The 60,853-nt window shown below is 40.2% G+C and overlaps 1 protein-coding gene across 8 annotated transcripts; it reads right to left on the minus strand.

Annotated features, from left to right (window-relative positions):
* Positions 1-1,144: 1,144 nt before the first annotated feature.
* Positions 1,145-40,516, minus strand: DNAJC27 (DnaJ heat shock protein family (Hsp40) member C27). 8 transcript variants are annotated; one of them, XM_086325865.1, is made up of 8 exons: positions 38,828-39,098; positions 29,957-30,039; positions 26,135-26,204; positions 17,555-17,613; positions 16,817-16,981; positions 16,084-16,206; positions 7,492-7,652; positions 1,145-5,039 (listed from the first exon to the last, which is right to left on the minus strand). In XM_086325865.1, the coding sequence occupies exons 5-8, from the start codon at positions 16,880-16,882 to the stop codon at positions 4,907-4,909; spliced, it is 483 nt and encodes a 160-aa protein (XP_086181991.1). In that variant the 5' UTR covers positions 16,883-16,981; positions 17,555-17,613; positions 26,135-26,204; positions 29,957-30,039; positions 38,828-39,098; the 3' UTR covers positions 1,145-4,906. The 8 variants fall into 8 exon arrangements, with proteins under 8 accessions (XP_086181991.1, XP_086181987.1, XP_086181990.1 ...); XM_086325861.1 differs by having other exon boundaries at positions 17,559-17,613; positions 38,828-39,097; XM_086325864.1 differs by lacking the exon at positions 17,555-17,613 and adding an exon at positions 19,228-19,418 and having other exon boundaries at positions 38,828-39,085.
* Positions 40,517-60,853: the final 20,337 nt, after the last annotated feature.

The raw sequence follows: 60,853 nt of genomic DNA on the forward strand, positions 1-60,853 counted from the left end.
CGTCGTCCCCACTTTGAATTCCCTGGATCAACCAGGGCTGGACCCCAGCACTTAGTATCTAAAATGTCACACTTTACTTATCAAGTACTGTACCAGTCTACAGACCATAGCTTTCTCATTCCTGCTTATGACCCTTAATGTCTATTATTTTCTAATATCCTTTTGGTTGCAAGTAACAGAAAGCAAACTCCAACAAACTTAAGCAGAAAACCAGGGAGTGGAGATTGATTGGGAGGATTCTGGGGTAGCTGATGGGCTTGTAGAGCAGCCAGTTCAGGGGACCCTGGGGACTGCAAGGAACATCTTTGCCATACCAATACAGTCTCTGAATGTCTGTTTCATTCGCTCTGATTTTTTCCATGAGGTTGAAATCACGGTTGTCAGCATCAGCAGGAGGACTCTTCCTATCTGTCTCTCCTGAGAGAAAGTCTGTCTTCCTAGATTCCAACTAGAAAGATCTCAGGTGGTGGTGGTGCTGGTTTAGTTGCTAAGTCGTGTCCAACTCTTGCGACCCCATGGACTTGCCAGCCTCCTTTGTCCATGGGATTCCATGGAGTGGGCTGCCATTTCCTTCTCCAGAGCTTGGGTGACATTCCCATCTCTCGGGCCAAGCTCTGTGACCAAGGAGCAAGGGGGAGGTCATAGGAGGATTTGGCAGCTCTGCTTCAGAACACGTCAGCAGTATGGAGAGGGTAGAGCGGTTCCCCAGGAGTGAGCGCATTCTCAGGTGATAGGGAACGTCACTCACAATGAAAATTAGAGCTCTGGTTTGAAGCCTTCTGTGGGCTGGGCCTACAAGGCTTTTACTTTCAAATTCGCATTCACCATAGTCTGTTACTTAAGGATTCCTGTTGTCCAGGGACTAATTAGCTGAATTAGACCTGCATTATTAAAATGAGATAACAATAGTTTCATTTGAATTAAAAAGGCAAACATAATATTAGTATCTTTCTTTAAGAGAGCAGAGACTTTCATCACAACTTAATTAAGGTTAGAACAGCCTGAGGGACCACTGAATACCATTTCCTTCATTTTACCCACTGGCAACTAAAGCAAGATGTCTTATCTATGATCTCAGTCGGTAACGGCCAGCTTCTGCTTCAAAGACCAGTGTCTCAACAAATGAGTGCAGCCCACAGACCAGTGTTTGGCATTTGGCTTTACTTTATAAAAATACACAACTTAAATACATATGACACTCTCTATACAAGACATAGACAGCTGTTAGCTTTAACATTTTCCATTATTTCAACAGAAAGCAAATACATAAATTACCTCGTAAGAGCAAAGCGTTTCTTTAGAGACTGCATTCCTGGGCCAAGGGCAGACCATCCTGCGGGCAATCGCTGCAGGAAGCTAACCCGAACTGTCCAGCTTCCCAGTGCTTCATTTCACAACACAGCCTTTATTGCACAGCTTCATATTGCACTGCTTGTCAGACACGATCTAACTCATCCACACCACAAGTTTAAGCTTTCGTCTCCTCTAGAAATGCTTAATGGAAACACCAACATATAAACATTAGTAACTGTCTCTTACAATTGTGCTAGGTACCTATCATGAGAAATATGAACCCCTCTTCCCTTTGCAAAACTTGCAATGGAAGGAGGTTAGCTCCATTTTGCGGCTTAATTTCTCTGCAAAAGTTTCACAAAAATGTCGTCAGACTCAGAGTGAGCTAGACAGAGTGTAGTAGAGAAGGGAGTGACATTCTAGGGCCCACTGAAATTGCTTAGGGGACAGATACTGACACCCTGTCAAAGGCAATGTGCACAACCCCCCCCTTTCTAACATGAGACCAAAATACCTCCTTCCCCTTGAGATTCTGTCATTGCTCTTTGAGAAATAGGGACCTTATTACTGATTCACAGCAACCAAGGGCTGCCTATTTTTTCTTTCTTTCAGAAATTTAGCTGCCTTATCTATGGCTCACTTAGTGAACAGTAAATTAGGTACTAGTTTACCAGTATAAAGAAATAATTACCGTTTGAGAATTCAATGCAAAAAAACCCAAAACAAAACAAAACATACTAAAGTGAGTTTCCTGAGGTAAATGTGAGCCTTAAAGCACAGAGTGCAATCTACAGAATCAGAGCAGTTTATCTTGGGAAGCAGCACAACATCTCCAAGTCCGGACTTTACCAAGCACACATTCATGCAAAGAAATAAACGACATTGCTGAAGTAAGAGACACGTTGACAGTTGAGAATATTGATTCAAAAGGAGCCATGAAAGAGGAAGGGAGGAACAAAAGGATGGTATATTTTTAAGTTCTTAGGTAGGTTGGCGATTAATTTCAAAAACCTCCAGGGATTTCTAACAAGTTTTTAAAGTGTTCATTCTTGGTGACTCAGATGCAGAAGAAATGGCTTTTCTTGAATAACAGCTGTTCAAACTTCTTGTTCTTTTTTGAAAAAACAAGATTCTGTATAAAATTTTTTTTAGCCATTGAAATTATTCTGCTAGTTGTTACTCTCACTGATGTATTGTGCAATCCTAACTGGCTGAAGAATTTTAATAAGGTTGAACTAAAAAATATACATTTGTACCAAGAATTTAAATTAATGCACAGAGGTCTGTAAAATTTTATATGAAGTTACTTTTCATTGCAGATCAGGCTTCATTTCATTACTTCTTGACATTCTACTCAGGATTATGGAAATCAGAAAAATTCTAGGACCCTGAACCTTTATCTTTCTTTTCCATAAATGAAGTAGTACATGGCCATCCTTAACATTAGTAATCAAGGTGCTGGGAACTGAGCAAGACCTAAGAATCAAGACCAGGCTAAATGTCAACAAGTCACTCATTACATAAGGATGTGAATGGAAGAACTAGAGAACTCTATCTGCTATAACTGCTCATCTGCACAATGTAGCTGAATGAGGTGACCCATCTAGTGTTTAATGACAGTGATGAAAACTGGCACCAGTTTTTACACAGGGCCACATACACAAGTGAGCTGTCATGTCAATGTGGGCTGACACCACCATGCACAGTTCCTCACTCATGTGACTCTTAAGTTCTGCCACAAGAACAGATCTATGTTTGTTACTTTGGCCATGATGAAGGCCAACAGCAAAATTAAAACCCTGAAGAACTTTGGCCTGAGTTTTACAGGCCCAGAAGCTAGTTAAAATTAAAAGGCAAGAGGAAAATCCCACAAAAAATCATATCTCATATCTCAATTTTACTAAGAAAAAAAAGCATTTTTAATATCAAAATGAAAACTCTTACTAGAAAACAATGCTCTGGTTTCCTGACAACCAGCTCAGTGCTGCCCAAGGGTAGCCACACAAAGCGAAGCTGCTCTGGAGAAGGGAAGGGTTCAGTAAGCTGCAGTGGGTTTGAATTAAATGAAAGTGGTTTTTCTTCTCAGGTAGGATAAGGCGAATGCTACTTGGCAATCAATATGGGATAGCTGCTTAAAATTCACTGATGGCAAAGCTTCATATACTTTAAAGCCCCAATTAGTGCAGCTTGGTCACAGCTAACAATCTGAGTAACGTGAGAGTGATGGTGTAACACGCCACGTGGTGACTCTATTCTGTGAGCTCTGGAAGGAAGGCCGGTCCTGACACTTGATCTTCATCCATCTCTTGGATACTGAGAGACAGACGATAGCAAGAGAATGGATTTCTCTATGTGAAATTAATTTTCATAATCTGCAGCTTAAAAGTATTACTGATCAGAAATTTGGAACCTAAACAAAAGTAACAAATTCTTCCCACACAGGCCTTAAGATCTCTCCGTCCACCACCCCAAGGATCTATACTTGTCTCTGGTCTACCAGGCCCCAGCAAAGGCTGCACAGGACAGAGGAGGCAATAGCCGGAAGGCAGGGATTCGAGAAGAGAGACGTGGTGGCAGATGCGGTGCCTTGAGAGACAAGGCAGGAACAGAAGAGGGAAGGGGAGCTCACACTGACGAGGAAGCGAAGGGAGGCCCCCTGTTGAGACGCAACCCTGCCTTTCCCACCTGTCTTGGCAAATGATGCTGCAACAAGGAAAGGCATAAGCCTCCTATGGGGGCTCTCCTAGGGCATCAGACACGCCCGAACCAGGCGGGTCAGGCCCTCTGGGAATGTGTACACAATCCAGTTTGACCTGCAGGCATTTGTGTCTTGGGATCTGACTCCAGACTCCTAGGTGAAGATGCCCCTACAGCTACCAGCACTCCCACGGCCAGGGAAAGGCCTCAGACCCAGGGGCAGGTCTAGCAGCAGCCAGTCTACCAGAACCTGCGGCTACCGCCACCTCTACTCTCAGGACTGGCTGGTCTCTCCCCCGGTGATGGAGAAGGGGCACAGACCGAACGTCAAAAAAGGGCCACTCAGCTCAGGATAGCATCACCTTGTTTCACTTCCGAAGGGCTGCCAAGAGTTCATTCATTAATTAAGCAGACTGATGCTTAAAATATCACCTTAGAAACTCATTGTAAAGGGGCAACTTGCTTGTAAAGTCACCACACTTTCAGGGGTTCTACTATGTCTGCTTCCATTTTTGTTTTTTTTTCCTCTGATGATGAATGTTTTTTTAATAAAGAAAAAGCAAAAGGATCCTCCTATCCTTCTTCCAGAAACTTTGTGGACTTTCCTGAGCAAAGTGCCTAAGTGATGCTATACCGACAGAGCTTACCAACTCATGAGAAAAAAAAAAATCTATCATCATTCAGAAATAGAAAATGAATGACAGTGTATAAGTGGCACTCGGTTCTCTTCATTTTGTCTCTCTGCAAAATGTCTGTGACATGGAAACAGGCAGCCAAATTACTGATTCACAAATGACAGCACGTGAGTGAAAAGGGCTGTAAGAATTTTGTGGAGGAAAAACCCATGTTGGCTATTTTACTTCCAGAGAAAGTCTGTTTGGACTCGAGGCCTACACCTGTCTTTTTTTCCTATTTTCTACTTGATGTTTTTCAGGAGGGCTGTTCGGGCATTCACAACGGCTTTGAAGGCATCTTCACTACCAGGTGCTACACATTTGTCAGGGTGAAGCAGCACAGCAAGCTTCCGATATGCTTTATTGACTTCATCCCTGCAAAGAAAAAGCAGAGCTCTATGTCAGTAGGGAGGTCAGCCCCACCCTCTGCCCACTGCATTTCAGCTGCCTGGATAACAGAACACCTCTTGCAGTAAGCATATCTGAAATTATCGTGACCCTTTCTCAAAGGTTAGACTAAAGGACTGGGAAACAAACAATGGACAAATAATATGTAACATTCAAGTAGAAAAACAGACAATACAAAGTGAGTATACAAACATGATCAACTGAAAATTAGTGGTTAGCGCCTCACAGGCATTTGGCACTCAGCAAATAATTGCTGATGGAAGCGATGAGGACAAGAGGCCATCAGGGCAAGGCCCCCCTGGAGGAGGACTCTGCAAGAAGATGGGTTTCAGGAATTGATCCGGTGATGGGAAACACAGAGCCGCAGGGAAAGAACTGGCAGAGGCCAGAGAGGGAACAGAGACACGGCATGTAGTTCCAGAAGCAAACAGCGGACAAAGTCAGCCAGGGAGCAGGGTCCATAAGGGAAAGGACAAAACAACAAAAAAGCTGAATTTTATATACAATAGTAAAAGTAATATTAGTTGCTCAGTTGTGCCCGACTCTTTGCAACCCTATGGCCTGTAGCCCACCAGGCTCCTCTGTCCATGGAATTCTCCAGGCAAGAATACTGGAGTGGGTAGCCATTCCCTTCTTCAGAGGATCTTCCCCACCCAGGGATCGAACCCAAGTCTCTTGCATCTCTTGCATGGGCAGGCAGATTCTTTACCACTGTGCCACCTGGGAAGCCCCAAAAGCCACCAATTAACTTTACGCTACAAGGTCATCTGAATTTCGTCAGGTGTTTAAAGCATCCTCAGTAACGCCTGTCAAATCAAGGGTGACCAATAACTGTCTCCCTCTTCCCATCCCTAGTGGCTCAGAGGTTAAAGTGTCTGCCTGGAATGCGGGAGACCTGGGTTCGATCCCTGGGTCAGGAAGATCCTCTGGAGAAGGAAATGGCAACCCACTCTGGTACTCTTGCCTGGAGAATCCCATGGAGCGAGGAACCTAGTAGGCTACAGTCCATGGGGTTGCAAAGAGTCGGACATGACTGAGCAACTTCACTTTCTTCCCATCCCCTCTTCTCTTCTTAACCTGAAGACATGCTGCTGCTGCTGCTGCTAAGTCGCTTCAGTCGTGTCCGACTCTGTGCAACCCCAGAGACGGCAGCCCACCAGGCTCCCCCATCTCTGGGATTCTCCAGGCAAGAACACTGGAGTGGGTTGCCATTTCTTTCTCCAATGCATGAAAGTGAAAAGTGAAAGTGAAGTCGCTCAGTCATGTCCGACTCCTAACGATCCCATGGACTGCAGCCTACCAGGCTCCTCCATCCATTGGACTTTCCAGGCAAGAGTACTGGAGTGGGGTGCCATTGCCTTCTCCGGAAGACATGCTAGGAGACCAAAATGTAGAAGAGATACTTAATGTTGTTGATGCTGATAAGGCAAAGTTTTGAGATGTACTTTTTTCTTTTCTGGGAATCAAGGTGAAAAAGTAGAAAGGGAGAAGCATAGGGAGGAAAGCTATGGTGCAAAATAAAAAGATCTGAGAACTCCAATAATATGCATAGTAAAAGTATTATTATAGAGTTAAAAGTGAGATAACAATTGAGAGTTCTTAGGAGAGTAGATTCCAAAAGTTCTAATCACAAGGAAAAAACTTTTTTTTTATTTATCTCTATGAGATGATGAATGTTCACTAAACTCATTTCAGTAATTGTTTCACAACGTATGTAAATCATGCTATTCACCTTAACCTTATACAGTGTTGTATGTCAATTATATTTCAATAAGACTGGGGGAAAAGTTACATAGTCATACTAGGTAATGATTTATTTCTTTCATGAAGAGTAGTGATTGTATTTCTTTTTCTCCAAAATAATTATTTTGGCTAAAATAAAATAATTTAATACAAATACACACAGATGAGGAACCACAATGATTTTTGAGAGACACAGAGTCAGAGACCGGAAGACACACTGGGTTCGGGGTCAATCCTACCTCTAACTCCTGGAGTCCCTGACTGCGTTTAGTTTCCCTGAGTCCAGTTTTCCCACTTATGAAATGAAGTGTTTCAACAAGTTGATTGCTAACATTCTTTCTTTTTCAAAAATTCTATGCTTTAAGAATTCTCTTTTGTGATTATATGTGTATATATTGAGGTGACATTTGTTTCTAGACTCTTGGTCAACAAAAGCAGAGCATACCATTTCAAAAGGTACTCACACAACAGACACACAACAGTTCCCACACCAGGCAACTGTGCCCTCTATTTCCCTTCTTTGGTACTCACTGAATTCGGTGAAGGAGTAGTGTTAAGTAGTCTGTTTCCACACATCTTCATATGTCTAGCCCATTACAAGAAGATGTCACACTGTACTCTGATGACTGAATCTTCATAACAGAAGGCAGCACTAGTACCTGAGAGCACTGCTTACCTTGAGGCCCCAGGCTTGACTCCCAGCATGTCCCAACTGTCCTTACTACTTCGAATTCTGCGAATGGTGTCCGCTTGTTCTTTGGTGAAACTAGCACTGCTATTTGTGTTAGGACGTTTTCCGCCGTTTTCACATAAATCAACTATGGATAGATAAAAGGTCTGCAAAAACAAAACACATCCCAGAGGAGAAATGATTAGGGGAAAATAGGAATTCTTTCTAGGCATCAACTTAAAGAACTTTACTATAATCCAATAACTTAAAATTCACAATAAAGCAAACATACATTTTCTCTTTTGTACTAATCATATACGTAGAACATATATGTATATTATATATATTTTAAGCACACAAAAAGTATAAGAATTTAAATAGCTTATGATCCTACTCTCAGATAGTCATACCTGAAATTAAAAACTAGTATACAAATATTATTAGAAAAATTCAAATAGTAGAAAAAGTGTAAAATGAAAACTGTCTCCTTGCCCCTCGAGTTCCTCTCCTTGGGGTAAACCATTATTAATACATTTTTCCAGTATCCTTCCAGAATAATTTTCTCTCAGTACCAATACACGTATCCAAGCCCAAAGTATTTACATAAGAGAGAGCAGATTAAACACACTGCTGAGCACCTTGTAACTTTTTTCACATAATAATAAATCTTAGAATCTTTCTCTAGCTGCATATAGACGCTTTCTTCCTCCCTTCTAATGACTGTTCAGTACTCCACTGTGTGACTGACTGTACTCATAATTTAGTCAATCAACTCCCTATTCTTGGACAGGTCAATTGTTTCCAGTTTTGTGTCACACACTGTGTCACACAGTGCTTTAGAGAATATTTTTTTACGGGCACATATCTCTGCACACTTGTGGGAATACTGTTTCAGAATAAATTTCTGAAAGCAAAACTGCTGAATAAAAGTGTATGTGCATTTTACTTTCTGATTTTGACAACTGTCATACAAAAAGGCTATACCAGTTTATACTCCCATCACAGTGAATGGAAATGCCTACTTCCCCATACTCTTTTCAGGATTGGGCATTATCATACATCTTCATTTTTGCCAATCTGATGTTATCTCACAGTTTTTATTTCCATTTCTTTAATTATAAGGGAGGTTGCGTATCTTTTCATATGCTTATAGGTCTTTTCTTATTCTGTAAACTGTTATTATTTTTTCCTATTTTATCTTTTTCAAAGTGAAAATTATTTTGTGATCCTGCTCATATTTCACGCCTTGTGCACCATTGTTGTCATTCAATAACTTCACTAAAAATACTAATTTAATACATTACGGCTACTTTTAAATTGCTGACTGTATAAAGCTTCTCCATCTTTGGCTGCAAAGAATATAATCAATCTGATTTCAGTATCAACCATCTGGTGATGTCCATGTGTACAGTCTTCTCTTGTGTTGTTGGAAGAGAGTGTTTGCTATAAGCAGTGTGTCCTCTTGGCAAAACTCTGTTAGCCTTTGACCTGCTTCGTTTTGTATTCCAAGGCCAAATTTGCCTGTTACTCCAGGTATCTCTTGACTTCCTACTTTTGCATTCCAGTCCCCTATAATGAAAAGGACATCTGTTTTGGGTGTTAGTTCTAAAAGGTCTTGTAGGTCTTCATAGAACCATTCAACTTCAGCTTCTTTAGCATAACTGGTCAGGGCATAGACTTGGATTACTGTGATATTGAATGGTTTGCCTTGGAAATGAACACATCATTCTGTCATTTTTGAGACTGCATCTAAGTACTGCATTTCAGATTCCTGTGGACTATGATGGCTACTCCCTTTCTTCTAAGGGATTCTTGCCCACAGTAGTAGATATAATGGCAATATGAGTTAAATTCACCCATTCCAGTCCATTTTAGTTCGCTGATTCCTAAAATGTCAACATTCACTCTTGCCATCTCCTGTCTGACCAGTTCCAATTTGCCTTGATTTATGACCTAACATTGCAAGTTCCTTTGCAATACTATTCTTTACAGCATTGGACTTTACTTCCATCACCAGTCACATCCACAACTGGGTGTTGTTTTTGCTTTGGCTCCGTCTCTTCATTCTTTCTGGAGTTATTTCTCCACTGATCTCCAGTAGCATACCGGGCACCTACTAACCTGAGGAATTCATCTTTCATTGTCCTATCTTTTTGCCCTTTCATATGGTTCATGGGGTTGTCAAGGCAAGAATACTGAAGTGGTTTGCCATTCCCTTCTCCAGTGGACCACATTCTGTCAGAACTCTCCACCATGACCCGTCCATCTTGGGTGGCCCTACACGGTATGGCTCATAGTTTCATTGAGTTAGACAAGACTGTGGTCCATGTGACCAGATTAGTTAGTTTTCTGTGATTGTGGTTTTCATTCTGTCTGCCCAGATAGGATATGAGACTTATGAAGCTTCCTGATGGGAGAGACTGACTGAGGGGGAAACTGAGTCTTGTTCTGATGGGCGGGGCCATGCTCAGTGAATCTTTAATCCAACCTGTGCTCTATAGAGGGGGCTTCCCTGGTGGCTCAGACGGTAAAGCGTCTGCCTGCAATGTGGGAGACCCGGGTTCAATTCCTGGGTCGGGAAGGTCCCCTGGAGAAGGAAATGGCAATCCACTCCAGCACTCTTGCCTGGAAAATCCCATGGACGGAGGAGCCTGATAGGCTACAGTCCATGGGGTTGCAAAGAGTTGGACACTGAGCGACTGAGCGACTTCACTTTCACTTTCATGCTCTATAGAGTCAGCAAAAACAAGACCGGGAGCTGACTGTGGCTTAGATCATGAACTCATTATTGTCAAATTTAGAATTAAATTGAAGAAAGTAGGGAAAACCACTAGACCATTCAGGTATGACCTAAATCAAATCCCTTACGATTATACAGTAGAAGTGAGAAATAGATTCAAGGGATTAGATTGGATAGACAGAGTGCCTGGAGAACTATGGATAGAGGTTTGTGACACTGTACAGGAGGCAGTGATCAAGACCATCCCCAAGAAAAATAAATGGAAAAAGGCAAAATGGTTGTCCTAGGAGGCCTTATAAATAACTGAGAAAAGAAAAGATGCAAAAGGCAAAGGAGGAAAGGAAAGATATATCCATTTGAATGGAGAGTTCCAAAGAATAGCAAGGAGAGATAAGAAAGCCTGCCTCAGTGATCAGTGCAAAGAAATAGAGGAAAACAATAGAATGGAAAAGACTAGCAATATCGTCAAGAAAATTAGAGATACTGAGGGAACATTTCATGCAAAGATGGGCACAATAAAGGACAGAAATGGTATGGACCTAACAGGAGCAGAAGATATTAAGAAAAGGTGGCAAGAATACACAGAAGAATTATACAAAAAAGATCTTATTGACCCAGATAACCATGATGGTGTGATCATCCACCTAGAGCCAGACATCCTGGAATGCAAAGTCAGATGGGCCTTTGGAAGCATCACTACAAACAAAGCTAGTAGAGGTGATGGAATTCCAGTTGAGCTATTTTAAATCCTAAAAGAAAGTGTTGCACTCAATATGCCAGCACATTTGGAAAACTCGGCAGTGGCCACAGGCCTGGAAAAGGTCAGTTTTCTTTCCAATCCCAAAGAAAGGCGATGCCAAAGAATGTTCAAACTACTGCACGACTGCACTCATCTCACACACTAGTAAAGTAATGCTCAAAATTCTCCAAGCCAGGCTTCAACAGTATGTGAACCGTGAACTTGTAGATGTTCAAGCTGGATTTAGAAAAGGCAGAAGAACCAGAGATCAAATTGCCAACATCCGCTGGATCATGGAAAAAGCAAGAGAGTTCCAGAAAAACATCTACTTCTGCTTTACTGACTATCCCAAAGCCTTCTGCGGAAAATTCTTAAAGAGATGGGACTACCAGATCACCTGACCTGCCTTCTGAGCAATCTATATGCAGATCAGGAAGCAACAATTAGAACTGGGCATGGAACAACGATTAGTTCCTTATTGGGAAAGGAGTACATCAAGGTTGTATATTGTCACCCTGTTTATTTAACTTATATTCAGAGTACATCATGAGAAATGCCAGGCTGGATGAAGCACAAGCTGGAATCAAGACTTCCAGGAGAAATATCAATAACCTCAAATATGGAGATGACACCTCCTTTATGGCAGAAAGTGAAGAAGAACTAAAGAGCCTCTTGTTGAAAGTGAAAGAGGAGAGTGAAAAAGTTGGCTTAAAACTTAGTATTCAGAAAACTAAGATCATGGCATCTGGTCCTAACACTTCATGGCAAATAGATGGGGAAACAATGGAAACTGTGACAGACTTTCTTTTGGGGGGCTCCAAAATCACAGCAGATGCTAACTGCAGCTATGGAATCAAAAGATGCTTGCTCCTTGGAAGAAAAGTTATGACCAACCTAGACAGCATATTAAAAAGCAGAGACATTACTTTACCAACAAAGGTACGTCTAGTCAAAGCTATGGGTTTTCCAGTGCTCATGTATGGATGTGAGAGTTGTACTATAAAGAAAGCTGAGAGCTGAAGAATTCATGTTTTTGAATGTGGTGTTGGAGAAGACTCTTGATAGTCCCTTGGACAGCAAGGAGATCCAACCAGTCTATCCCAAAGGAAACATCAGTCCTGAATATTCATTGGAAGGACTGATGCTGAAGCTGAAGCTCCAATACTTTGGCCACCTGATGCAAAGAACTGACTCATTTGAAAAGACCCTGATGCTGGGAAAGATTGAAGGCGAGAAGAGAAGGGGATGACAGAGAATGAGGTGGCTGGATGGCATCACCAACTCAATGGACATGAGTTTGAGTAGGCTCTGGGAATTGGTGATGGACAGGGAAACCTGGTGTGCTGCAGTCCATGGGGTCGCAAAGAGTCAGACATGACTGAGTGACTGAACTGACTTTTAAATTGACTTACTCCTCATCCCTCCATTTTTTAAAATCTCCCTTCCCCTTTTCTTGAATTTTTGGCTGCACCCCGAGGAATGTGGGACCTTATTTTCCTGACCAGGGATCAAACCTGTGACCCTTACACTGGAAGGTGAAGTCTCAACCACTGGACCTCCAGGGAAGTCATTTCTCCTTTTTTCTTCAGCTATTTCTATAGTTCCTATTATCATCAAAATTTTTTCTCTTTGACTCCTCTTTCTTATCTCCAGTATCAGCTAATTGACTTGGCAACCTAAACAAGAAACCCTGACATGTGAAAAGGGGTGTCAAAGGAAAAGCTGCTAGATACCAAGACAAGAGAAGTGCTGACTTAGTTTTAGTCTATCTTAATATTACTCTGTGCTAACAGTGTTAAGATAAAACCAAGGTCCTTCCTGACATAAAGTGTCTATTAAGTAATAGGAAACAAAGAAAGTATTTATTTAACTGAACCAGCAGGAAAGTACTACTTCTAAGTACTTATAGAATTGTTTTATTATACTCTTTATTAGCCTTCAAAAAAAAAAAAAAGACTAATTATTCACTAATTCTACCCTGAAGTGAAGTAAAGTGAAGTTGCTCAGTCGTGTCCAACTCTTTGCAACCCCATGGACTGTAGCCCACCAGGCTCCTCCATCCATGAGATTCTCCAGGCAAGAATACTGGAGTGGGTTGCCATTTCCTTCTGCAGGGGATCTTCCCGACCCAGGGATCAAACCCGGGTCTTCTGCATTGTAGGCAGACGCTTTACCATCTGAGCTACCAGGGAAGCCCAATTCTGCCCAAGATTTATCTAAAAAATAAAAGCAGACTAATAGGGAACATAGTTTCCAGATGTTTGCCTGTGCTTATGTATCAGTAAAGTTTTCTACTAGTCTATAAGTTAACCTAAAATATAAACCCTCACAACTTTCTGAGGGATTTATTCATAACAAGTAATGTAATGAAGGCCAGCTGTGGTGTGATATACAGAATACTGGAATTGAAGTCAAAAGTCTCTTCAAACTCCTTGTCTGAGTGCCAGCCATGTTGGAATCATGGGAACATCCTGCCAAACAACTATAAAAGTAAATATATACGGCAACTCTTTTCAGGTAGTGGACAACAAGTGTAAGACTGCTCCTTTGTCTTCTGAGTCCATTTCCTACCATGTCACAGAGTGCTGGAGTCTAAGAAGAAACAAAGTCCCACTGAGCTAAGGAGGCAGAGGTCAGAGCTTGAGGATGCTGAAGTGGCTGGAATCTGCAGAGCAGGCCCTTGGATAGGAGGGAGCTGGGCCCCAAGAAGTCCATGTGGGGGTTCCCTACTAGTTTGCAGCTGACGGCTAGGCTCTATATGCACACGATGAAATCACCTGAGGCTTACCAGATAACTATTGAGAGATTGAGAACAGAACTGACTAGTGGTGTGAGGAGAAGAGCCATCCTGGGGATACTAGAGTTTGGCTCTAGTGAGAGAGACTCCCTGGAGACAGACTCATGAGAGGGGGAAAGACTCAATAGTGAGACAGATTCATGAGAGTTAAGAGACCTCCTTAACACCTCATTAATAATACCCCTGGCATCCAGCTGAGATGCCACAAAAAGGATATGCCTTAGGAGTTAGACTCAGCCTAACAAAACCTAAAACCAAGAATCGACAAGATCTGCAAGAGGGACAGAATTTGGAGGCTGAGTCCTGCTAAATTAGATTAGAAGAATTTTGAACACACTTTGGGCTTCCTTCTGAGCCTTACTATTAAAGCAAAAGAGTGAAGCCTACACAAATTCAGTGTAATCTGTCAATAACTGAACTGCCTGCTGAATCAAAAATCAAATTCCTCTGAGGAAAATAAACAAACTGAGTCTCTACAGTGTATTATCTACAATGTCTGGTGTTAAATAAAAAGTCACTACTCATACAAAGAAACAATAATGTGATCCATAGTCAGGAAAAAAGTAGTCCATAGAAATTGAACCCAAGATGGTTCAGATATTGAACAAAAACTGTAAAGCAGCTATTATAAATTTCAAAGAGATAAAGAAAAATATGTTCAAAATGAGTAAAGAGAGAATCTCAGCAGAAAACTGGGAACTATACAAAAGAATCAAATGCAAATTCTAGAACTGGAAAGCCGTGAATTGAAAACTTCACTTGGTAGATTTAACAGATTGAAATCAGATCAATAGAGATTATGCAATCTAAAAGACAGAGGAAAAATGGAAAAAAAATAGTCTCAAGGACTACAGGAAAACTCAAATATCTTTAAAGTGCTGAAAGACATTTAAGAGTTAAGTGCTGAAAGACATTGAGACAGTTACTTATACCTCTTGGACAAATCACTACTATTCTTGGATGTCTCATATCTGAAATGAGAATGATACCTGCCACACACTGTTAAGAGTCTCAAATGAGATGAACAGGTAAACTTCTCCAGAATTGTAAAGTACTATTCAAATGGTTAAGTATCATTACTGTACACATATTGGTACATACTCACATAGGTCTATGTACTCAAAGGACTAGAAAAGTGGCAAAACAGCATCAACCATGTTTGGTCTTGAAATAGAAGCTACTGATGCCAAATTCAGTCTGTCAGCCAAAGATGAAACCTGTCTTCTAGTAGGAGGGATGACATCTTGTGAGAAGGAGATTCAGTACAAATGATTAAATGAAATCCCACTCGGTAATTAACAACAACTCTTTATAGTATAGCTACATTATTTGAAATGCTAAAAATTCCTAAAATATCAGATATATTCATAAGAAAAAATGCATTATTCATGCCACCACTTACTTCCAAATGAAACTAGAATTAAGAGTTGACTCTAATTTGTTGTTTAGGCTCCCCTTAAAATGATTCAAGATTATTAAGTTCTAAAAGTGAGTGAAAGTCACTCAGTCGTGTCTGACTCTTTGCGACCCCATGGACTATACAGTCCATGGAATTCTCTAGAACAGAATACTGGAGTGGGTAGCCTTTCCCTTCTCCAGGGGATCTTCCCAACCCAGGGATTGAACCCAGGTCTCCACATTGTAGGCAGGTTCTTCACCAGCTGCGTCACAAGGGAAGCCCAAGTTCTAAAAAGTGCCCATCTATTCAGGTTGCATCCTTCTACTGCCTACTTGATTGGTGAGACAGAACTTTTACATATGACTCGCTGATCCTGCAATGATAGTCTCCTGGTCTCTAACTGCACCCACAGGGCTACAAAATAAGATTATATTAGCTATGGCAAGGCAATTTTGCCAAAGTAATACTTTCATTTGATTATGCATATAAATATAACCAAACATGGTTTTAAAGAAAATCTTTCTCCCATTTAAGTATATAATAAGTGTTATTAAACTTGATGATCAGAGCAATCACCTAGAGAGGTTTTTTAAAATCAAGATTCCTCAGCTCCAACAAAACATCAAGTTTCCAGTGGACCTGGAGCCCAGCAATTTGTATTTTGAAGAATTTCCCCAGTAATTCTGATAAGTAGATAATTCTGATCTAAAAGAGACAGGAGGCAAATCTCCCTCTTTCTCTCTCTGTCTCTCACACACACACACTCATTCTCACCCTCTCTCTCCCATTCCCTCTTTCTTACCTGCTTCTGAAAAGAAACAGCTTATTCTAATAAGAAACTTCTATTACTTTCTGCTCCTCATTAAGCTAAAATTTGGTATGGTCAGACACAAAAACTCTAAAACAATAAAATGCCAGGTTACCTGGAACATCTCATTGATTCCTTCTCCAGTTTGAGCCGAAGTTTCAAAGTATAGGAACCCTTTGCTTTCAGCCCAAAGACGTCCTTCACTTTCATCAACACAGCGGTGCTTAGTACAGTCGATCTGAAATTGAGAGTTGGAGGCAGCGGAGAAGAGAATATTCCAACCTTGTCCCTCTAGAATAGGCCCAATGAGGTCTCTGTCAACCCTCTGCTGAGGCAAAAACTATTCTTAAGCTGAACCCCAGCACCAGTATATAAAATTACCAGGACCAAAAAATTACTAGCATTGAATATGGACTGATTTTCTGTGGCAAAACCACAAGTGCCTGCTACCAGCACTTTCTCCTGAGAAAGCTGCTACTGCTCATCTCTGTGGAAGTTGGCTTCATCACGTTTGCCACACACGGTCTGCTTTTCCACTTTTCCACAGGCCATTTTCCTGACTTCTGCCCCCTCCTCCAATCAGGTCAGAGTCTGATTACTAGGCTCCACCTCTCCTGCTCCCTCACCAATATCCATTCCCAAACATGGCACCAGAAAAAAATGGATAACATGCCAGGTTTTGTTTTTCAATTGTTTTTGTTTTAGGAACATATGTTTTGAAAAGCTGCCGATTCTTAACATTACAGATTACATAATTTTTTTCTTCTTATTTATTCCCCAAAACTCAGAGCTGCACTCTTCCCATAATGAACCTAGAAAGTTGAGCATTTCATCTCCAAAACAGTTACCTTATTGGCACACACTGCAAATACAATATTTTCCATGTTTCCATGAGGTCCAAGATCTTGCTTCATTTCTGCCAGCCATGTATCAAGGGCATCAAAGGAATCTTTCTGCCCAACGTCATAGACCAGTATCACACCCTGTGTGTCCTTGTAAAACTCATTACGAACCTTCACATAAAAAAAACAGATGCACAACATGTAGATATTGTGATTTTATAAAAGTACATCTCGCAGTCATTAACTTAGCAAAGTGTGTTCTTGTGTGTATTCACAGTGTTTACTAATTGTACTACTGGTCTTTGGAGGGCTTTTAATAAAATCAGAATAACATGATTTTCTTTAAAAGGTCTATTCGAATAGAAGGACTTGTAATGGATCTAACAGCCTTCTACCCTGTCCCTCCTTACCTCCAGTTCTACTCCCCAGAGGCAATCAATCTTTAATTGTTATCAGTAGGCCTTAAGAAGAACACAAATTGAATGAAGTTCTTCTTAGGAAGAACTAGGAAGGTGAGTGAACAATTAAAAAGAACTTAAGGCAAAAATGACACCAGTCTCAGCAACAAGGTATAGCCATTTACATATCACATCCAAAAGCTGGCTTTTCCCAGGAGGCTGGCCAGACCCTCCCTAGGACTCCTGGGTCTCACCAGCAACTCTGGAACTCTGAACTCTGAGTGTCTGTGTAATATGCAGTGGAAAACAGCACAGGCCCTGGAATCAGATCCGGGTTCACACTTACTTACTAGTTGTGTGATCTTGGGCAAGTCCCTTAACCTCTCTGCGTCTCAGTTTCCTCATCTGTAAAATGGGGATAATACTACTTACTTCATAGGGTTATTATGAGGAGTAAATGAGATCAAGAAGGCAGAGCCCCTAAATGGTGCCTGGGAAACAACGTGTATCAGCACCTTCTCCCTTCCTTCCTTGCATTCATTCTCTGAGGTTCTTATCAGCCATGGCAACTCGCCTCTGGGGCGTATTTTCTGGGAAGAGGGAGCAGGAAGTGCAGGGTGTGAAGTGGGAGAGGCACTAACCTGACAGGTTAGGTGGATGAGGAGTCACACTGACAGACTACGGATTTCAGGCCAAAATCCCAGTAAGAATCTTGACAGAGGCCATGTATTATGTGTTCTTTTCAGAAAAATCTGGTAAGTACTGAGACCTATGCTGGATATGTGGTAAGAACAAAGACCTCTCTCACACATCTGGCATGAAGTATCTACGGGTTTCTAAGCATAGAGAGACACCTGTGCCAAGAATGTAAGTGCCTCTTAACTTACAGAAACATAGGAAGCTATCCCCTAAAATCCAACCCAACATAATCAGAGTGAATTTAACATGATGAAGACCAGGAAGGCGTCCTTTCCCCTCAGTACTTAGGGTCCTCAGCCCTCGAGCAGCAGCTACAGGGGGGCTTTCCCTTCTGTCCGGACTCCTGTTGCCTGACTCCCACATCACATTCTCCAGGTTCCTTAACTCATCCTTCTTCCACCGACTCCTCTTCCCTCCATTGCTCCCACTCCAGTCTGCTGCCACAGTTCCCCAAACCCTGTCCTGGGCCCTCGTCCTTTCTTTGTTATCCTTCTTCCCAACTCAGCAAAGTCAACCACTTGCACAGTTTCAACTGTGAGAACCTGCAAGACGAGTCCTTTCATCTGTGCTTTCTGCATTTCCACGTAGCTCTAGACTCCCAGCTCAATGCCCTGTTGGAACCTCAGATTCAATCCGTATAACAGGAAACCCTCCACCTCATTCCTTCCTCCACTTTTCCTTCTCTTGAACATCTAGTGATGAAAGCAGCACACCCTTCTCTGAGTCACTTGGGTTGACAGCCTGGTGTTAGCCTCTGCTGCTCTCCTGTCCCTCTGCTCAGACAATTCTGCAGAAGCCGCCTCCACCATGCTTCCTGCACTATCACTTCCTTTCCATTTTCGTTGCCAATATTATCTCTTGATTGCATGACTGTTCAAGTCTTCTAAGCAATCTCCCTAGCAACACTATACACTGTGCATATGTATCTTTTTTAAAGCCCTGGCTCAAAAATTCTTTCCTGTTTCTCTAGTGCACACTCTCCAAAGTTCAAACCCTTATAATTGACATTAACAGTTTCTGAACAGTCCTCCACCCACTTTTCAGCCTTGTCCCCCAACCCATCTCCTGTACTTCAAACTGGATAATCTCATTCTCCAAACTTGCCCTGCTGCTGCTGCTGCTGCTAAGTCGCTTCAGTCGTGTCCGACTCTGTGCGACCCCATAGACGGCAGCCCACAAGGCTCCCCCATCCCTGGGATTCTCCAGGCAAGAACATTGGAGTGGGTTGCCATTTCCTTCTCCAATGGATGAAAGTGAAAAGTGAAAGTGAAGACGCTCAGTCGTATCCCAATCTTAGCAACGCCACGGACTGCAGCCTACCAGGCTCCTCCATCCATGGGATTTTCCAGGCAAGAGTACTGGAGTGGGTTGCCATTGCCTTCTCCTATGCCCTCCTAATTCCACCTGGAAATGGACACCTCTTCATCTTCCACTTTCCAAGGTCAAGCTATAATACTGTATCTTTCATGTAGCTTTTTCTTCTCCCTTCCTCACCATCTGGTCCCCTCCACCTGCAAAACAGAATGCAATCTCTATATCCCCTGGAATACCACAGCATTTTGTACTTCTAAGAGCACTCATGTCACTTCCTGTCTAGTTTCATAGTTAGTGGCATAGCTAGCTGTCTTCCCCACTAGACTATAAGTGGTGTGAAGGCACATATCACCTTTGTGTCAGTCCCTGGGCCTAGCAGGTATAAATGTTTGACACATATTTGTTTAATCAAATGGCTGAATGTGCTATAGTAAAGAACAGAAGTAGAGGCCAAAGAGGAAAAGAAAATTGCAAGGTGCAGATCATGCTGTCCAAAGTGAGATTTGTGTATAAAAAGAGAATTTAAAAAGCTCAATGGATTTCTCTTTCAAAGGACTCAAGTTCAATTCTGGGTTCAGCAACTATCTACCTATGTTACCTTGAGTGAGTGACTTTATTACCTCAAACCTGAGTATCCTTAGGCCCAAGTGGATGCCTCAGTGGTGCCTTAGAATCCTATTATTCTTATCTCCCCAAAGAGCAGTCTACTGTTAGTCCTGGCAGACTTAATCCACAGTTTAATTAAATAGGATGCTAAGAGAACTGGGACCATTGAACTTTAAAGCAGAGATGGCACACTTTTCAAGCTTGTAGGTTAGAAAAAGCTGTTAGTTTAATATCACTCAGGCCTCAGAAAGTTATTATAGACCCACTAACTCATTCCAATAAACCCCAGGATTCAGTTGTGTGTGCGAGGGGAAGCAAGACTCATGGCAAGACACAGGCCACCTTTCTCTTGGGCGGGAGTCCCCCCTCCGACACTTCCCTCTGAGATCACTTTACCTGACACGCTGAGGGACCATCTTTTCTCAGTAGGCCCTTTGGGTTAACCTGGTGGGTTGGACTGCTGACAGTGGAAGCTCCAACACAGAACAGGTGCTAAGGATCTGAGGAAGCCTGGGACCCCGAGGATGAACGTGGGTGCTTCACTAGGCATGTGCTGAGCAACGGGGTATGCTGGTCAGTTGAGGGCTTAGAAAGATGATGGTTTTGGCTTTGTCAAAAAGGAGGGTTTGAGCTATAGACAGCAAAAATTTGACAAAAAAGGAGAGATCAAGGCTATTTTGGAGAAAAGGTACTTCAGAAGTGATGATTTTAAGGCACTTCTGTTAATTATACTTCTATTTCTGTGAGCTGCTGAAAAAAAGCTATTGAAATTGTGAGCTGCATTAGTAAGATGCTAGTGTCTAATGACAGAAAGTAACAGAAGACTCAGTCTTCTTCACCAGTCAGACAATATCTGGAAGGCTGTGCTCAGTTCTCAGCTCCCTGTCGGCTCACTAGAGGTTATCCAACAGAAGGCATTAGCGAGAATAAAAAATGTTTCACCTTGAAAGAAGCAAATTAACAAATATTAGGAGGTCTCTTGCAGAAGCACAGACTCAGTGTATGTTGCTTCAAAAACAAGACCAGAATCAGTGGCAAAAGTCAAAGGAAGGCAGCCTTCACAACAGAGAAGTCGTTAATATGGAGTTTTTAACTCTAAAGGATTAACTTGTGAAGGGGTGAGACCCCATCATTAAAGAAAAGCACTCTTCAAACTCTTACAGTCTGCACCACTCAAAACTGTCCCGTGAATTATACTGTCCCTGGATTCCCACCAACCTACATAACTCTTACTTCTCCATCAACACTCAGTTTAAATGCTGCTTCCTTCAACAGGATTTCCTGACTTTCCAGATAAGCTAGGTGTGGGTATTAAGTGCTCCCAAGCATTCTGTCCTTTGTTTAACATGTGTCTTCTCTGACATGTTTATGTGTCGTGAAAATAGGGGTTGTGTATTCCCAGTCTGCAGCATCAAAACTGGCATGCTGCTATCTGGTAAATGAATAATGGCCATCAATCAGGAATGCTACGGAAAGAAATCCTACGATGACAGAAATCTGGACCACACTGATTCTCAGGCATCTCCTAACTCTCCACGTACATAACTTGGGTGTAACCTAAGATTAATGTTAGCATTTCTGGTAGTCAGAATCTATGTCAAACTTCTGGCCACTGAGAGCCTCCATGCCTTTTTCACTGACAATGTTCTATACTTGTGAAATTGATATAACCATTATAAGGCTTCACAATCAAAAGGAATTCATTCATTTTACCTAAATATCTGGGTGTCACAAGATGGAAGATTAAATAGACATTAAGTTACGTTTCCTCTGGGCAGATGAAGTAGATGTACTTTTCCCTATTATTTCCACTAAGCACAAGTAAAATTCCTGGATACTATATATATAAATACATATAACATACATAAGAAGACTCTGGAAAGTGGAGAGAAGAAGGCAGACAAGCAAGGGACCTTGGGACCTGAGGAATGACACAGCGGTGAGTTTCCCAGGTTTTCTTTTCCTCATGTATCCAAAATTTAGAGCTGGAGAAGTACAACTTGGAAATACCAATGAGTACAGACCAATAAAAGCCTAACAAAAGGCTGCTCTCTTTAGTGAAAGACCAGGAAAGACAAAGAACTTTACATGATAACCACTCTCCTCCAAACTGACACCTCAAGAAAACACTATCTACCCACACCTACTCAAGCAAAGGCACAGTGGAAATTTTAGAAAAATTAATTACTGAAAAAATAGAATGACTAAAATAAAAAGCTCAGGAGTTGTGTTCAACAGCAGAATGGAGGAGATGGTGGAAAGAATCAGTGAAACAGAAGGCAAGATAATAAAAATTACCTAATCTGAACAACAGAGAGGAAATAAACTTTAAAAAAAAGAAAGAAAGAAAAGAAAAAAGAAACAAAAAAGGAAAAGAGCAGAGCCTTAGGAACCTGTGACACTATAACAAGATCAGAGTCCAGGAAGGAGAGGATAAATATGGTAAGGCTGAAAAAGAACTAAAGAAATAATGGCTGAAAACTTTCCAAATTTGTCAAGAGATGTAAGCCTACACATATAAGAAGCTGAGAAAACCCCAAACAGGAAAAACTCAAAGAAATCCATGCCAATAGACATCATAATTAAACCTCTAATAACTAAAGACAAAGGAAAAAAATCATAAGAGCAATAGGAAAGAAAAAAAGAAAATGACACCTCTCTGAACCTATTGGTAATTAAGTTAACCTTCCCAATAAATCTTTCGGTCAGAAACCCCATTCTTCCCTGAAAGCGTTGAAATTATTGGGGCCAAGAGGCTCAGGGAGTATAAAAGCTGGCATGAAAACAACAAATGATAAGGAAATATAAGTAAAGAAAAGGAAAATAATCATATGAGGAGAAATGATTCTCACATAACATGAAAGAACCTTTACACAGTTGAAGAGAAATTAGAGAAAACAGCAAAGTAGGAAGTTTTCTGTCATATGTACTATTTTTCCCATGAAATACAATGCTTAAAACACTGCTGCTTTCTTAATGCAGAGTTGAAACAATTTTACAGTAGAAATTTCTAAGCTTAAGATGAAATGGACCTAATCTTATATTAAAAAAGTAGTGACGATGTTAAAAAAGCAAAGTGGGGGGAAAAGACATTTCAAATGACAGCAGATTTCTCATCAGAAACCATGAGGCCAGAGGAAAGAAGCACACTATTTTTCAAATGCTGAAACAAAAGAAAGAAGAAAAATTGTTAACTGAGCAGGACTCCATGGAGCGTTTTCAGGACAGACTCCTCCCCCATATCCTCTGCTATAGCTCCTCTTTTAAGTACCTAGATAATAGTATCTGATGCACACTTCCTGAGCTGTTTTACAGATGCTAAAACCGCCACCAGTGGAAGAAATGAACTACTTAATGACCAAGAGCAAGAAGCACCCCCAGACCTACTGGTGCCTAAGGATAGAGAATGCCAACCCCTGCCCTATTACTTCACCATCAAACAATCAGAGAATTGTGCAACAGCTGATGTCATACCCTGCGACCCTCCCTCCCTCACCTTTAAAAATGCTTTGACGAAAAACCCTTTAGGAATTTTGGGGTTTGTTCTGTGTTTTAGCAGTTCCCAACTACTTGCTTGGCACTCTGCAATAAACACTGTACTTTCCTTCACCATAACCCATTGTCAGTAGAATTGAATTTACTGTGCAAGGGCAAGCGGACCCAAGTTTGGTCTGGTAACAATACCAACCCAGAATCCCATACCTGCAATAAAAAAGAAAAGTCTTCAAGACCAAAGGGAAACCAAAACATTCTCAATCAAGGAAAACTAAGAGAATCTGTTGCCACCAGACTTACACTAAAAGAATGGCTAAAGGAGTCCTCTAAATAGAAAGGATGAAAGATGCAGCCTTGGAATGTTAGGGGAGGCACACTAACCGAAAGCACCCACACTGGCCAGGTACCATAATAACCATCTGTGTGAGTTATTTCACAACAGGAGGTCCTAGTTAAGGAACACGCAACTAACAAGCCACCACCTACTGGAAGAATTTGGGAAAGGTCAAAAGGAGACAACACGTGTCCTACCACCTCCCAGAATCCTTCTCGCTGGCATCCATTCTGGCTGAACAACGCATGCACCACCAGGAAGGACCCTGAATCAGAATGACTGACTGAAAAAAACCTGGAAACTCATCCTAGCACCATAAAATCCAAGACTGCAAGCCATGCGGCAGAGCAGTCCTCCTGAGTTCCCTTACCCCACTGCTCTCCACCCAGGCACCCCTTCCCAGTAAAGTCTCTTGCTTTGTCAGCACGTCTGTCTCCTCAGTCAATTCTTTTCTGAGTGTTAGACAAGAGCCCCCTTTTGGGCCCTGGAAGGGCCCCCCCTTCCTGCAATAGGAACACAACGAAAGATGAAAGAGTAGGGCAAGCAAAACTATGAGTAAACACAATATGCTTTCCTTGTCTCTCATTCTCTAAATTATGTTTGACAGTTAACCAAAAATTAAACACTACTGTGGTTCTCTTGTATGTAGACAAAATATTGAAGATGATTATAAATGGGAGAGGATAAAGGGACATAAAAGGAGGAATAGTTTCTACAGCCCACTAAAGTTGTTAAACTAATAACAGTAGACTGTGATAACATGTAGTGTAGTAAGTAGAGTGTCCACCAATAAAGCTATGCAGAAAGATTTACTCAGAAACACTATAGACAAATCAAAATGGAATTCAGAAAGCATTCAAGTAACCCACGGGAAGACAGGAAAAAGAAAATAGAAATAAAAAATAGAAAACAAAAAGTAAAATAGCAGACTTAAGCCCTAACATATCAATAGTTACAGAAAAATAAGTGGGCTAAGGACAAAAATTGGCATCATACTTAAAAAAGAAAAATGACTGAACTATGTATTGTCCTCTAAGAAAGTCACTTCAAATATAAAGATAAAGGCAGGTTGAAAGTGCAAAGATAGAAAAAGATGTATCGTGCAAATATTAATCAAAAGAAAGAAGAAATGCCTATATTAACATCAGATAAAATAGACATTAGGAAGAAAATTATCAGAGACACAGGCAGACAGTATACAATAACAACATTATATAATGAATACAAAGCAATCCTAAATGTATATGTACCAAACAAGACAGCTGCAAATACGTGAAGCAAAAACTGAAAAGAGAAATAGACAAATCCACAGTTACAGTTGGAAACTTCAAAACCCCTCTTTTAACAACTAACAGAACAACTAAACAGAAAAAAAGCAAGGATATAAAAGAATTCATCAACACAACTGACCAAAAGGATCTAATGAATATTTAAAAAACATTTTATCCATCAATAGCAGAATACACATTCTTTTTAAGTGCCCACATAACATTTACCAAGACAGGCCACATCCTGAGCCAGGAAAAAAACCTCAATAAATTTTAAAGAATTGAAATCATACAGTATGTTCTCTGATCACAGTATGTTCTCTGAAATCAAACTAGAAATCAGTAACAGAAAGATAACAGGAAAATTTCTAAACACTTGGAAACTAAACAACATACTTCTAAATAATCCATAGGTCAAACAGAAAATCTCAAAGGAAATTTTGAAAAGAAGTGTATAAATGAAAATGAAAATACAACATACCAAAATTTGTGGGATACAGCTATGCAGTGCTGAGAGGAGAATTTATAATACTAAATTCTTACATTAGAAAAGGTGAACATCTCAAATCAATAACCTAAGCTCTCTTCTCTATAAGAAGAATAGAATAAATCCATAGCAAGCAGAAGGAAGGAAATAATAAAGACAAAAGCAGAAATGAAACGGCCAAACTAGAAAGAGTAAAGAGACTCCTTATGGAAAAAGAAAAACAGACGGAAGGAAAACCAAAGGAGAACGGCCATGAGATTCACTTTGAGACTACTGACGACTGATAGGGAGATGAAAGGAAACGAAGTGAAGCTGCTTTAACTTCTTCTGGGGGGAGAGAACACACGACTGAGGAGTGCCCTGGAAAACCCCCCTAGAACCCTGCCTCAAACGGTTGGTTCACTTCTGAATTCCTAAGCCTCAGGATGAATGTAATTATCTTTTCACGTTCTAGGCTAAGGCACAAAGTGAAAAGCAACAGTCTTTTGAAGGTTAAAATGTCTTATCTAAGTGTTCGAAAGATTAGCAACAAAATTTCCTACCACTATTTAAGGAGACAGTACAAAAGACCAACAGATGTCCATTAAGTTAAGGCACAAACACTGGCTAAATTTACCTATTTTTACACATGACTTGAATATTTGTTGTTTTGATAATTCAGGAGCATTCCTTCAACCCATTGACAATACTGGGTATAGATTTTTCTCAAAAAGGCTTTCTTACCTCGTAGAAGAAGGGATCTCCAGCCATATCAAAGATGTTAACTTTGATTTCTCTGTCTCTGACTTGTACCCTGAAATGTTCAAATGAAAACAATCCCAAAGAGGGTCATGGCTTCTGTACTCATGTTAATATCATTTATGTTGCTTATGAATTTCAAAAGGTTATGTGAATGAAATTTAAGAGGCTTTTTTAGAACAAGCACTCCCATTTAGCTTCACCTTACCACGACAGTTCAGTCTATTCCCCGTACAAAACAAACGGTAGCTATTACTGTGCTGCTAAAACAAATTTATTTGGACAGTAGGAGCAAGATGAAGAAAACCAAAATGCTTTACTTCACTTAGTATGACATCTTAATTACTACTGGTTGTGCTTGTTACCATGCAGTACAATAAATGGTACAAATAAATAGTACAAAGTTGTATTACTGTTTTAATGATGTTTGTTCAATTTTCTTATGATCTTCATTTGAGCAAGGATAACAGTCAATCTTTTTCAGAAATTTGGAAGTAGAGAAAAGAAAAGGGAAATAACAACCATTCACATTAGAATTAACTACTGCTAACATCAGAGCATTCTTGCTCCTAGTCCTTTTATTTTCTAGAGAAAAATCACTACTGGAAAATGAATCAATGAAACATTATAAATAACTCAAACACTAAAGAAAAGTACAAAGATGAAAGCTTAAAAGTAACCCCAAAGCCTACCACCCAGAAAAAAAACCTTCATTAACACAGATGAGCATCACTGTAGACTTCTTTTTTATATATAGATAAGAATGATAAACATCAATATTTTTATAAAATTGGGATTATATTAATTTAAAATAAAAGAAAATTTTACTTTTCACTGAATTTAACAAAAGAAAGAAAAAGAAACTGAAGTAAACTGGGGGGAATTACTGAGTTTTAAATATAAATGTTATTCATTACAGAAATAGCATTTCCTAAAAAATTCCTCTAAGGTTAAGAATAGAGATTATTAACAATAAATCAACAGATTAGAGTTCTGTTTTTTAAGTAACATGCTTCAGACAGCATTGGTAGGACTCCCTCTGTGGACTACAAGGAAATAGCACCTGCTCTCATTGTTTCTATATTACCTCCTGCTTTGTTCATGATTATAATTCCCTGTCCAAGTTTATAACATGCACTTTCTATTCTGAAACCATAATTCCTGCAGTTGTTTTATATCACTTGTATATTTAAATCAGACTAACCACTACTCATCTCATCGTGATTTCTTCAGTCCTGAATTCTCTGCCATATTTCATCAGTCCTAAGATGCACATTTCCTTTCATTTTAACAACTGTGAATTCAGGATCTGTCTCATAAAAGGATGTGAGAACAGCAAAACAAAACAAAATATTTAAGAGTTTGAGAGCATCTGGAGAAGATCTTATATAACAACTCCTATTAGAAAGTTCTGTCACATAGCAGCTGAGAAGGGATGGAACTGAAGTTTATAAAATCAGGAAGTAACATAAATTGTTTACAAATTGGAACTCAAAACAGGGCAGTTTACTTCAGAAGTCTGACAGAGGATATTACCTTAAGAAAAATGGTAATTCATTACCTCAAGCCAGTGCTTTCCTAAACTGTGTCCTGAAGACCACTTGAATCATAATTATGGAAAGAGGGGGAGAGTGTTTATATTGTAGAGTCCTGTGCCCCACCTCAGCCCCAGTAAATCAGAATCTTACTGGATGAAGCTTGGGAATCTTCATTTTTACAGACTCTGCAAATAGTTCTTAAGCATACTGTGATTTGAAGGATGGAGTGGGCTTCAATTGTTTTGACTGCTCAAAGAGTACCTCCCCTCCTCCTGCCAACTGTGGTTTAAATGGGTTCTTCCATCTTCTTTTTTGATGCCACTCTGCTGGCCACAGCTAACAGAACTGGGGAAAGGCGCCTGTCACCACCTGGACAATCAAAACCTTCCCTGGGATTTTAAAATTTGAGATTAGTTTTGGAAAGCCTGAGAGATACTGGCAGCTGTGGAGAGGGAGCCAAACGGTAGAGAGAAACATGTTGTGAAATCCCTCCCTAGTTCCAGGGATCTCTGAGACCCAGCTATATCCTCATGATTGGATTATGTGAATTGATCAATAGCCTTTTTATTCTCTCCTTTTTTTTTTTGACTTGAGTTAGGTTTCTGTCAACCATATCCTCTTCCTCACCAAAGGACAAAAAAAAAAAAAAAAAAAAATTTCAACCAGAAACAGAACATAATCAACACTCCATATCTGCAACACTCTGTATCTGCAAGTTCTGTATCCATAGATTCAACTGAACTTGGACCAAAAATATTCAGGGGAAAAAAAACACAAAACCTTAAAATTTCAAAAAGCAAAATTTGAATTTGCTGCAAAGTGGCAACTATTTACATAGCATTAACATTGTATTTACATTCTATTATGTATTATAGTTATATAGAGAAAATTTGAAGTATTGAGAGAATGTGTATAGTAAGTACTACACTATCATATATAAGGGATTTGAACATCGGCAGGTTTTGATATCCACAAGGGGTCTTGGAACCAATATTCCTCAGATATTGAGATGACTATAGTCTATTGAATAAACCACAGCTCTATGGCATAACATGATAACTCTCACTTCTTAGATAAATAAATTAGCTACTAATATGGACTCAAAACAAAACTGCCTTAAACAGGATATACTACCTTATCAGTGAAATCCTGTGCCCTGAAGTATAGATACCCCTCACCACTTTAGTCTACCTTCTTGAATGCCGCCCTCATATTCTAATGTTGCAAACTTCCTCTTTAGGTGCATCTATCTTACCTAACAATAATTATTGATTGAGTATGGACTGTGTACTAGCATGATACCAGGCACGTGGAGATTATTTATTCTAATAGCCTCTCGACATGGAGCTCATAATCTAGCAGGAGACATTAAACACATACAAATAATAAGACAAGATAATTTATGCTAACACCTATGAATAGCAGAGAATTTTAATACAACTGTCATTTTCAATTAAAATGAGTCCTGATCGGTAAAGGGGATGTTCAGAATGTTTCATGGGAACATGTATATTTCACAGCTTGAGAAGATTGACAGGTGGAGAGACGAGGGGAGAGCACATTTCAGGCGGACAGAATGAAGGATGGCACTGAGAGAGAAAAGTATGACTGCACGAATTCAGTGTGCGTGGAGAGTAAAGTTTGTCAAAGAATGTAATGAGAGAGAAGGGAGGGGCGGGCTGGGGTCAGAATACTGACCACTTGAACTTCCCTCTCTGGAGACAAGCTATCTACCTCCATTCTACTCTTCCATGGTGTGCTTTCCTCCAAATGTGACTCTGTCTCCCCAAGCTCAACCCGTCTTCAATCCACCTCCAAATAAATCCCCACTGATACTTAATTTCACTCTTCCCAGATCATTTTTGCTAGATTTCAAAAGGCTATAAAAATATCACTAAAAGGAAGCTCTCTGATAGAAAAATTTTCACATAATATTTAAAATTCTTGGAGTGAATATTTCAAAATTCTCTAAAAACACACCTGCTAATAGGACCTGCTTACATAGACACATGTTTCCTGAAGAGCCACGTCTGCCAGTCAGGCCTTGTGCTGACTTGCCCATCACCAATCCCTACATCCCACTTAGAAGGCCTGGTGAACAGAACGTGCTCCATGATGAACGAATGACATGATCACTGCTGTCTGTAAAGGTCTCATTCCTCTCTGAACCAATTTATCTTCAGAATCTCTATTTCAAGACAGATCAGTTTAGAGGGGTTCTGAATTTCTATGAGATTTGCAAGCCCAAGGAAACAATATATGTACTCACTTTGTGACTCCATAGTCAATTCCAATTGTTGCAAGGTATTTAGACACAAATCTCTTCTCACAGTATCGCTTTATAATACAGCTCTAAAAAGGTAAAAATAAAAGCTTTTAGTAAAGACACTCTGGGAACCCATAAAAAATAAGCACATTTCTTCATTATGGTTTCTTCATCTACCCCTATGAGACAAATCTTTTTCAAAAGCCAAAATTATAAAATAACTGAAACAAGTACTAAAGGTGAAGTTTTTAAAGAAAAATTATTTCAAAATTCTTTCCTTAATACCAAATATGGGTATGTTTTCAATTTAGTGCTCAATCCTTATTCTCTCTTCTTTTGAAGACCTCTTCTACTCAAGAATAACACCAACATACTTTTAATAATAACACCAAAATACCTACCTCAACCTCCCTCCCCAGACCAGATCCACATCTCCAAATATCTACTAGACTAATTTCTACTTAGATGTCCAACTATTCTACAAATTCCACGTGTCCAAATATGAACTAATCTTATACATAAAAACAGCAAACAGCTCATCCTGCTGACATCTGTTTCCGTTAATAATACCATTTTCCCAATTACAGAGGATTAAATTATTAAAGTCATATCTGACTCTGAGTCTTTCTAAATCTTCTTTTCACTGTTTCTTCAATCTTTCTCTTCGTTCTAATTCCCATTGACACCAGTTTAGTTAGGTCTTCATTATCTACTTCTGCACAACTACAGGAAATTCTTTATTGGTCTTTATGCCTCCTTTCCCTCCCAATTTCAACCAACACTGCATACCGCTAACATTATTTCACTTCTCTAACTAAAAATCTTCAGCAGCTTCTCACTGCCAAGAGTTGAACATCCAAACTCCTCTGTCCATTATTCAAGACCCTCCATAATCTGACCCTAATCTGTCTTCTGTCTAAACTCTTTTAATATAAATCCTCCATTTCTGCCAAACTCCAGGCCTGACTTCCTGACTCTTGTCATTACTTTCCTTCCAATTTGGAATGAGCTTTCTCCCTTCTTTCCAAATCTTACTTATCCGTAAGCACTCTGGTTATAAGAGATCTTGCCTACATCTAAACTTCTCCAACATAAACTACATACATATATAGATGTATATATAAATATATATACAATGTTTTTATCATTCACTGCCTTGTTATCTTCTGCCTGCACATAATTTTATCTCTTCAGCTAGACAGTAAACTACTTGAAGGCAAGCACCGGTATTTTACTTTTATCTTGTATCTTCACATCTGAGGGATTAGCTCAGTACCAATGAAAAAGCAATTTAAAATGATTTGTACATTAACAGCAATCCTTAGCACTCATGAAACATAATTTACTTGATGCACGGGTGATGAAGCTTATTCTGCTCACTTTCCTGATGAACCTCAATCTAAATTAAATAGGACAGCTGCTTTAAAAAGTACTTAATAAGCTCACTGGGAACTGAAGGAAAAACTTTTTTGGAATAACTACTGCTAAGAAGCTACACTTTAAAAAACACTTTATAGCTTGAAAGCACTTTTCAAATGTTTTCTCTCACACTATCCTAGAAAAATAAATACAGCCTTTCTCTAAATTATTCATAAGATTAAGGGACCTGCAAGTCCTTTAACTCCAGTAGACAATTTAAACACTAGTCCTAAGTATTTAAAGAGATACACATTTAATTAATAGTATGAATAACCACTCCCTATAAAGAAACAGGGTTTCTGGGCCTTAGGATCTTACAAGCTAAGTTAAATAACATAAATATAGAGAGAGTTTTTTGCATTCTCTATTCCTCTTAAGTAGATTCTTAGGCACTTTTCTTTTTAAAAGCAGTTTCAATTAAAATCTTAAGGTTTGAATCTTTTTTTCCTCCCTAATTTCAGTTCAGTTGCTCAGTTGTGTCCAACTCTTTGTGATACCATGGACTGCAGCACGCCAGGCCTCACTGTCCATCACCAGCTCCCACAGCTTGCTTAAACTCATGTCCATCACTTTGGTGATGCCATCTAACCAACTCATCCTCTGTTGTCCCCTTCACCTCCTGCCTTCAATCTTTCCCAGCATCAGGGTCTTTTCCAATGAGTCAGTTCTTTGCATCAGGTGGCTAAAGGATTAGAGCTTCAGATTCATCATCAGTCCTCCCAATGGATATTCAGGACTGATTTCCTTCAGGATTGACTGGTTTGATCTCCTTGCAGTCCAAGGGACTCTCAAGAGCCTATAACACCACAGTTCAAAAGCATCAATTCTTTGGTGCTCAGCTTTCTTTATGGTCCAACTGTCACACCCATACATGACTACTGGAAAAACCATAGCTTTGACTAGACAGACCTTTGTCAGCAAAGTAATGTCTCTGCTTTTTAATATGCTGTCTAGGCTGGTCATAGCTTTTCTTCCCAAGAGCAAGTGTCTTTTAATTTCACAGCTGCAGTCACCATCTGCAGTGATTTTGAAACCCAAGAAAAGAAAGTCTGTCACTATTTCCATTGTTTTCCCATCTATTTAGCATGAAGTGATGGGACCATGATCTTAGTTGTTGAATGTTGAGTTTTAAACCAGCTCTTTCACTCTCCTCTTTCACTTTCATCAACAGGCTCTTTAGTTTCTCTTCACTTTCTGCCATTAGGGTGGTGTCATCTGCATATCTGAGGTTATTGATATTTCTCCCTGCAATCTTGATTCCAGCTTGTGCTTCATCCAGCCTGACATTTTGCATGATATACTCTGCCTATAAGTTAAATAAACAGTGTGACAATATACAGCCTTGACGTACTCCATTCCCAATTTGGAACCAGTCTGTTGTTCCATGTCCAGTTCTGTTGCTTCTTGACCTGCATACAGATTTCTCAGGAGGCAGGTGATAGAATTATCCTAAAATTCATATGAAAGAACAGCTATCTGAGAAGAACTAATTGAAATATAAAATACAGGGCAGTAGAAAGAGGTGAGAATTTGCATTGACAGGTATTAAAATATAGTTTGAAACCAATTGAGAGGGTCTTATATTGGCATAAGAATAGACAAGTAGATTAGTAGAAAAGAACAGAGAGCTCAGAAATAGATCCCATTATACATGAAAATTTTAAAAGTGACAAAAGTGATATTTAAAGTCAATGGGAAAAATAATTTATTTAGTGTAATGTTACTGGTACACTGACTATCCATCAGGGAAAAAAAATTAAGTTAGGCCCTTAACTTACCTATATGCAAAAAAAATTACAGGTGAATTTGTGATTTAAGTATTTCAGAATAAAACAATAAAAATTTCAGAAGAAAATGCACAATATATGTAGAACATCTGAAAACCTTTTCAACCAAGACAGAAAACCCAGAAACCATAAAAAAAAAAAAAAACAGAAAAGCATAGTTATAACATCTTGAAAAAGAACAAAGCAGGAGGTATACCCTCTGATTTCAAACTATAGTACAAAACGGCAGTAATCAGAACAGTAGGATATTGACACAAAAACAGACACATAGATCAATGGAGCAGAACAGACAGCCCAGACACAAATCTACAGTTAGATGGTCAATCAATGACAAAGAAGCAATAATATACAATGGGAAAACACACCACTTTTAATAAATGGTGTTGGGAAAACTAGACAGCTATATGTAAAAGAATCAACTGAACTACTTTCTCACACCATACATAAAAATACACCACTAATCATAAGGGAAATGCAAATTAAAACTACAATGAGATACCACCTTATACTGGTAAGAATGGTAACCAGTATATCTTACCAGTTATCTTAACTGGTAAGATACCACCCTTATACTGGTATCAAAAAGACAATAACAAGTGTTAGGATGTGGAGAAAAGGGATCCTTGTGCAACACTGGTGGGATTGTAAACTGGTGCAGTCACAATGGAACACATTGTATGAAGGCTGGGCAAAAAAAATAAAAATAGGACAACCATATGATCCAGCAATTTCACTTCTGGGTACTTACCTGAAGCAAACAAAAACGCCAATTCAAAAAGATACATGCACCCTGATGTTCACTGCAGCATTATTTACAATAGCTAAAATATGGAAGCAACCTAAGTGTTCACCCATAGATGAATGGATAAAGAAGATACGGTATAAATATATATTTTATATATATATATATGCACATAATGGACTATTAACTGTTATTTTTAAAATAAATTTTAAAATTTTATTTTTTTCATTTTAAAAGTGAAACCTTATCATTTGTGAAAACATGAATGAAATTTAGAGGGTATTATGCTAAGTGAAATAAGTCAAAGAAAGACAAATGCCATATGATCTCACTTATATGTGGAACCTAACAAACAAAACAAAAACAGACTCATAGATACAGAGAACAAATGGGTGGTTGCCAGAAGGGGTAGGGGATGGGGAAGTGAAATAGGTAAACAGGAATAAGAGGTACAAACCTCTTATTAAAAGAAGTAAGCCACTAGAATGTATTATACAGCATGAAGAATATAGTCAATAATATTATTGCAGTAACTTCATATGAGGACAGCTGGTTGCTAGACTTGTGATGATCATTTATGTCAAATCACTGTGTAACATACCTGGAGCTAACATAATATTGTACATCAACTATATTTCAATTTTAAAAAAGATGGGCATAATTGAGTATATACAAATAATAATAAAAGCAATTGTATGGCAAAACACCAAGTATTAAAAGAACATAACTGGGGCAAATATTCGTAACTCATACAGCTGGCAAAAAGTTAATAACTCTAACATCCTCAAACCAGAAAAACTGGTAAGAAAGATACATTGCCTAACAGAAAAATGGGTTTAGAATATAAACAAATTATGATGATTAACTTCTTGATGTTGAACCAAGTTTGCATTCCGGGAATAAACCCTACTTGCTAATAGTGAAATTTCTGATATGCTGCTGAATTCTATTCATGGATATTTAGGAATTATGCATTTGTATGCATATATGAAAATAGTATATATACTTTTCTTTTTTGAGACTATATCAAGTTTTGCTATTTAAGTCACCATGACTTTATATAAATAAATTGGAGTGCTGTTCATCTTTTTCTTTGCCTTGGAATAACTTAAATAACTGAAATTATATGTTATTTAAAGCTTAAATAAATCTTTTCATGAAGCCATCTGATCCTGATACCTTTTAGGATAATAAATCTTTTAATTGCTTTTTCCAATTTTTTTTTGTATGAATGGTCACTTGGGTATTCTACTTTTTGAGTCAATTTTGGTAATTTATACTTTGCTAAGAAATCCTCCATTTTCTCTGTATTTTGAAATATGATCCCAAGAACTGAATATATATAGTATTCTCTAATCTTTCTTTTAATTTCTTCCAGAATATGATTTTCAGCACTAATCTTGTAATTTTTTGCTTTCTCTATTTTTCTTAAAATAAATTTTAGGCATTTTTCTTTTTCATTAATCTTTCCAGGGAATTCTTTCTCTCATATTTAGGGCCCTTTTTCTTCTGTCTTAAGTTTAAGTTTCTTTATTTTTGAAAATTCAGTTATACCATACCATAATATTCATACTTTTAAGGTGTAGAGTTCAGTGGTTCCAAGCATATTCACAAAGTTGTACAACTACTAAGTTCTTTTAGTTTTTAATGTCTCCTTTTTATTTTTTTTTAATTTTATTTTATTTTTAAACTCCACAATATTGTACTAGCTTTGCCAAACATCGAGATGAATCTGCCACAGGCACACCCGCGCTCCCCATCCTGAACCCCCCTCCCTCCCAATGTCTCCTTTTTAGAAATGAGTTAGATAATTCATTTTTCTTTCAGGATTGCTTTCAATCTGCCCTGAAGATTTTGGCATGGATTCTCTCCTTTCATTGGTTTCTAGTTATTTTGTCATTTGCTTTGATTTGTCCTTTGAGCCAAGGATTATTTACTAGGGCATGTCTTTTTAACCTAAAATTATTTATCTGTATATCTTCCTACATTTCCTAAATTCTTTAAAATGAGTATGTTTTACTTTTATAACTAAGGCAAACATTTTTTAATTACACTTAAATATTTCATCTATGAAAAAATTATTTTTGAGAAAGGCATTCAGAAGGAATCCACTCTACCCCCAAATAGTAAATAGTTGTAACAAAAGTATTTATTAAATGGCCCCTAATTTCCCAGTTTAACTATTTTTGTTGTAAACTGAATTTCCTTATACATTTTGGTTTATTTCTGGACTCTAGTCTGTTTCACTAGTGTCTCTGTATTTACTTCCCAGTATCAATAGGAAAAGTTTAGTAACTTTAAAATATGTTTTAATATCTGGTAGTGTTAGTTTCCTCTCATTTCTTCTCCTCAATTTTCTTGGTTAGTCTCACATTTAATTTTTCATAAGGACTTTTAGTACCTTTTATTATGTTCTGAAGAAAAAAACTACTGATGTTTTAACTATAATTGAATGACATTTGTAGATTATTTTAAAGAACTGATATCTCCAAAATATTGAGTGATCCTAATTAAGAGGACACATACCTTTCCACTTGTCTAAGTAATTGCATGTCTCTGTAGAAATGTTTCTTTATATAGGTCTTGCTGCTGCTGCTGCGTCACTTCAGTCATGTCTGACTCTGTACGACCCCATAGACGGCAGCCCACCAGGCTCCCCCGTCCCTGGGATTCTCCAGGCAAGAACACTGGAATGGGTTGCCATTTCCTTCTCCAATGCATGAAAGTGAAAAGTGAAAGTGAAGTCGCTCAGTTGTCTCCGACTCTTAGCGACCCCATGGACTGCAGCCTACCAGGCTCCTCCGTCCATGGATTTTCCAGACAAGGGTACTGGAGTGGGGTGCCATTGCTTTCTCTGTTATATAGGTCCTAGGACCTACCTATATCTTCTGCAGTTTAAGCCTGGGCACTTTATTTTGGTCGTTATTGTAAACTAAAACAGTTTTTCAAATATATAGTCCAAAATTATAATTCTAATACAGTAAAGCTGTAAGTTTTTATATATTAATTTTGTCTTGTTGTTTCTAATAGGTTTTCAGTTAATTCTCTTTGGGTTTTCAGATAAACAATCATATCATTAACATATAATGGCAATTTTGCTTTCTCCTTTTCAGCATTTCGTACATTATTTCTTTCTCCCTAACTGCATTGGTTAATAAATCTAGAACTGTATTACATGAACGTGGTTGATACTGGACATTTTAAGCTATTTCTAAAGTTGAATCAAAAAAAAAAAAATAAAGTTGAATCATTAAGCATAGCAAAATTTTAAAAGTGAGCATGCTCACTTAGCCAGTTTAGTGTTTAGTATTTAGTATATGACCTTCTAGAGGTCTTTCTTTTCTTTTCAATGCCTGGCACATAGTTTACATTCAGTAATCATCGACCTTCAGCTACGTTACTACATACATATACACAGATATATGAACAATACAAAATAATACTAAATGGAAAGAAAAGACACTAATAAACATTTACTGAGCATCAATTACGTGCAGGTCTTTGGCATAAACACTCCCATTAACAGCTCTCTGGGCATGTAGATCCTACTAGGAGTTGATTTTGACAGCAAATAATGATTGGAAAGGGGGGCTTCCCGGTTGCTCAGTGGTAAAGAATCTGCCGGCAATGCAGGAGATGCGGGTTTGATCCCTGGGTTAGGAAGATCCCCTGGAAAGGGAAATGGCAACTCAATCTAGTATGCTTGCCTTGGAAATCCCACGGACAGAGGAGCCTGGCGGGCTACAGTCCACAGGGTCGCAAGAGTCTTGGCGACTAAACAACGATGGAAAGAACATTGCAATGGGAGTGTGAAGACCCAGGTTCTAATTCTGTCTCAGTCACTGATTTGATGACCTTGGAAGGTTCTTAACTAACAGCTTCCACTCACCCTGAAGAGACAATTTGGATGAAGAAGAGGCGGTCTTAGAATTCACGTGGGGATAAAGACCTCCGTTCACCTCCTGACCTCCCTACCCCCAATACTATGGGAGAGTTTAGAGTTGATAGCCAGTTGAAGCACCATTGGAGAAGGCAATGGCACCCCACTTCAGTACTCTTGCCTGGAAAATCCCATGGACGGAGGAGCCTGGTAGGCTGTAGTCCATGGGGTCGCTAGGAGTCGGACAGGACTGAGCGACTTCACTTTCACTTTTCACTTTCATGCATTGGAGAAGGAAATGGCAACCCACTCCAGTGTTCTTGCCTGGAGAATCCCAGGGACAGAGGAGCCTGGTGGGCTGCCGTCTCTGGGGTCGCACAGAGTCGGATATGACTGAAGCGACTTGGCAGCAGCAGCAGCAGCAGCAGCAGCAGAAGCACCATAGAAAAAGACAGTGGATCTAAGACTTCTTTGCGATAATGCATGTGGTGACACTATCAGAGATAAACACAAACCAAAATAATGCAAGTTCCTTGACATCCACTGCACCTCCCTGTGAATCACTTCAGCATCAGTTACGCTCTCTTACAAATGAAATGTAGATTCTGGGCTCCACATCTACAGGGTAAATTTTACAAATCCCCATCCTCACACACAGCCCAGTAAGTTATCAGCTCCCAAGCTCTGCTGGGGTAACTGAACTTTTATTCTCCACCTCAAAGTCCTGTACGGGTCACCCAGAACGCTTGGGTATGTTATCCAAGCATACGATCTGACATGAGGACCTAGGCCTCCTCTCTCTTTGGGATATAGTCAACGGTTAGTGGCCACTCGAGACACCTTCTTAGGTGTCGGAGGGGGGCAACCCAAAGGTCAAAAAGGTCAGGAGAGTTTTTCCTCGTGGAGCCGTATCCCTCAGGAGACCCAGGCCTGCTCAGGGGCGGGGAGGAGGCCGGGCGACCAGGCTGTTGAGTGGCCGCCCTCCCAGCCAATCGGCACGTCGCTCCGCCGCGCTGCGGTCCCGCCCCTCCCAGCGCGATACTCACTTTTCCCACTTCGGCGTTGCCCATGGAGATGACTTTGATGCGCAGAGACTTGCCAGGCTCCTTCCGCTTCGGCATGCTGGCCTCCATGGCCCTCGCTCTCTCGGGGCCAGCAGCCTCGGTCTCTGCTTGTTCACCACGCTGGCCCGTCCCTCAGGCTTCCTCGTCCAATGGCGGGACCGCTGCTCTCGTCACCACCCTGGCTCCGCGGCTCGCCATCCCCGCCGCTGCCTGGCAGCGGGCGCTGACGGTTGGGAGGGCAGGGAACTGGGGGAGGGAGAAGAGAGTCTCGCGATGCTAGCAAGGGGCCGCGTGACGTCATCACCAGGCCCCAGAGATGAGGCTGCTCCCTAGGGTCGCGCGATCTGGCTCGGCAGTGTCCGTAGGCAGGAAGGCGGCCTCGCGGGAGGTGGCTGAGTTTTACATTTCATGGAGGATGCGAACTTATGGCCAGGGTGGGGTTTCAGGACCTAGAAATTTGTTAGGTTCGCAGCCGAGTGGTAGACATTTATTGACTGTTCAAGGCAGATTCTCAGGCTGGAAGTAGCTGAAATTACGGATTAGTTCAAGGTCCATCGGTGCGGATATGCCAAGTAGACCACGGTCCGTTTTGGTGTACTTTTTGTGGATTCTTCAGTACCCATGGGCACATCCACTGACCCCCTCTTCCAATATTATGTTTCCCTTGGGGTCCCTATTATGTACTTCTCGCCTGCAGGTGGAACGTTCAGATTAGACCTTTTTTACACTTTCACTTCTGTCAAGGTGTGTGTGATTGTAGCTGTGAGCTCAGTTTAGCTCGTTACCCTGCTACTCATCCACATTTAACCCCATCTTGTTCTCACCTTTAGCTGAAAATATAACAAAATAATAATTCTGAGATAACCACTTTTCTCATTCCAAGCGATGAGACGGAAAGCATCTTCTAAAATAGAAAACAGTTTGAGCAACTGTCGCTTTGGGGGTCAATATATTTAGCTACAGAAGATGAATAGAACTTGACAAACGTTTGTTTAGTGCCCTGAAAAAGAATGGCTGCCAATTTCCCACTAAATTATAAGGGGGAAGGTAGCATTGCTTCTGTTCTCACATAGCTATAAACGTTTTAAATACATTTCAGGAAGATAGTGACTAAAGGCTCAAAGTTTTGTAACAGTTATTTTAAGTTAGATTTTTCAAGCATTTTAATGTTAAAATTTAATTTTTAAACATTAAATGCTTATTAAGAAAAAAAGCTTATTTTGGATTGTTTCCATAGTAAACAAGTAATGTAACTTAGTTCGGTGAAGCTTCTAAAATTCTTTACAATTATGAGATATAAGTCCTGGTTAGAATTTTGATAGTTTAAAGCTTAAAAGAATTGGATTCATACTGATTTTCCAGATCTCCATGAAAATTTTCCATTTTCATGCTGATCTCTCAGTATGATTTGATAAATCAATAAGCATCTGTTTCTTTTATTTCCTCTTTTTTAATTTATTTTTTAATTAGAGGAAAATTGCTTTACAATGTTGTGTTGGTTTCTGCCATACTGACCCTGCAATGGCACCCTACTCCAGTACTTTTGCCTAGAAAATCCCGTGGACGGAGGAGCCTGGTAGGCTGCAGTCCATGGGGTCGCTAAGAGTCGGACACGACTAAGCAACTTCACTTTCATGCATTGGAGAAGGAAATGGCAACCCACTCCAGTGTTCTTGCCTGGAGAATCCCAGGGACAGGGGAACCTGGTGGGCTGCCGTCTATGGGGTCGCACAGAGTCGGACACGACTGAAGTGACTTAGCAGCAGCAGCAGCAGACCCTGTAATAGAACTGATATTGTGGAAGTATAATTGCAAAATGTCAAATCTTCAACTATTAAAGACATTAGGTATAATACTGTTGAGCATGAGAGCAGTGAAATGTGCTAAAGATTAAAATTTATTATCATTTTTTTATATTGATATTTTCAAGTTTTGAATATGTACAGCCGTATTGTTTACTAATTGTGTTAAATTTGTTTAAAACAGAAAAAGCAAGAAAGTTAGCTTTCTTTTCCAGTCTAAGATAAAAGGAACAAAAAGAACTATGTTAACTGTGTATGGAGCTGGAAGATATAGTATGTGGATTAGAAATGTGAGCTCTGGAGTCAGCCCTCTTAATCCATAATGTTGGCATGACATGGGTGTGTAGTGGCAGTCAGGGCTGCCCGTGAAGTGTATGGTAATCCCCAATAAGGAACAGTGGTATGCTTTCATTTACTCATATTTTTTATGTTTTATCTGTTACAAAAGATTCTACATATTTTTTTATTAATTAACTTGTATTTTTGGTCGCACTGGGTCTCCATTGCTGTGTGGAGGCTCTCTCTAGTTGTGGAGAGCAGGGCTAGTCTCTAGATGTGCGGGCCTGTCATTGCAGTGGCCCCCCTTGTTGCAGAGCACAGGCTCCAGGAGCTCCAGCATCAGTAATTGCGGCACACAGGCTCAGCAGTTACCACGCAAGGACCCAGAGCATGGGCTCAGTAGTTGTGGCACACAGGCTTAGCTGCCCCTCGGCATGTAGAATCTTCTGGACCAAGTATCTAGCCAGTGTCCCCTGTACTGGCAGGCAGATTCTTATCCACTGTACCACCAGGGAAGTCCGGATTCTACATATTTATTCTTTAAAATAAACTATGAAGTATGTCAGACATACTTAAAGATATGAATGATAATATGTAATATCCACCGCTTACCTTAGGAAATAAAACATCTGCGATATTGTATGTACTCTTCCCCAAATGTACATCCCTCTTCCCACTCTACAAAACATTACAACTATTTGAATTGGCGCTTCTAATTTCCAGGCATTTAAATATTGTTTTACTATATATGTATATACACCTTGAAATATAGTATTGTATTGCATCTTTTAGAAATCTTTATTTTGAAAGAACTTCAAAAATAGTAGCGGGGAAAAAAATCTTGTAAACCCTTTATCCAGATTCCTTGTTAATATTTTGCTCATTTCCTCTATCATTGTGCTCACTAACTATGTATGCACAAATACACACACAATTTGTCTAAATCATTTGAGAGTAGTTTGCAGATGTCTTTCTTTATTCATAAACACTTTGATGTGCATTTCCTAAATAACAAGGACTTTCTCTTACATAGCAACAGCATATTTATCAACTGGAGGAAACGTAACATTAATACAAAACTGTCATCTAATCCTGTGGTTCCCAAACTGTGCACTGGGTGCCCCACAGCACCGCGGTGAATTCATGAGGGTATCTGTGTGATATTAATACATTCTGAACTTTCAAGGCAAGCAAAACTACTCACTTGAGGTTATGCACAGCTTTAACATTAGATGGTGCCATATTTCTTGGAAATGTCATGTACTTGGGAAGCTGGGTTTTTTCAGTGTTTGTGATAAAAAGTACAGTGCAAAAATCAATGAGAACAGGAAATGAGGGTGGTCTTACCCAAACTGATTCCAGGATTCGAGAAGTTGTGCAGTGCACAATAGCTGCATAAATCCCATTAGTAAATAATTGTGGTTATTTAAGAATGAAATAAAAATGCCATTTTTCTTTTAGTTTATGTGTAATATTTTTTTCAAATGGCAACTAAATTGTTAGAGCATAAATATTTAATAAGTTGTTTGGAACTAGATTTTTTTTTTTGGCCAAGGAACACTGTGAAAAAATTACTGAGACACTGAGGCCACCTTGAACCAAGAACATGGGAAATTTTGATCAAACTCAACAGTCCTTATTCAGATTTTACCATTTACTCTAATAGTATTCTCTGTAACTCTGTTCTTTACCCCTGGTCTGGAGCCTAATCCAGCATCATTTAGTTGTCATATATCTTCAGTCTTTTTTTAATCTGAATTTATTTTTAGAATATCCCTCAATTTGTGTTTGGTGTATTCTTGTGATTAGATTCAGTTGTTTTTAAGATAGGGAGATTATTCTCCCTGGGCCAGACCTCAGGTTGTTAAAGTGAAAGTCGCTCAGTTGTGTCTGACTCTTTGCGATCCCGTGGACTATACAGTCCATGGAATTCTCCAGGCCAGAATACTGGAGTGAGTAACCTTTCCCTTCTCCAGGGGATCTTCCCAATCCAGGGATCGAACCCAGGTCTCTCGCATTGCAGGCGGATTCTTTACGAGCTTTGCCACAAGAGAAGCCCTTGTTAAGGGAAGTTTGCTAACGAAAGTTCTTAAATGGGACAAGATTTTTCTGGTGAGAGATATTCAGAGAGTGAAAAAGATGCAGTGTGAGGGAGGTTCTCTCCATTGCTGGCTTTGAAGATGGAAGGGGCCACACAGCAAAGACCTTAGTGGGCTCTCAGAGCTGAGAGGGAATCCCTATAGCTAGCGAGAAAACGGGCACCTCAATCCTACCACCTCAAGTAAATGAATTCTGCCAAAAACCTGCATAATGGGAAGGAACTCTTGAGTTGCAGGTGAGGACACAGCTATCTGTCACCCTGTTGCAGCCTTGTGAGATTTCTGATCCAGAGAACAAGTTACTCCTTGCTGGGATTTCTGACCTACAGAACTGTGAGATATGAAATGTTTGAAGCTGTTGTTATATAGCAACAGAAAACAAATACACATACTGAATAACTTTGTATTAGATTCAATTTATTGAGAAGCTCTCTTTCTAGTTTGGCAGTGAAAGTCCCTATAGACCAAGTCTCCCACTGATAACTATAAACTCTGAAAGAAATGCAGAACAATGACCTTGGGATTCAGAAGGGTAATGTAATAATCAGGCAGATTATGGAGGGGAGTAAAAAAATATAGAGAAGCATCTGGCATGGGATAAGTTTCTCCTGAGCAATACAAGGACCTTGGAAGATACTCTGACTAGCCCTTTCTGTCTTAGGTGTGAGTTCCAAGATTTTGGTTCTGTGCATGCACTGTGCTCTGTCAGAGGACATGAGACACCTACACCCTCATCCGACTATCATCCATAGGACTGTGTGACTGAAACATTTCCTATCCCATAGGGTATTTTCTGTAAAATGAAAATATGCATAAAATTTACCATTCTGATCATTTTAAAGTGTACAGTTCAGTGGCATTAAGTGCATTCACATTGTATGCAACCATTACTACAATCCACCTCCAGATCTTTTTCATCTTTCCAAACTGAAACTCTGTCCCCATTAAACATCAGTTTCCCCTCCTCTTTCCCCCTGCTCCTGGCAACCACCATTCTCCTTCTGTCTCTATGCACTTGACTACTCTTGGCACCTCATTTGAGTGGAATCGCACAGTATTTGTCCTTTTCTGACTGGTTTATTTCACTTAGCATAATGTCTTCAAGGTTCCTATATAATATTCTTATAATGGGACTGCCATTTCTCCCCTTGAGAGGTGTTGCAGGGGATGTCTATGTCTTCTTTCCCTTGAATCTGGGTGGCTTTATCACTGGGGTATAAGTGATGTTAATGACACTTTCAAAGCTAGATAATAGAAAGCAGTGTGATTTTCTTCTAGTTCTCTTGGAATGCTCACTTTTGGAATTCTAAGTGTGAAGAAGCCCCCATAGAGAGATGAGGCACCCGACCCCCATCCACAACCACAGTTGAGCTCCCATATGACAGCTCACACCAATTTGCCAGCCATGGGATCAAGCCATCTTGAAAGTGCCAAACCAATGAAGCAAGGATGCCAACAGGAAGTGGAATGTAGCGAGGAGTTTGTGGCAAGTGGTACTCAGTGATATAGACAGGGAGAAAATTGCCTTTGCTTCACCAATGGATTTGAACTCAGAGCAAAGTGCAGATTTCTTGGAAGACATTCTAGGGTGCCAGGTGAATTACTAGAGTGAAAGAGCTCAAATGCCATCTTCTTCCCGTTCTTTGAATGCCAAGTTCATTTGAACCTCATGGACATTTTTTTGTTTGTTTTTAATTTTTGGACATACTGGGTGGCATCTGGGGTCTTAGTTCCCTGACCAGAGATCAAACCCACACACCCTACAGGGGAAGCATGGAGTCTTAACCACTGGACCACCAGGGAAGTCCCTGAATCTCACGGGCTTTGTATTTAGTTTCCCTCTGCCTAAAACGCCCTTCCCAGATTTCTGGATGCTCCAGACATAATGATCTGGTTACCAGGGAGAAGAGATTTTGGCACAAACCACAGTTTCTATTTGCGTATCTAGTTGCAGTTAATGGCATCCAATAGCCTGATTAAAAGTTTAAGAAAGAAAGAAGGGAAGAGAAGCTGGAAGAAGGAAATGACAGGAAATAGAATGAAAGAAAGAAGGAAATCTCTACATTTCTGCTTTTTACCAGATAGGATTCTGCTTTTTACCCAGCTCTCTTTAATAGTTCAGGTCTTTACCTCAACATACCCTTCAGCAGGGATGTTGACAGAATTTGTGAATAATCATAAAAAGTAGGAACTATGCTGAGTCTGTAACAATAGAAAGAAGGCTTAGAGTGATTTATCTGCTGATGACTAGTCATGCCTATTAGCAGCTTAGTGCAACTCTAACATTTTACAGGAAAAGTCTACCATAGTATTTACATTCAGGGGCTTCCCTGGTGGTCCAGTGGGTTAAGATACTGCCTTGGAATTACAGAGAGCGTGGGTTCTATCCCTCGTTGGGGAATTAAGACCCTACATGCCATGCAGCACTTTACTTATGTTCACATTGCTTTGGGGTTGAATTCTTTTGTCATAGGGCATGTAGGTGCTACCAAATAGTTTTCCAAAGTGGCTTATCAATTTACATTGCCATCAACAGGGAATGAGCATTCCACTTGTTCCAAATTCCCAGTGGTCTTCAACTTCGTCTTTTCATGCCAGCCTTCCTTATAGGCTTGTAGTAGCATCTAATTGGAGAAGGCAATGGCACCCCACTCCAGTACTCTTGCCTGGAAAATCCCATGGACCGAGGAGCCTGTTAGGCTGCAGTCCATGGGGTCGCTAAAGACTGGGCACGACAGAGCGACTTCACTTTCACTTTCACTTTTCACTTTCATACATTGGAGAAAGAAATGGCAACCCACTCCAGTGTTCTTGCCTGGAGAATCCCAGGGACAGGGGAGCCTGGTGGGCTGCCGTCTATGAGGTCGCACAGAGTCGGACAGTACTGAAGCGAATTAGCAGCAGCAGCAGCAGCATCTAATGGTCATTTGTCTATCCCTGATGACTAATGAGATTGGGTGACTTCATATATTCATAAGCCATTTTCTCTTACATGAAGTACTTGTTCAATTATCTCATCCAATGTTTTACTGAGTTTATTTATTCTTATTGACTTGTAAGAATTCTTTTTATGTTCTATATATATATATATTATTTATCAGCTATATATTCCTGGCATAGGAATATTTATAGCAGTTCAATTCATTTCAGTTCAGTTCAGTCGCTCAGTCATGTCTAACTCTTTGTGACCCCATGAATTGCAACACAGCAGGCCTCCTGTCTGTCCATCACCAACTCCCGGAGTTCACTCAAACTCATGTCCATTGAGTCGGTGATGCCATCCAGCCATCTCATCCTCTGTCGTCCCCTTCTCCTCCTGCCCCCAATCCCTCCCAGCATCAGAGTCTTTTCCAATGAGTCAACTCTTCGCATGAGGTGGCCAAAGTACTGAAGTTTCAGCTTTAACATCAGTCCTTCCAAAGAACACCTGGGACTGATCTCCTTTAGAATGGACTGGTTGGATCTCCTTGCAGTCCAAGGGACTCTCAAGAGTCTTCTCCAAAACCACAGTTCAAAAACATCAATTCTTCAGCACTCAGCTTTCTTCACAGTCCAACTCTCACATCCATACATAACCAATGGAAAAACCATAGCCTTGGCTAGACAGAACTTTGTTGGCAAAGTAATGTCTCTGCTTTTCAATATGCTATCTAGGTTAGTCATAACTTTCCTTCCAAGGAGTAAGCATCTTTTAATTTCATGACTGCAGTCACCATCTGCAGTGATTTTGGAGCCCCCAAAAATAAAGTCTGACACTGTTTCCACTGTTTCCCTATCTATTTGCCATGAAGTGATGGGACCAGATGCCATGATCTTTGTTTTCTGAATGTTGAGCTTTAAGCCAACTTTTTCACTCTCCTCTTTGACTTTCATCAAGAGGCTTTTTAGTTCCTCTTCACTTTCTGCCAGAAGGGTGGTGTCATCTGCATATCTGAGGTTATTGGTATTTCTCCTGGCAATCTTGATTCCAGCTTGTGCTTCTTCCAGACCAGTGTTTCTCATGATGTATTCTGCATATAAGTTAAATAAGCAGGGTGATAATATACAGCCTTGACGTACTCCTTTTGCTATTTGGAACCAGTCTGTTGTTCCATGTCCAGTTCTAACTGTTGCTTCCTGACCTGCATATAGGTTTCTCAAGAGGCAGGTCAGGTGGTCTGGTATTCCCATCTCTTTCAGAATTGTCCACAGTTTATTGTTATCCACACAGTCAAAGGCTTTGGCATAGTCAATAAAGCAGAAATTGATGTTTTTCTGGAATTCTCTTGCTTTTTCCATGATCCAGCGGATGTTGGCAATTTGATCTCTGGTTCCTCTGCCTTTTCTAAAACCAGCTTGAACATCAGGAAGTTCATGGTTCACGTATTGCTGAAGCCTGGCTTGGAGAATTCTGAGCATTACTTTACCAGCGTGTGAGATGAGTGCAACTGTGCAGTAGCTGGAGCATTCTTTGGCATTGCCTTTCTTTGGCATTGGAACGAAAACTGACCTTTTCCAGTCCTGTGGCCACTGCTGAGTTTTCCAAATCTGCTGGCATATTGAGTGCAGCACTTTCACAGCATCATCTTTCAAGACTTGAAATAGCTCAACTGAAATTCCATCACCTCCACTAGCTTTGTTCGTAGTGATGCTTTCTAAGGCCCACTTGACTTCACATTCTGGAATGTCTAGCTCTAGGTGAGTGATCACACCATCATGATTATCTTGGTCATGAAGAACTTTTTTGTACAGTTCTGTGTATTCTTGCCATCTCTTCTTAATATCTTCTGCTTCTGTTAGGTTCCTACCATTTCTGTCCTTTATTGAGCCCATCTTTGCATGAAATGTTCCCTTGGTATCTCTAATTTTCTTGAAGAGATCTCTAGTCTTTCCCATTCTGTTGTTTTCCTCTATTTCTTTGCATTGATCGCTGAGGAAGGCTTTCTTATCTCTCCTTGCTATTCTTTGGAACTCTGCATTCAGATGCTTATATCTTTCCTTTTCTCCTTTGCTTTTTGCTTCTCTTCTTTCCACAGCTATTTGTAAGGCCTCTCCAGACAGCCATTTTGCTTTTTTGCATTTCTTTTCCATGGGGATGGTCTTGATCCCTGTCTCCTGTACAATGTCACGAACCTCCGTCCATAGTTCATCAGGCACTCTATCTATCAGATCTAGTCCCTTAAATCTATTTCTTACTTCCACTGTATAATCATAAGGGATTTGATTTAGGTCATACCTGAATGGTCTAGTGGTTTTCCCTACTTTCTTCAATTTAAGTCTGAATTTGGCAGTAAGGAGTTCATGATCTGAGCCACAGTCAGCTCCCAGTCTTGTCTTTGCTGACTGTATAGAGCTTCTCCATCTTTGGCTGCAAAGAATATAGTCAATCTGATTTCAGTGTTGACCATCTGGTGATGTCCATGTGTATAGTCTTCTCTTGTGTTGTTGGAAGAGGGTGTTTGCTATGACCAGTGCGTTCTCTTGGCAAAACTCTATTAGCCTTTGCCCTGCTTCATTCCATATTCCAAGGCCAAATTTGCCTGTTACTCCAGGTATTTCTTGACTTCCTACTTTTGCATTCCAGTCTCCTATAATGAAAAGGACATCTTTTTGGGGTTTTAGTTCTAAAAGGTCTTGTAGGTCTTCATAGAACCGTTCAGCTTCTTCAGTGTTACTGGTTGGGGCATAGACTTGGATTACTGTGATATTGAATGGTTTGCCTTGGAAACGAACAGAGATCATTCTGTCATTTTTGAGATTGCATCCAAGTACTGCATTTCAGACTCTTTTGTTGACCATGATGGCTACTCCATTTCTTCTAAGGGATTCCTGCCCACAGTAGTAGATATAATGGTCATCTGAGTTAAATTCACCCATTCCAGTCCATTTCAGTTCGCTGATTCCTAGAATGTCGACGTTCACTCTTGGTCCTGTTTGACCACTTCCAATTTGCCTTGATTCATGGACCTGACATTCCAGGTTCCTATGCAATATTGCTCTTTACAGCATCGGACCTTGCTTCTATCACCAGTCACATCCACAACTGGGTATTGTTTTTGCTTTGGCTCATCCCTTCATTCTTTCTGGAGTTATTTCTCCACTGCTCTCCAGTAGCATATTGGGCACCTACTGACCTGGGGGGTTCTTCTTTCAGTATCCTATCATTTTGCCTTTTCATACTGTTCATGGGGTTCTCAAGGCAAGAACACTGAAGTGGTTTGGCATTCCCTTCTCCAGTGGACCACATTCTGTCAGTACCACATTATAGCAGTACTATTAGTCAAAAACTGGAAACAACTCATTTGTCCAGCAGTGGCAGAATGGATAAATAAACTGTGGCAGATTCTTACAATGGAATACTATATTTTCCCTATATAATACTATACTACTGCTATGACTTGCATAAATATAATGTTGAATTAAAAACAAGATATAGAGGAGTATGTACTGGATGATTCCAATTATGCCTTGTAGCTCAGTCAGTAAAGAATCTACCTGCAATGAGGAGACCTGGGTTCAATTCCCGGGTTGAGAAGATCCCCTGGCGAAGGAAATGGCAACCCACTCCAGTATTTTTGCCTGGAGCTTCCCATGGACAGAGGAGCCTGGCAGTCTATGGGGTCGCAAGAGTCGGACACAACTGAGTGACTAAACACACGCACAAAAACAGATAAAACTAATCTATGGTGTTAGGAGTCAGGATTCTGGTTATTTTGGGGCTTTAGTGAATGAAATGGGTGTAAAGAGGGTCTGGGCATTAGTAATGTTGTGTATCTTGATCTGGGTGATGGCTACAAAGGTGGGTTCATGTTGTGAAAATTCACTAAGCTGCATGCTAATGTTTTGTGCACTTTTCCATAGGATATTAGGCTTCAATACAAAAAGTTTACAAAAACAATTCCTACCTAATTTTCACATGGGCTTAAGAGTTAAACAAGCAGACTTGGTCTGATATTTTTCTCTGCTCAGAGTTTCTTGTGCTGTTCCTATGATGGATCTTGGTGTCCATGGAAACCAGACAGAGACTGTGTGGTGGGAAGCAACATATACAACAAAGAAACAAGTGTCTTCTCACTATATTTTCAGATCCCACTCCAGCCACAGCCATTCCCTGCTAGGACCACTGTCCACCTGTGACAACTGTGACTACTGCTTGTCATGACTTCCCGGGAATCCATTCCATAACTAGTTCTAGCTTACCCTCCCCATGACTAGTTTCCCTTTTACTCAACCCAGAAGGAAAGTAGGGCTGGCAGGGACTTGCAATAGAAAAGGCCTTCTCTGGACAAGACACATAACACCTCACTAACTTTAAGCTTTACCTCAGCTCTAAGGTGGGATCTTACTGAGGGCACAGCCTAAAAAGGCCTCTGAGTAGCACAGTGAATGTTTCAGGGTCTGTGCATTAAAGCAAAGGCACTTTTACTTAGAGCAGAGTTCTTCAGGTTCTAGCTCAGAGCTTATTAATTCTAATTTTAAGCATCATTGTATCACTTCATTATCTGATTTTCTATGTCTACAAAAAGACAGATTAAAAGTGGGTGGATGGGCTGCAATGGAGACTCAGACATAGAAAACAGACTTATGGACACGGGGGTAGGGGGAGGAAGGAGAGGGTGGGACAAATGGAGAGAGAAACATGGAAACATACACTACCATATGTAAAATAGACAGCCAATGGGTTGTATGACTCAAGGAACTCAAACCAGGGCTCTGTAACAACCTAGAGGGGAGGGATGGGGAGGGAGGTTTCAGAGGGAGGGGACATATGTATCTCTACGGCAGAAACCAATACAGTATTGTAAAGCAATTATCCTTCAATTTGAAATAAATAATTTATTATTTTTATTTATTTATTTTAATTGGAGGCTAATTACTTTACAATATTGTAGTGGCTTTTCCATACATTGACATGAATCAGCCATGGGTTTTCATGTGTCAATTTAAAATAATTATTTTTAAAAGTGGGTGGATGGAACTTCCCTGACAGTCCAATGGTTAAGCCTCCATGCTTCCCCTACAAGGGGCTCAGTTTCCATCCCTGTTTGGGGAACTAAGATTCCGCATGCTGCATTATGAGGCCAAAAAAAACAAAAAAACAAAAATGAGGGTGGGTTGAAATTTGCCCCTAGGGGAAAATATATGTCTGACTTTGTTACATTTTGAGACTTATTCGGATACATCAATATAGAAATGTGTGTATGCAAGTGTGTGTGCGGAAATCTACATGTATACCAATGTGTTGGCTCTGGGGAATGTGTGTGTGTAGATTTTCATCTTGTGCATCTGTCAGTTTGGTGTGTGTGTTTTGGGTGTATGATATGTAAGGACACTTGTGAATTTCATGTGTTTATATGCATACATGTGATCAGATGTAAAATATGTTAATGAGAATTTACACTTAGCTGGAATCTGTATAAAAGGACATTTGTGGAGTTGCTTAAAAGTGTGTATCTTGAATCTAAACTATAAATTTGTATAATAGTTTTATGCAGGCATAGCCTTAGGCAAAGTTTTCAAATCATATGGTTAGCTCATATGGAACTGCCATTTTTGTGGGTTAAAAATGGTTAAATATCCAGTGATTTCTGTATGATTCTACCTAATGTGTATATGCAAGTACATGTCTATGTATACATGCATAAATTCAACCCAGCATACCCTTTGTACCACATTATCACTGTCAGAGCCAAGAAGGAAATGACATCATGGGTGTGAAATCTGGGAAGAAATTTAACACGGATCTTAAAGGATCTTTGTAGGGCTTCCCTGGTGGCTCAGAGGTTAAAACATCTGCCTGCATGCAGGAGACCTGGGTTCGATCCCTGGGTCAGGAAGATCCCCTGGAGAAGGACATGGCAACCCACTCCAGTATTCTTGCCTGGAGAATCCCATGGATGGAGGAGCCTGGAGGGCTACAGTCCACAGTGTCGCAAAGAGTCAGACATGACTGAGCGACTTCACTTTCACTTTAAAGGAAAGATAAGACATAGAAGGAATGATGCCTAAAGCGACAGAAAGTTGCAATAGGGGAATAATGAGAAATCAGACTGAAAGTTCTTTACTCTGGGAAGCCTCCTCCAACTCCTGTTTTTTACCTACCCATCCCAAGTTTGCCTCTGTCGTGGGCTTCTACCCTACTTTTGAACTTCCTCTATGATAACATTTGTCACACTGAATCGTAATTGTTGTTTCAAGTGACTATCTTCCCCACTAGACAGCAAGTTTCCTGAGGGCAAGAACTGAATCTCTGAAGTTCACTTATTTCCTAGTACTAAAACTTGATACAAAATAGAAATTCAATTAGTATTAATATTTGTTGAAGAACTGGATGACTGAAAACAAGATGGATATTCTGATAAAGCACATGTAATTTTTGGAGAGGGGATTAGCGTGCACAGAATATCGTTCTAGAAATATTAATTTAGGAATAATACAAAAATAGACAGAAGTAGGGGTGGTGAGCCATCAGAAGCCCAGTAGTTACTCAGATGTGTAATAACAAAAAACCCAAACTATAGTGGACATGAGAATGGATAGTAAGGGAGAGAGGAAAGAAATACAAAAAAAGAAGACTCTCGGCGATTGTTAGGTGTAAGGGAAAAAGAGAAAAAGCAGGAAGGGGTGATCTCAAGTTGTAGAGTCTGAGTCACTGATAGAAATAAGGAAGTCCAAGGATAAACACTGAGCACTGTGAGCTCCGTTTTGAACATGCTGCAGGATTGGATTTGTTGGACATAATTTGACAAAAGAACATCCTAATGAAGACCAACAGGCAGTTAGATATGTGTCGAGAGCCCAGGTGGGAGGCCTAGGATGTAGCTATTCAGTCAGTCTCTCGACAAATATTAATATTTGCTCAATAGTTACCACATGCCAGACAACGGTCCTTGCCCTGGGCAGAGAGTAGTGGGTAAAACTAAGTTTCTGCCAACTTTTATAATTTCGTTATGCTGGAATATATTTTAAGCTATTCTTTTACTGTATTTAAATACAGGCAGCATATTTATATTATAATCTGTATCTGAAAGTTCTATGTCTGAAGTCTTTGCTGGTCTGTTTCTACTGCCGGTTGTTTCTGCTGCACCTCACTGATGTCTTATTCCCTTCTGTGCTTGGTTATCTTTGATTTTGGGCTGAAAAATTATTTGTAGACATCTTCTGAGAAGTAAAATGAAATCTCTTGAGTATTTAAAAATTAAAGATGTCTATTATCATACCAAGGGAACATTTCATGCAAAGATGGGCTCAATAAAGGACAGAAATGATATGGGCCTAACAGAAGCAGAAGATATTGAGAAGAGGTGGCAAGAATACACAGAAGAACTGTACAAAAAGTTCTTCACGACCAAGATAATTACGATGGTGTGATCACTCACCTAGAGCCAGATATCCTGGAATATGAAGTCAAGTGGGCCTTAGAAAGCATCACTACGAACAAAGCTAGTGGAGGTGATGGAATTCCAGTTGAGCTATTTCAAATCTTGAAAGATGATGCTGTGAAAGTGCTGCACTTAATATGCCAGCAGATTTGGAAAACTCAGCAGTGGCCACAGGACTGGAAAAGGTCAGTTTTCGTTCCAATGCCAAAGAAAGGCAATGCCAAAGAATGCTCCAACTACTGCACAATTGCACTCATCTCACATGCTAGTAAAGTAATGCTCAAAATTCTCCAAGCCAGGCTTCAGCAATATGTGAACCGTGAACTTCCAGATGTTCAAGCTGGTTTTAGAAAAGGCAGAGGAACCAGAGATCAAATTGCCAACATCTGCTGGATCATGGAAAAAGCAAGAGAGTTCCAGAAAAACATCAATTTCTGCTTTATTGACTATGCCAAAGCCTTTGACTGTGTGGCTCACAATAAACTGTGGAAAATTCTGAAAGAGATGGGAATACCAGACCACCTGACTGGCCTCTTGCAAAACCTATATTCAGATCAGGAAGCAACAATTAGAACTGGACATGGAACAACAGACTGGTTCCAAATAGGAAAAGGAGTATGTCGAGGCTATATATTATCACCCTGCTTATTTAACTTATATGCAGAGTACATCATGAGAAACGCTGGACTGGAGGAAGCACAAGCTGGAATCAAGATTGCCGGGAGAAATACCAATAACCTCAGATATGCAGATGACACCACCCTTCTGGCAGAAAGTGAAGAGGAACTAAAAAGCCTCTTGATGAAAGTCAAAGAGGAGAGTGAAAAAGTTGGCTTAAAGCTCAACATTCAGAAAACAAAGATCATGGCATCTGGTCCCATCACTTCATGGCAAATAGATAGGGAAACAGTGGAAACAGTGTCAGACTTTATTTTTTGGGGCTCCAAAATCACTGCAGATGGTGATTGCAGCCATGAAATTAAAAGACACTTACTCCTTGGAAGGAAAGTTATGACCAACCTAGACAGCATATTCAAAAGCAGAGACATTACTTTGGCAACAAAGGTCCATCTAATCAAGGCTATGGTTTTTCCAGTGGTCATGTATGGATGTGAGAGTTGGACTGTGAAGAAAGCTGAGCACCGAAGAATTGATGCTTTTGAACTGTGGTGTTGGAGAAGACTATTGAGAGTCCCTTGGACTGTGAGGAGATCCAACCAGTCCATCCTAAAGTAGATCAGTCCTGGGTGTTCTTTGGAAGAACTGATGCTAAAGCTGAAACTCCAATACTTTGGCCACCTCAAGTGAAGAGTTGACTCATTGGAAAAGACCCTGATGCTGGGAGGGATTGGGGGCAGGAGGAGAAGGGGACAACAGAGGATGAGATGGCTGGATGACATCACCAACTCGATGGGCATGAGTTTGAGTGAACTCCAGGAGTTGGTGATGGACAGGGAGTCCTGGCATGCTGCAGTTCATGGGGTCGCAAAGAGTCGGACACAGCTGAGTGACTGAACTGAACTGAACTGATTCTCCTTAATCTCTTGAATCAATGCCACTACAAATGCAGTCCCAAAAGGAAGCTGGCAAGATGATTCTACATAGTATGTGGAAGAACAGGTGATCAATAATTAAGACGCTCCAGACAAAAAAGAATAAGTTGGGGAAATGTGCCCTATAACATGGCAAGACTTATTTTAGACCCTCAAAAATGAAGGCTGCACTTACCATCCATGTATTCAGTTCGTTTGTAACCTGCTTCACCTCACCTGTCCTGCCTCGCTGGCCACTGCTCCTCAGTGTGAAATGTTTGCTCCAGTCTGTTTGACCTTCTCCTTATCTTCTGAATTTGGGCTATTGCCTCCCCTCTCCTTGCTCTTTCTGTTTTTCTTGCTTTTAATTCACAAATTTTACCTTTCTACCAACCCCTGCTTTGCCCTCCTTAAATACTGCCTCTAAAAATCTTTTTTGCTGTTGTTCTTATCCAGTTCATACAAATTTCTTTCTTTCCAACTCTCATGCTTTTTGTTGTTTGTGGCATTTATTTCTCTATTTTATCACACCGAGCAATGAAAAAAAGAGGAGAGAAGGGAAGCTAGATTTGATATTCAGAGTTGACCAGATGTCACCCTGCAATACCTCATCAAGAGGTAGCCAGTCTCCTTGAGGATGCAGCCAAGATCTGACAGAAAGCCTGCCAAGCATCATTAAACACTCACCAGCTGGTTTGTGTGGGAAATGTCATATACTTTGATAAAACCTCACAGGATCAGCTGGCAACCCTGACACTGTTGCTGGTTCATGACAGCTATTTTCATCTCTCTTCATCTGGTTAACAGGTTTGATCATGAAAACAAAATCTAAAAGATCAGTAACAACCTATTTGTCCATCAGGAGGTTTTGGATTCTGTTATGGTATACACTGTTGGTAAAGAATCTGCCTGCCAATGCAGGAGATGCAAGTTCAGTCAGTAGCTACACCAGGTACAAAATACAAAAGGTACAAAAAGTATTCAGTGAAGAGTCTCCCACTCTTATCTCTCAGCCCCCATCCCTTTCCTTGGAGACCCACAATTACCAGTCTCTCTGCATGTTCAAAATCCATGAGTATGCACACTTCTTTCTTTCAAACTCTCATGCTCTTTGCTGTTTTTGTACCTTTCGTATTTTATACCGGGTGTAGCTACTCACTGAACTTGCATCTCCTGCATTGGCAGGCAGATTCTTTACCAACAGTGTGTACCATAACAGAATCCAAAACCTCCTGATGGACAAATAGGTTGTTACTGATCTTTTAGATTTTGTTTTCATGATCAAACCTGTTAACCAGATGAAGAGAGGGTTGAGAAGATCCCCTAGAGTAGGAAATGACAACCCACTCCAGTATTCTTGCCTGGAAAATTCCATGGACAGAGGAGACTGGTGGGCTACTGTCCATGGGGTTGCAGAGTCAGACATGACTGAGCATGCACACACGCAGTGACAGGCAACTAGTAAAAAGAACAAGCCAGCTCTGTATTGATGATAGCAAACGCTCTCCAAGAGATAGATAAGGAGAAAGCAAGGCACAGACCAATGTCACCACCCACAATGAGTGGGTTTCTTATTTGTTTGTTTAAGAAGTGTGCATACTCGTGGATTTTGAACATGTAGAGAGACTGGTAATTGTGGGTCCCCAAGGAAAGGGATGGGGGCTGAGAGATAAGAGTGGGAGACTTTTCACTGAATACTTTTTGTACTTTTTGTATTTTGTACCGGTGTAGCTACTGACGATTCAAAAAACAAGTATTAAAGAGAAAACAATAAGGAGCACAGATACTCAAAGCAAACAGCAAATTAGAAAGCACCAAAGAACAGCATTGGATGTGTGTGTGTGTGTGTGTGTGTGTGCTACATCTTCTGAGGAATGCTAGCAAGGGACAGCACACTCCTCATTAACGTGAAGATGAATGTGTTTCAGGGCAGACCTTCTAACTCGACCAAAAAGATTTTCAACAAAAATGTGAAGCAGAGGAGCAGAGAGCCAGGCTATACAGCTGCAAAAGTAAACACCTCTGAAAAGATACCAGCATCAGAATTACAAATGGAAGACAGTGGGTTGCTTAGCACTGGCTATTTGTTTCCAGAAACAGAACCAAATTAATAATCACACTAAATTGAGGAAGTAAAAAGAAATCCCTCTGGGTAGTTGCAAAGCAGGCTCTAGTTTTAACTCGCTGTCTGCTGGAAGGGGAGAGGAGGTCTGTGACAGCTCAAGGCTTCTGCTGAGCTTCACGGTGCAGACCAGATCCTGGGAGCCTGCAGCTGCCACGGTATGTGCTGTCAAGCAGGCTTTGGAAATGCTGCTTCAGGTGAAAGGCAGCCAGAAATCCAAGCACTTTATGGAAAGGGCACGGCCAAGGATCTGAGAAAAGTACTTGAGTCATGCTCAGCGCGTGGTCAACACACCGGAGTACAGGAGTGAAACATCTTGGAGGCAGAGAAATTCCACCAACCAAGTGATCATTTCCAGGGTCCCCTCTGAGAAGGTGTCCATAGACATTAAAAAAGAAACACTGTTAGTTTGGTGTGAAGCTTCTTTACTCTGTAAAGAAAGTACAGCAGAATAGATAGATCATTTGAGGGATTAAAATGTCAAATTCACCTTGAAGCAACTGGAATTCTCATACACTGTTGGTGGGAGTCTGGGAAAATCTGACAGTTTTTGATAAATCTAAACACGAATATATCCTGGGACTCAGCAATTCTACTCCCAGGTAGTTGTCCAAGGAAATAGAGAATATGTGTTCACAAAATGTTTGTATAAGAATGTTCCTAGCAGCATCATTAAGAATAGTTAAAAAAAAAAAGTACAGGTGTAGAAAACAAACTTAGGTTACCCAGGAGGGAAGAGAGTGGGACAAACTGGGAGACTGGGATTCATGGGAAATTTTTTTTAATTAAAAAAAGTAAAAAATAAATATGTATAACAACAACAAAAAATAGTCAAAACTTAGAAACAGCCCAGGTTCCATCAGTAACAAAATGGATGAACTCTTGAGGAAAATATAGGCAGAACATGCATTGACATAAATCACAGCAAGATTTTTTTTGACCCACCTCTTAGAGTAATGAAAATAACAGAAATAAACAAATGGGACCTAATTAAACTTAAAACTTTTGCACAGTGAACCTTAAACAAAATGAAAAGACAACCCTCAGAGTGGGAGAAAATACTTGCAAATGAAGCAACAGACATAGATTAATCTCTAAAATATACAAGCAGCACATGCAGCTCAATATCAAAAAAAACAAACAACTGAATTAAAAAATGGGCAGAAGAACTAAATAGACATTTCTCCAAAGATATTCAGATGGCCAAGAGGCACATGAAAAGATGCTCAACATCACTAATTATTAGAGAAATGCAAAATAAAGCTACAATAAGGTATATCATCTCACACCAGTCAGAATGACCATCATCAAAAAATTTATGAACAATAAATGATGGAGATGGTGTGGAGAAAAGGGAACCCTCTTACACTGATGGTGGGAATATAAATTGATGCAGCCATTATGGAGAACAGTATGGAGGTTCCTTAAAAACTAAAAATAGAACTGTCAGATAACCCAGAAATCCCATTCCTGGGCATATACCTGAATAAAACCATAATTCAAAAAGACACATGCACCCCAATATTCATTGCAGCACTATTTACAATAGCCATGACATGGAAGCAACCTAAATGTCCATCAACAGAGGAATGGATAAAGAAGATATGGCACATATATTCAATGGAGTTTTTTGTGTGTGTTTGTGTGTGTGCTCAGTTGCTCAGTCATGTCTGACTCTTTGAAATATTACTCAACCATAAAAAGGAATGAAATTGTGCCACATGCAGAGACATGGATGGACCTAGAAACCATCATACAGAGTGAAATAACTTAGAAAGAGAAAAACAAATATCATATAATATTGCCACATATGTGGAATCTAGAAAAATGAAGTTGATAAACTTATTTGCAAAGCAGAAATAAAGACACAGACATAGAGAACAAATGTATAGATACCATACGGGGAATGGGAGTGGCGGTAGGATGAACTGGGAGATTGGGATTGACGTATATACACTATTATGTATAAAATAGATAACTAATGAGAACCTACTGGGCAGCACAGGGAATTCTACTCAGTGCTCTGTGGTGGCCTGACTGGGAAGGCAATCCAAAAAAGAGGGGATGTATGTATACGTAGAGCTGATTCACTTTGCTGTACAGCAGAAACTAACACAACATTGTAAAGCAACTATATTCCAATAAAAATTTATTTAAAAAATAAGATTTACAATTCAGTGTGTTTTTTTTAATATTCAGAGTTATGCACACAGCACCTTTATCTAATTTGAAAATATTTCCATTACACTCAAAAGATACTCATCATCACTTCCCATTCTCCCCTCTCATGCAGAGTCTAGAAACAACTGATCTACCCTCTGTCTCTATTTGCTTTGCCCTTTCTTCACATTTCAAATGAAATCATACAATGTACAGCCTTTTGTGCCTGGCTTTATTTTTTGTTTCACTTAGCGTGTATTCATACTTCTTTACATGGCTCTATGGAGAAATATCAATAACCTCAGATATGCAGATGACACCACCCTTATGGCAGAAAGTGAAGAGGAACTAAAAAGCCTCTTGATGAAAGTCAAAGAGGAAAGTGAAAAAGTTGGCTTAAAGCTCAACATTCAGAAAACGAAGATCATGGCATCTGGTCCCATCACTTCATGGGAAATAGATGGGGAAACAGTGGAAACAGTGTCAGACTTTATTTCTGGGGGCTCCAAAATCACTGCAGATGGTGACTGCGCCTTGAAATTAAAAGACGCTTACTCCTTGGAAGGAAAGTTATGACCAACCTAGACAGCATATTCAAAAGCAGAGACATTACTTTGGCAACAAAGGTCCGTCTAATCAAGGCTATGGTTTTTCCTGTGGTCATGTATGGATGTGAGAGTTGGACTGTGAAGAAAGCTGAGCACCGAAGAATTGATGCTTTTGAACTGTGGTGTTGAAGAAGACTCTTGAGAGTCCCTTGGACTGCAAGGAGATCCAACCAGTCCATTCTGAAGGAGATCAGCCCTGGGATTTCTTTGGAAGGAATGATGCTAAAGCTGAAACTCCAGTACTTTGGCCACCTCATGCGAAGAGTTGACTCATTGGAAAAGACTCTGATGCTGGGAGGGATTGGGGGCAGGAGGAGAAGGGGACGACAGAGGATGAGATGGCTGGATGGCATCACTGACTCGATGCACATGAGTTTGGGTGGACTCCGGGAGTTGGTGATGAACAGGGACGCCTGGCGTGCTGCGATTCATGGGGTCGCAGAGTCGTACACGACTGAGTGACTGAACTGAACTGAACTGATGGCAGCTTTTATGCTACATTGGCCAAGTTACATAGTTGCAACAGAGACTATATGGCCAGGGAAGTCTAAAATATTTACTGCTGCTGCCAAGTGCTCAGTCCTGTCTGACTCTTTGCAAGTCCTGTTTTGACCCATGGACTGCAGCCCACCAGCCTCCTCTGTGTATGGAATTTTTCCAGGCAAGAATACTGGAGTGGGTTGCCATGCTCTTCTCCAGGGGATCTTCCCAATCCAGGGATTGAACCCAGGTCTCGAGTCTGCTGCATTGGCAGGCAGACTCTTTATCACTAGGGCCCCCTGGGAAGCCCAAAATATTTACTAATATTTATTTTAAGTACTATCAAAAAAGTCTGTGACTCGTGGTCTAAAGGAAAAATAAAATACATTTTAGGATCTTAGAGTTGGAGAAGTTAGTTATCAGCAAGTTAGTTAACATCTCATTTAATTCTGGAATCTCCTTACTAGCATCCCTGCTGGAAGTCTTAGTTTGCTGAAAGGATATCTGGTGGACTCCTGACCTTCCTGCCAACAGTTTATCAGGAAATAGAGAAAATAGATTCCTA

This window comes from Bos grunniens, chromosome 11, assembly GCF_055505025.1.
Source record: "Bos grunniens cultivar Pamir isolate PY7600 chromosome 11, Bosgru_T2T1.0, whole genome shotgun sequence".
In the NCBI taxonomy this organism is placed as follows: Eukaryota; Metazoa; Chordata; class Mammalia; order Artiodactyla; family Bovidae; genus Bos; species Bos grunniens.

What these genes read in the sequence shown, in the direction of transcription:
- DNAJC27 (XM_086325859.1), bottom strand. Translation starts at nt 38,914, where the DNA reads ATGGAGGCCAGCATGCCGAAGCGGAAGGAGCCTGGCAAGTCTCTGCGC. An exon ending in ATTGACTATGGAGTCACAAA is followed by an intron (nt 26,205 to 29,956) that starts GTGAGTACATAT and finishes TGAACATTTCAG; the next exon opens with GGTACAAGTCAGAGACAGAG. An exon ending in TTGCAGTGTGTGCCAATAAG is followed by an intron (nt 16,207 to 16,816) that starts GTAACTGTTTTG and finishes TCTCAATTTCAG; the next exon opens with ATCGACTGTACTAAGCACCG.